Source organism: Lithobates pipiens, unplaced genomic scaffold (genome assembly GCF_037356315.1).
Source record: "Lithobates pipiens isolate NorthernLeopardFrog02 unplaced genomic scaffold, aLitPip1_a1.2 Scaffold_25, whole genome shotgun sequence".
NCBI lineage: Eukaryota > Metazoa > Chordata > Amphibia > Anura > Ranidae > Lithobates > Lithobates pipiens.
Genome location: NW_027507787.1, coordinates 110,587,633 through 110,659,721, shown reverse-complemented (window position 1 = coordinate 110,659,721; position 72,089 = coordinate 110,587,633). Strand labels below are relative to the sequence as shown.

Genomic DNA, 72,089 nt, shown 5'->3' with positions numbered 1-72,089 from the left:
CTCTGGGCTGGCCGCTCAGCTGTCGGCTAATTGCCAGCTCTCTTCTCTCTCCACAGTTACCAGCTGTTCCCGATGATGCTTGTCTGACCTGCCTATTTAAAATCTTCCAGCTCATCTCTCCATTGCCTTCACGTTTGGTCACATCATAAGGAACCATCTCCTGCTGTTTGTTTCGAGACTGGCTTGCTGACATCCCTCCTGGCTTCTTATTCGGCTTGCAGTTGCTCTCCTTGGATCCCTGACTTCAGAACTGGCTGATTACCCGATCTGGTTTATGAACTTTGGACTGGCTGACTACCCGATCTGGCTACTGGACTCTGGCTATGCTTGACTACGCTTTTTTCTATTTACCTTTTTATTTTGTCTGTTTCATGGTTCCTGACAGTGGTGTGGCAGAAGGAGGAGGAGAAGGAGCATGGTCCAAATCACACAGGTGTGTTTTTGGTGTCATTTGGCCCACCAACCCCTTATTTAGAGTTTTGAAAAATTATTTCCTCACACATGAGGCGTTGCCCCTCCTCCATTTCATGCAGTTTACAGGCAGCAAAGGCCTCTTGATAAGTGGGGGTGGCTTTGAGAGCTGCAGAAGCCTCCCCAATCAGCCCGAGAGCTGACTCCTCCACATTCCCCCCTTTCTGGTTCTTTTGGTTGGAAGGCGTAGGGGAGGGACCTGCGATTCAGTCAGGCTCCTAGGCCTGCCCACTTACCCCAGCCTCCTCCTGGCTGCCACATTCCACAGCCACCTCCTGGCTGCCACATTCCACACCCGCCTCCTGGCTGAGGTCTTCCGGTGTATGAAAAAGGGACAGAGTTTAATTTTTTTGGTTTATCAAACACACACAATTTTCAGCTCTTAACTGTTGCAAATTGAATGTTAACAAATTGAAAAAAAAAAAATTTAATTCTGAGCCCAGCATTATTCATTCTTGTCCCAAATATTTTGGCCACTACTGTCTATTGATATGTAAAACACTTTATAAAATCAGAAATTAGTGAGCAAAAATAAAGTTAACATCATTCATTTTTACTCGAAAAATATGTAGAACAATACTATACCTGGCTCAAGCTGGGCTCCTCCAGTTCTTCCTGTATGGAAGTCCCAGGTTGGGCGTCGGAAGCATCAGCAGGGGTGGAACTAAGCGTAGAAGGAAGCGTGCAAGTAAGAGTGGAGAGTGATTCCCTGACCTCAGTCTGGTCTGACAGAAAATCCAGCCTCTCATAGTACCACAGCCTGGGGACATAAACCTCACCTGCTGCAGCTCCAGATTTCATGGACTCCTGGACCTTCTTGCGCTCCCTCAGATATGTACTCCTCAGGCCACCAATTTTAGCTTTTAAATAGTTGATGTCTGCCCTGGGGACCAGCTTCACCAACTCCAACAGCTTCTCCATCGCTGCCTGCCTCTTTAATTTGTTGCTGTAATGTGGGTGTTTGGTTTGCCATAGACAGGGCACCTCCCTGTACTTGTCAGGGGGAGGAAACTATGGTCCTTGAACCCATCCATATTCTCTGCAAGACACAATACAAGACAGACCCTAATGTCAGGCTAAACTCTCCTAATCTTGTCCCAATATAAGCCTCAATCCAGAAGCAGTATAGGATAGTGATGTACCAAGTTAAAATGTAACTTTGTTCGAACGATCAGCGCTTCAGTTCCTCCTTTCTCTGCTCACAGATCGTACGTACGATGCACGCGTGTTATGTTTAATATACAGTACGCATGCGTGAAACTCCACCCACCGCTGACGTTCTTTCCAGTCTATTCCCCGCCCCTTCTCTTTAGGTGCACTGGGGAGAACACATGGCGGAGACACAGCAGGTGAGCACTAATTATTCTACTAACGAGGAGGAGGATGACGAAAGCCCTGAGCCAGAAACATCCCGATCCCGGAGGAGATTTAAGGCCTCAAATATGTCCTTTATAGAGATGTTGGAGATAGTGGACATATTGAAGAGGAACGACTATGATGGGAAGTATGGACCTTTCCCAAACCCAAATATCAGAAAGGCCAAGAGCATGACTAAAGTTGTGAAGAGTCTTCAGAAGAATTTTAGGGTACGATGATCCAAGGATCAACTAAGAAAACGCTGGTCAGGCCTGAAACTGAGGGAGCACGATCAGTACAGAAGGATCAAGCGAGTTCTAGTAAGTAGTTGTTGTGTGTTCATATTATTTTTTTTAAACTTTATTTCTTTATTAAGATATTTATTTTGTTTACAAAATACATCAAAATTAAACATCCCCTCAGCCCCCCCCCCCCCCCCCCCTCCCATCACCTTATTAGATAAGAATATAACAAAAAAAAAATCGTTCATATGTTGGGTGGCCTAAGCCCTTATACACTCGGACATTCCGACGGAATGTGTCCGATCGAACCGTGTTGTCGGATAATCCGACTGTGTGTGGGCTCCATCGGACTGTTTCCGTCCGAGTATCCGACGGACCAAGTTTTCCAACTTGTCAATAAAATTTTCCGACAACATGCTCCGATCGGACATAATCCGATCATGTGTAGCCTATTCCGACGGACAAGGTGCCACGCATGCTCACAATCAAATTCGGAAACGGAAGCGCTCGCTCAGGTAAAACTACCGCTGGTAATCAATATAGCACATTCGTCACGCTGCAATGTTAAAAATTCATGCAGCGCATTGTCTTGTTCTTTACAATGCTGCAAGAATGAACTTGTTTTAATGCTCATATTCACACATACTTCTCCCGAACGTATTTCTGTAGTCTTTTTACTCATTTCAGCAATACAATATTTTAAATCGTCACATCTACACAATCTTTTTTTGTTGTTTTTTTTTTTTTGTTTTTAATTATTCATTATTATTTAATTTTAATACGCAAGTATTTCTTCAAACAAAAAAAAACTTTATTTAGGTGTCCAACAACTAAAGAGGAAGGCAACGCTGGAGAAACTTGTCAATTTGGCGAAGCCTTTGGCCCCCAGGGCAGACATGAACTAATTAGAAAATGCTAGATTGGTGGCCTGAGGAGTACATATCTCAGGGAGAGAAGTCTGGTCCAGAAGTCCTAGAGATCAGGAAGAGCAGATGCCATCTATGTCCCCAGGCTGTGGTTCTACAAGAGGCTGCATCTTCTGTCAGACCAGACTGAACCCAGGCCATCACTCTCTCGTCTTCCTTGGGAACTTCCCTAGAATGTGATGTTAAAGGATAAAACTTACCTTCATATAGTCCTTCTGCAGGACCTGAATGATGGCAGAACAGGTCTCTGGAATAATGATCCCCAGAGCCTGGGGGGAGATGCCTGTGGAGAACTTGAGGTCCTGAAGGCTTCTCCCTGTCGCCAAGTAGCGCAACGTGGAGATGAGCCTCTGCTCCGGAGTGATGGCTTGCCGCATGCAGGTATCCTGCCTGGTGATATAAGGGGACAGCAAAGCCAGCGGATGGTGAAAAACGGGGTTCGTCATCCGGAGATAATTCCTGAAATCATCCGGATTATTCCCCTGGATCTCACAGAGCAAAGGCATGTGCGAGAACTGGTCACGCTGGCGCAACCAATTCTTGGTCCACAAACGCCTCCTCTCCCTGTTCATGGACCGGGCTTGTGTGAAAGCTAAAAGCCCAACACCAAGCCCCTGCACAGCACAAACTCTACGATGAGTACGTACACGAAACATGGTTTAAAACGGTCGGCTGGTCAGAACGGACAACAGAAAGCACTGATAAACAGCAATGCCTGAAAGAAGACCTGAAAAGCAGAAGCAAGCAGGCAATAAGCAATGCAAATCAAAGCGTACTATACCAAGATATAGTCCACAATGAGAAACAAATGCTTGCTGACTACACGAACTGATAATCAGATACGCAAAGACAAGCAGAAACTGAAGAGCAGTAACGAACTGAAGCACAAATCTGAAAAGCGTGAATCATCTCTCACCAAACTTCTACTAACACGCGCTAAACACGAGATCAGCAGAAGGAGCCAAAAGGGTGCTGGACGTGGTGCTAAACTTCCTTTTTCTAGTCCCGTCGTACGCGGCTTACGTCACCGCGTTCTTGGCAACCGGAACGTCTGACAACTTAGTCCGACCGTGTGTATGTGACATCACTTCCGGACCTCTTCCGAACTAAATTCGTCGTAATTAATCCGACGGATTTGGTTGCCGGAATGTCGGACCGTGTGTACGGGGGCTAAGAGGGGATTGGTATCATGAGGGCCATCCTAGCTGATTTTCCATGTAATCTAGATTCCTACTCTATCACACTTCCCTCTCATCCCCATTTTCGCAAGCTTCCGCTCTCTTCATTTGCCCTCTTACTTTAATTCCTATTGCGTCACTTTATCGTTAAAATATTTTTCAACACTGTTATTATTCACATATCAATCCCTCTGGCTTCCCACCAAGGTTTCCACATTTTGTCATATTTCTTTAAAGTGTTTTGTTTTGGGGGGGCGTGACCAGAAGCCGAGCTGGAAGGACGCTGTGAGTGAGAGCTCTCCTCCAGCCCAGCACTACAAAGGCCTGTCTCGGGGGTTTACAGCACCGCACGATGGGGAGATCGCGAGCCACCAGGTCCTCGTCCGCCCGGGGATCATCTCAGCCGCCCCCGGGCCCGTCATCCTCCTTAAAATCCTATTTCCAGCCGCCCGTGCTCCCGCCGGGCGAAGGCCGCAAGATGGCGCCGGACGACCCGACCGCGTTGCCGCGGGACCTCCCACCGCCGCTGATGTGCGATCGCCGAGCGGAGCACCCGCACCCGTCTGCCGTGGACTCCCTCCGGGAGATGGAGGATCTGGGACGCCCCCCGTGTGATTCCGGTCGCGGCCAGGCCGCGGGTGTGTGCGGGCCGCGATCCGGCCTAGGCCGCATGGACGGCGTGGAGCCTGCAGGCCTGGAGGCCCAGCGCAGGCACACGGAGCCTCTACACTTTCCTGGCCACACGGGATCCTGGGACGGCCGGAGGGCCCATCAGGAGCCTCTGCATGATGAATCAGCACAAGGGGTGAGTGAACAGCCTCCCCCCCCGCCTCATCCCCCACCTTTCCAGGGACTTACACTGCCATTCTGCAGCCCCATCTGCCCTCCACGCAATGCTCAGACGCATTTCCCCGCTTGTTGCGGACGGCCTCGGACCCAGCGATGGGAGGGTCCCCTACCCCCATTTCTTCAGGCGCTACAGGAGACCCCCAAGGCCTCCCCAGCCGAGCGGAGGCAGCGGCTCTCCCCCTCTCTGATGTGGGGGCCCAAGATGCCTGGAGACCACTCGCTCCCCCCAAGGCCCAGAGGCAGCCCCGCTCCCGGGAATCCAGGGCATCCAGAGGCCAGGACGCCGGCCGTCTTTCTTATGCCCAGGTAGCCCATCCTCGCTCCCCGCGGTCCCAAGAGGCCTCTCCGGACCCTATGACTCACTCTCCCCACGTTACGTCTTGGCCGGACCACGGGCACCCCTTGTCCTCCTGGCCCCCCTCCACGGCCACGGGACCCCCGCAGGGAGGCTCCCCCCACCGTCCCCCCCAACGTCCTTCGCGTCCCCACTCCCCCACGGAGCGACCTGGGGATGGACATCCCCCCTGGCACGCATATCTGACCGCTATCCCAACTAAGGATGACTTTAAACAACTGGTGGCGGATGTGAAAGCCACCTGCCGAGCTGAAATCCAGACTCTGCATGCTGGCCTTAAACACCTAGCTGAAAGGTTCGAGATGGCGGAGGAGGAGATTCAGGAGACTAAAATGGCTGTACACCGCACCCAACTGGAGAACTCGGATCATCGCCTCCTCCTGCGGGACATGCAGCGCCATGTAGAGGACCTCGATAATAGAGGTCGCAGGAACAACATTCGTGTTCGAGGCCTCCCGGAGACGGATGGACCCGAGGACCTACAGACTTCCCTGCAAGCGCTATTTAACGAAATGCTGGGAGAGGACCCGGCCAAACATATTGAGATGGACAGAGCACACCAGGCCCTCCGTCCTAAAGGCCCTGCTTCCAAACCAAGAGACGTTGTTTGCAGGATACACTCCTTCCCCCTCAAGGAAGACATTATGACTAAATCCCGTTCTATTCGCAACCTCATGTTTGATAACGCCCCGGTTCAGGTGTACCCGGACCTCTCCTGGATAACCCTCCAAAAACGTCGGATGCTGCAGCCTCTCCTCCGCACTCTGCAAGACAGAAATATGCCCTACAGATGGGGTTTCCCCTTCTGCCTCACGGCCAGACATCAAGGGAAATCGGCCTCCCTTCGCTTTCCGGAGGACCTCGACTCCTTTTGTGACACCCTGGGCATACCTGTCCCTAAACTCCCGGCCTGGGACTTGATAGCCTCCCCGCCACCTCCGCCGGTGCTCTGGCAGAAAGTACCCTCGGCCAAGAGACACAGAGGACCGGATCCGGATCGCAGACCGCCTACGCACAAGTGACACGGATTCCCCCGCCGGTGGAACTCCCTGCAGTTTATTTTCGACCCGGTTTCCTCCTTTTTTCTTTTTTGCTCTCCCCGGAGTGCTCTCTCTCACTTTTTTTTCCCCACATGGGGCTTGCTCCCCCTTCCCTCCCCCGAGGGCCTGAGCTTTACAAGGTTTCTACTTGGAACTGTCTTTTACCTAGGGCTGGCCTAGGTAGAGTCCGAGAACAGATCGACTCCCAGGTTACTGACCCCCCCCCCGTGGTTCATTCCACCCCTTGGTTCCTTCAGAGACTATAAACTGTTGGTGTCTACCTGCCCGGCCCCCCCCTTTTTTTTTATTTTTATTTTTTTTTTTTTTTATTTCCGGGCCAGGAGACCTATTGGAACCGTTTAGGCTCGGTGTCCCTGTAGGGCATCCGGACCTAGCGTATGTTACAGCTAATGCTAGTTATGTTTTTTGTCTATGTTTCTCTCTTTTCTCTCTTTTCTAGATCCTCTCTCTACCCCGCCCTCTGTGTGGATATCGCTAAGAAGTCGTCTTGGTCGCCAGTCCTTCCCCGACGGTCGCCTCTCTCCCCGGGACACTCTTCTCTCCATTGGTCTCAGTTAAGTATGACTACCCCCGACCACCCCCCTGACTATGGCTAAGATACTGTCGCTCAATGTCCATGGTCTAAACTCCAACAAAAAACGCCATCTTGCGCTTCGGGAATTTCGGCAATCCGGGGCGGACATAGTGATGGTCCAGGAAACTCACTTTAACCGGGGTGATTCCTTTAAGTTTGCCTCTAAACATCAACACAACAGACTTTTCAGGCCTTCAGCACACGCAAGCGGGCGGGGGTGGCTATACTTGTCCGGAAGGGTTCCCCCTTTACGTGCACATCGACATACCTAGATCCACAGGGCCACTATGTCATACTCCGAGGTACCTGGCACACGCAGGCCCTCACCCTTTGTGCCCTTTATGCCCCTACCGCACGCCAGCACCGTTTCCTGTCCAGAGTCTTGTCCCGCCTTTTTAGAACACACTCCGAGCTTCTGGTGATAGGGGGGGACTTCAACCTTGCTCCGTCGGTTCCACAGGATCGCCATGTGGGAAATCCGCAGGCACCCCAGCCCAGAGTTCTGAGGGACTCTAAGTTGTTCCGCCAGATCACCAGAAGACGAGCCTTATTTGACGTTTGGCGAACCCTGCACCCCCAGGACCGCCAATATACGTTCTACTCGGCCCCCCACCGCACTCATTCGCGCATTGACCACTTTTTTGTAAACAATAACACGTTGAGGGCTGTCCGCTCCGCACACATTCTGCCTATCTCCTGGTCTGACCACGCCCGATAACCATGACGCTAGACATTGGGGTCCCGCTTCGCAAGCCCTGCAACTGGCGACTGAATAGCTACCTATTGCAGCATCTCCCGTCCAAAGCGGAGCTGGAGTCTTCGCTCCAACTGTATTTTGCTGAAAATGATACTCCAGACGTTACTCCCCCCACCTTGTGGGCTGCCCACAAAGCCGTTATACGGGGCCGCTGCCTTGCCCTCTCTTCGGCACTGAAGAGAGACGCACAGGCCGCCAGGCTGCTGGCTGAGGGTCGATTGAAGACCCTCGAGGCTAGGCTTCAAGGAGCCCCTTCCCTGACACTGATTAAGAAAATTGTACAGACGAGAATGACTCTAAGGGATCTTGCTCTGGGATCAGTGGAGAAGGCGCTTATCCGTCTGCGACAGCTCTATTATGATAAGGGGAATAAAGCGCAGACCCTGTTGGCTAGGAAACTGGCTGATCAAACACAAGCGTCTACGCCTTCCCAAATCAAAACCAATAAAGGGGACCTTTTGTCTCACCCGCAGGCCATCGCGGACACGTTTGCGGCCTTCTACACTGATCTCTATAACAAGCAGGATATACCCCATAATCCACCACCCCCCGCATTGACTGCCCGCATTAATAGTTACCTGGAAAACATGACACTGCCCCGACTGAAGGATTCGGACCTTCACGACCTTAGCGCCCAAATTACAGATGAGGAACTGCTAGAGACTGTGAAAGCGCTCCCGGCTCACAAATCCCCGGGCCCTGACGGATTCCCATACGAGTATTATAAGACATTTCTACCTATCCTGAGTCCCTACATGACCAAGATGTTCAACTCCTTCCTCACACACACCCCGGCCCCGACTGAGATGCTGGCCTCCTTTATCTCTGTCATCCCGAAGCCAGATAAAGACCCGACTCTCTGTGCCAGCTATAGGCCTATTGCTCTATTGAACTCAGATTTGAAAATTTTTACAAAAATCCTAGCGAATCGCCTTAACGCAATTCTTCCGGCTCTGATCCATAAGGACCAGGTGGGCTTTGTACCTTACAGACAGGCGGGTGATAACACCAGGAAAGTCATTGACCTTATAGACATAGCTAACAAGACTGCTCTCCCCTCCCTGGTCCTGAGTCTAGACGCAGAAAAGGCATTTGACCGCCTGAGCTGGCCTTTCATGATGGCGACTCTACGCCACATGGGATTTCAGGGTCCTTTCATGCAAGCAATACGGCATCTCTATACCACCCCCACCTCGCAAGTTAAAACCCCGTATGCTGCGTCTCCGATCTTCTCTATTGCCAATGGCACCCGCCAGGGCTGCCCCCTTTCTCCCTTGCTGTTTGCTCTCTGTGTGGAGCCCCTGGCGGAGGCCATTAGAAGCAATCCAGATGTCAGGGGCATTTTAGTTCGGGATAGGGAATTTAAAATATCTTTATTCGCGGACGATGTCATCCTTACCCTGACTCAGCCTAGGACGTCCTTGCCCAACTTGAGTGCGGAGCTGCAGCGATACGGGGAGATCTCGGGTTACAAAATTAATGCCTCCAAATCAGTGGCCCTCCCGATTAATATGCCAGTGACGGAAGAAGCTCACTTACGTTCGGTGTTTCCCTACAGATGGGAGAAACCCTCTCTTAAATACTTGGGGGTTCTCATTACCCCGTCCTTCCACACCCTCTACCAGGCCAACTTCCCCCCCCTCTATGGGGAGATCAGGGCACTTCTTCATAAATGGAAGGCTCACCAAATATCGCTCTTAGGGCGGCTCGCGTCTATTAAAATGGTAATTCTCCCCAAACTCCTTTACTTATTCCAGACGCTCCCGATCCCGATCCCTTACGCGCACCTCCGTATGCTCCAGAGGGACTTACTGAAGTTCCTATGGAACTATAAAAAACATCGGGTTCCTGCCTCCGTCATGATTGCCTTGCACTCGGACGGGGGCCTGGCGTTCCCCGACCTGGTTAGGTACTACCAAGCGACGCAATTACGGGCTATAGTCTCGTGGTATACGCAGCGGTCGTACAACAAGTGGTCGGAGATAGAGAAGCTATGGTTGGCTCCGATGCACCCGAATAGCCTGCTCTGGGGCACGGAAACACAGATGGATACGAACCGTCTACTGGGGCCGATGGCTCAGCTTAATCAGCTCTGGAGGAAAATCTCCCGGGAACACAGGCTCCACTCGGAGGCATCCTTGCTAACCTCATTTCTTTGTAACCCTAAACTCCCGGACGGCCTTACTCACCAGATGTCTTGGCCCTGGGCGTCCCGGGGTTTATTTCATCTGGGACACCTAGTGGACCCCAGATCGAGAAAACTGCTGTCTTTCTCAGAGCTACAGACTAAACACGACCTCCCCCAATGGACGTTCTACAGTTATCTACAGATCAGACATTTTGCGCAAACAATAGCTCCGAGACTCCAATTTTCCCCGCCCACCCCCTTTGAACTGATCATACTCGAGGGACGGAACCGCAGGGGAATGATATCAGATATCTACTGCATCCTTAACTCGCACCACTTTCCCGCAAAGGGCAAGCACAAGTATATGCTGAGATGGGAAAGAGAGCTGGGTGAGGAATTTCCCCTCGAAGCTTGACAGGGGGTGTGGAGGCAGGCGGCCAAATCCTCCCTGTGTACCCTTTATAAGGAAAACTTTTATAAAATTCTCTACCACTGGTACCAGACCCCAGCCGTGCTCCACAAAATGTATCCCTCCGCCTCTGAGCGATGCTGGCGCTGTCTACAGGACAGGGGTACCCTATTCCATATATACTGGACTTGCCCTTTGATAGCCCCGTTCTGGACATCAATCCAACAGCTCCTTGGCCGGGTATTTGAGGTGCCTATCCCGTTTGCGCCCAAGTTTTATCTATTTGGCCTGTCCCAACCGCGGATGGCTAAGCCGTCCCGGCAGCTCCTGCGGCATATTCTTACCGCAGCCCGTTGTCTAATAGCCCTTAACTGGAAGAGTCGACTGGCCCCATCTATGGAGGCCCTCTACTCCAGGATTAAGGATGTGGAATTAATGGAGAAGATGACGGCCAGAGTGAGGGACAGGCTGGAGGAATTTGACCGAGTATGGGAGAGATGGCGGCTGCGGGAAGACTAGGGGCGAAATGGTTAAGGTATGACGACCTGGATCTCTGGCACTTTCTTCTCTTTCTTTTCTTTCTCCTTTCTCTGTTTTCCTTTCTCACCTCTCCTGTTTTTATAGCGGTTCTCATCTGCTATGCATTTTGTGTCTGGTATGGGCCACATGGCAGCTCGCACTGGGTCGTGGGGGTTATGGGGTGGATGGCTGACTTATGGTGTCTTCTGCCCCGTGACACTCTATCGCCCGAACTACTGGATTCTATTGCACATGCCTGTGCTCGGTTGCTGCCTGTCACATATCTATATTTACTCTTGCATGGCCCTATATATGTTTGCCTTTCATTGCACTTCTGTACTGTTTATATATCTATGTTACCACTGATAGTGAATAAAACGTTATTTGAAAAAAAAGTGTTTTGTTTTATATATAACGCTTTCTCTTTAAGAATTACCACATTCATGGTAATTCCATGAACTACCGGGTTTCCAACTACTTCAACTAATCCCAGGAGACAATACTTCACCTCCATCCTGGTGGAGGTTCCAAACACCCGATCAATGGTTGCTGTCACTTCCGTCCAGTAGCGGATCAACTTCGGGCATCTCCAAAACATGTGAATCCTGTCTCCCTCCATGTCCCGGCACCGGGGGCAGCTTGCATCTGGCCGTCGGCAAAATTGAAAAAGTTTACGAGGAGTATAATAAGTTCTATATAATAAGAACAGATGTGACATCCTCTGAGAGGGAGAGAGTGATACCAAACGGAGCCAGTTCAAGAATTCTATTCCATTGTATTTCGGAGATATCTCCCACATCTTTTTCCCACTTCCTCTTGTACATAGGGATCTCTATCCCTCCCATTCTCCCCTTGTTTATATGTGGGTATATTTTCATAATTAAACCTTTCTATGTTTCTGCATTAATTATTTTTTGAAGAACTGGGATTGCGCTCCATTCTAAGGTCCTCCCTCTAAACTGCTCCTCCAGTGCGTGCCTGACCTGCAAATACTTATAGAAGGATTTATTTGGTAGAGCAAAATAGTCTCTCAGTTCCTGAAAGGTTTTCAGGGCACCATCTTGGTATAGCTGAGCGATAAATTTTATTCCACATCTCTCCCATTCTCTTACTGTCCTCATCTTCTGCAGTTCTCCCAATTTTCTATTCTTCCATAAGGGGGTATGCTCATTAAATCCTCTGTATTTTAATATGGCCTACGCTGTGTCCCACACTCTCGTCATTAAACTCAAAGTAGGGAGTCCTAATGGAAAGGATCCTTCCTCCAGAGCTTCTACTATTGAGTCATGTGGTGTGTTTTGTAGGAGCATTTTTCTCCCTGCCTCTCCCCCTTCTAAATTAACCCCCCCCCCCCCATATACTGGAGTTGTGACGCGAGGAAGTGGCTAAAGGGGTGTGGGAGCGCTACTCCTCCTTCCTGTTTTTGTAACTGCAAGGTGCTCAATTGAATTCTTGCCAACCCACCCCTCCAAATCAGTTCCCTGAACACCATGTCTATCTTTTGAAACCACATTTTATATAACCAAATTGGGGAGTTATGCAGTACATAGAGAAGCTGCGGCATCCATATAATTTTGATTAAATTACAGCGACCTGCCACAGATAATGGTAGGCGTTTCCACACTTTTGTCTTCCTCCTAAATTTATTCAGTAACGGGATTATATTATCTGCTGCGTACTGTTGAGGGTCTCTGGATACGTTTATTCCTAGGTATTTAAATTTACTTACTACTTGGATCTGGGTCACCTCCTCAGGCAAGGGGCTCCCCAGAGGATCTACTGGCAGAAGGCTAAATTTTTCCCAATTTATCTTAAGTCCGAAAATTTGGCCAAATTTGTTAATAATGTCCATAGCTTTCTGAAGGGAATCCTGTGTATCGCCAAGGAATAGCAGAAGGTCATCCGCGTATAATGCTACTTTTTCTTCCAAGTCTCCCCTTCTAAGACCCTTCACCTGAGCAGAAGACCGCAGGGCAATGGCCAGAGGTTCAATTGCAATGGCAAAGAGGAGGTGTGACAAGGGACACCCTTGTCTTGTCCCCCTTCCCAGTCTAAATTTGTCAGACTTTTCATTATTCACCTTTACTCTGGCTTCTGGTGCCCTATAAAGCATTTTTACCCATTTCATGAAACCCGGTCCAAATTGGGCTGTCTCCATAACTCTCCAGAGATACTGTCACTCAAGACTATCAAAGGCCTTGGCGGCATCTAAAGACAAAATAGCACTCTCTCCACTCTCATCCGTAGGGACCTTGATGTCTTTGGTCCATTACCATATTGAAGTCCCCCGTTACTATCACCAGCACTATCGGCTTATCCACAACAAACTCGGCAAGCTCACAAAGGATCAAAATGTTAAAGGGTGGAGGGAGGTACACATTTGCTAATACACAGACTCTGTTCTCAATCTTACAGAATAAAAAAAGAAATCTCCCATATTCATCCACCTTAGCCTGCATACAAGATAAAGCCACCCCTGATCTAACAAATATACTCACCCCCCTAGAATAGGAGGTGTGTACTGAATGGAACTGTGTACTGTAATCCCTCCATCTCAATTGGGGAATAGAGATTTTAGTAAGATGTGTCTCCTGCAAACAAAGGATAGCCACCTCTTATGTCTTTGCAATCAGGGGAAACTGCTGCTTTTTTCTGTGTATCTCTGTATCTCCCATTCCCTGGACATTCCATGAGCACAAAATTATTTTTTTAATCTGAGTGCGCATAACCATCAAAGTTTAATTTTTTAGTGAATCTAACCAGTGCCTTTTCAAATTTATATGGTTTTCTCGTATAATTTTTTGTGACTCCATAGTGTCTCTTCTCATACCTGTGATTTAAATCGAACAAAGTTTTGTGCCAAACCCACCACTCATTCCATCCTATACATACGTACCTCCTCTCATGCCTATAATTGTGTTCACACAGTCTTTTATACCAAGCAACCCACTTGTTCCGTCTCATACACCCATGCACACCATTCACCTGCCCACTGGGCCTATTTTGGGGCTTCAAAAGAAAGATTGGTCTACAGTCTCCCACTATAGGTTACTATCCAGTTCTCCACTCACTCCGGGGTATCGAAAAACACAGTCCCCTCGGGGCGTTTATACGTAGTCTTGCTGCATATAGCAGTGCATATTTCAATTTTAATCATTGCAATTTGCGTTTGACTTCTGCAAACTTAGCCATTCGTTTTTGTAGATCAGGCTAGAAATCTAGGTACATAGAAATCCTATTGCCATTGTGAAGAATATTACCCATTTCTCTGGCTTTATTTAGTATAGTTACTTTATCTTTATAGTAAAGCAGTTTTACCAATAAGGGTCTTGGAGGGGCTCCTGATTGGGGAGGTCTAGAGGGGACCCTATGAACTCTTTCCAGCGCAAAAAGGGGTGAGAGGGATGTTCTCCAAATAAGTCTTTAAACCATTTTTCCAAAAATGTAGTGGGATCTGTACCCTCACTACATTCTGGGAGTCCCCCTATCCTCACGTTCTTCCTTCGCATCCGGTTCTCCATTTCGTCGATCTTTATCTGGTAGTTAGCCATTTGTTCCCTTATAGTCCTTATCTCCCGTTTAAGAGGGTTCATGTCGTCCTCTAATAGGCTGACCCTCCCCTCGAGGGCGGTAGTCCTTTCCCATACTTTTTGCATGTCATGCCCAATGAGGTACATGTCTTCCTGAATAGTTTGAAGCTGGGTAGACATTTCATTTATGGAAGTTTTACAAGAGTTAATTGCATTCAGTACTTCTCTCAATGATGGTTCTGCTTCCCCCAGAGCTACCATTTTAGTTGGTGATAATGACCGCTTCTGAGCATCCTCCATCCTCTCCCCCAAAGAGTTTCCTGCAAGGGGATTCACTGCCTTCACAGGAGTTACCTGTCCATGTCCTTGACTCTTTCTTGTGGTGGGAGCAGAGGCCCCAGTCTGTGGTTTGGACAACATGCTAAATTCTCGACTGTTGTTTTTAGGGGAGCTCTGCTCAGAATGTTGACCTTGTGCGTGCGAAAATTTCCCCAGTTTAGCTGCTGCTGCCTGGCTTACTTTTGTGGTGCGCTGCAATGGCATAATAACATATACTCGGGTGGTTTAGTTCCCAAAAAATATTCCCCTTTTTCCCCTCCTCCGCTGTCCCCTGAAGTCTGCCACCTAAATAGCGTAATGGGCTGGACCAGTAGGCAAAAAAAATAAAAAATAATAATTTTTTCCAAGGTGGAGAGGGGAGAAAAGCGATCCACCACAGTTCAAGAGAATTACTCTTCATAGTCCAGTTTCCAAAATCTACAGTGGGGGGAGGAGTAAAATGGAGTGCGCTATCTCTACATGGCTCTTTTCTCAGAATGCAATTTGTTAGATGTAATGAGAATAGGGTGGAAATTATATACAATAAGTCCGCTAACTCCAGGGTAATAGAGGGAGACAATGCTCACATGTTGGATTTACTAGGTTTAGTATATATAACCTGTGGCGTATATATGGCAAGATTAGCAATAAGAAGTACAGCTGAGGGGTTACCTCAAAAAGTCTCTCAAGCTTAAGCGTTGGATATGAAACACCAGTAATGCAATGTGCTACATGTACACTAAGATAACAGACAGGATCAGGTTTTGGTGCTATATATTTTTAGCATATCGTCCTTAAAGCTACCAACTGCATCTGCTTGTCTTCCTCTTTGTCTCAGATCCAATTTTCATTGCTGATAAGCAGGAGATAGTGGTAATGAGAGAAAAAAAAACAGGCTTTTGCCTCTCATCCAGTGCTGCAGGGGTTAATCCTCCAAGCCTCTGCTCTCTCCATACATTTAAACTGCAGTTAGATCTGTCCCATCCTCCAGCCCCTTATCACACACTGTTTCTTGGGGATATCACACTCAATGATAAAGGTTTGCTCCCTTAGTGTGTCAGCAGCTCAGCGCTTTTAGCATATCAATGATAAATACAGTCCAGGCTGACAGTGTGCAAGAGAGAAAAAAAAAGTCAGAGAAAGCAGAGAGTGGGGGAGAAAAAAAAATAGTTTTTCACCTGCATCCAGCGCACATGGGATGATCCTCAGAGACACGGTTCACTGCTCTTGGCACTTTGTCTGGCATACTAGCTGCGGCTGCTGGAACTAGTCTCCTCGTAATACTCTGACCTGCGAGGGAGGAAGGGATCTCTCATCTTCAGCACAGCTTGTCCAGGCTAGTGGGATTATGTTGGGGAGAGGAGCATTTAGGAGATATTTTTAGCACAGCCTCTCACACATCCCCTGCTAGCTTCCATATCCCCATCACCCTCTCAGGTGTCTCAGGTGTGTGGGGCAGAGGGAGGGAGAGCCGTCCTCTCACATCCACCTCCGGTCACGCCCCATCCTCCCTAGTCAAGTCCCGGTGTTCATATTATTGTTATTGCTTGCATACTGCTCCGTGTACTTTTATTTAATGTTGTACAGTTTAAAATGGCCACTTTCCTGTTCATGGGTTCAACAATCGTTCGTAGTAAACATCGTTCGTTGCCCACTTCAAAAACTATGTTTTGGCAAGCTGCAGTTAACTACATTTGCTCAGGACTATTTCTAGTCAAAGGAAGTTTGTCGTCTAGAGGGCTTTGTAATAGAATGAAATGCAAACTTGATTCAGTGTAAAGGAGGACACTCAGTAGCTGTTTGCACATCTGGACTCAGGAGCACTAGTGTGGGACGCCAGAACACCCTTTTTATTTGTGTGTCCCACACACGTGCTCCAGTGGATACTATAGGGGTGTCTCCATCTGTCAGACTTGCACAAAACAGGTAAGTATTCCAGCTTTAGAAAGTGTCAAAAATAATGTTTTCAGCATTGAACTCTGCCAAAAAAGACAATTGTACGGCACTTCCAAGCAATGTTTCATATTCCTATTTCTGCCCTCAATATCAGTGTGCTAAATATTCCTTTTTTACATTCTCATAGGGGAGAGAAAACTTGGGACGTTTGAGGACACCAGGGACCCCACATCTCCCAAAGAAGGGGCAATCCCAAAAGCACAAGCAGAGGAGGAAGAGGAGGAAGGAGAGGTTGTTGAAATTGGCGAAATTGGCACCACAACAGGTAAGTGTCTGAGACCACAGCTTCAGGTAAGGTAATCAATACATGCCTGCATATTTATAATACATTGTCTCCGCTTTTCAGAGTTGAACTTTGTAAGTTCCTCAGTTCTTTGAAACATGCCTGTTTCCTCAAACTGCAAGTTATATTAATGTTACCAAAAATAATGTTATATACACCAAATATGTTGGTTTGTTGTAAAATCCTTTTATAAACGTACATGTGAATGTGCTTTGAGTAAAAAATTTAATTATCAACAATGTGTGGCTTCCTTTTTCAATGCGCAAAAGCAGTATTTGTAGTAAAGTTGTTTTTTTCTGTAGCAATGGGGGTTATTTACTAAAGGCAAATCCACTTTGCACGCCAAGTGCAGTTTCAGGTTCACTTTTGCAGTGCACTTATAGTGCATAGTGGATTTGCCTTTAGTAAATAACACCCACAGTACTTTTTAATTTGCCCCAATCACGCCATTTTTATGACTCCACACATTTCTGCCATGGTGCTGAAAATTAGCAATATTTTTGTCAGTAATGCACTACATACATTAACAACAAAAACAAGGTGTGTGTGTAGCAGACCCCCAACATAATAATATTATCTGAAGAAGAAACTGTCACCTCATCTCCACCAGAAATTTGGTTTGCACTGTTGAAGAAAAAGGTCCAAAAACAAACAAAAAAAAGAAAGCTAGGAGACACCTAAAACAAACACAAGCAGTAAATGAAAACAAATATTATGGCAGTTTGAAAGTGAAATTTATAAACAAAAATGCATCTCAGACATTGTCTGGCATATCAATGGCCCCCCTACCTGCAAAGTACTCCATGTATCGGTTTCTAACCTCGCGGGTGCTTTGGGGGGGGGGGGGGGGGCAAGCCAGGACGACCAGCTTCAAGGGCCGTCAGGTTGGCATGCCCAACTGAGGCCACATAGTTTGGAAAGTACTTTTTAAAAAAATTGTGCAGAATGCAGCAGGAAAGCACAATATGATTCAATTTATATTCCGCCATGTGGATGGGTGTCAAAAATAGGCGGAACCGGCTGGCCATTATCCCGAAAGTATTCTCCACTACTCTTCTGGCACTGGCCAGCCAGAAATTAAAAACCCTTTGGTCTGGGGTGAGGGTCCTCATCGGGAATGGCCGCATAAGATGGTTTCCCAACGCAAGCACTTCATCCACGACGAAGATGAAGGGGAGTCCTTCCACATTCTCCTCTGGAGGTGGCAAGCACAGACTGCCACTCTGGAGACGCCAGTGGAACTCCATCTGTGTGATCACGCCACCATCCGACATCCGGTCATTTTTCTACACGTCCACATAAAAGAAGTCGTATGTCGTTGACACCACCGCCAACATCACCATACTATTATACCCAATGTAATTATAATAGTTGGACCCTGAGCTGGGGGGGGACGATGTAGACGTGTTTCCCATCAATTGCACCTCCACAATTGGGAAAATACCAACGGATGGCAAAATGGGAGGCAACAGTCTGCCATTCCTGTGGCGTTGAAGAATATTGTGGAGTCAAACAAGAAAAAAAAATTGTCATTTTGCACATCAACATTGCAAGCAAATTGGACAAACATTTTTGGCCAAGATCAGTATAACATTTTTGGAAATGAATATTTAAAGCCAAAAGTATAAGGTCCCCTTATCAGATTCCTCACCCCATCTGATGGCCCATTGCAAAAAATTAGGGGGGAGATGTTTTGGACAGGTAACCCTCTCCACGTCATTGAGAGCTGAATGCATTAATGTGTGATACTTTGGCCAGCCCCTCCTTACTTACACTATTGGCAGCCCACTGGACAGGTAAGAAGTGTCATAATCCAAAAAAAATAAAAAACAATGAACAAATGGAAGCACACGTTTACATTCTACTATTACCTATCAAGATAATAATAGGAGAAAATAAACTTTAAACAGTAGCATTTGAAAGTATTGAGGCAGGCCTTTGCACTACATGATTTTGGTGAATTCATCCATAAATCTGACCACAAAAGAGGTAGGTATGATGTGTATTGGTTTGGCAAAGTCAGCAGATAGAGGAATGGTATCAGCTGACTTAGCGGTTGGGGGAGGGGGGTTCCTAATGAGTTTGCCCCCCCCCAAAAAAGCCTCTGGCACTCTGCATGAATTTAAGAACACACATAACATTTGTACAGATTTTAGGGGGTATTTAGGGGAAAGCACTACTATGGAGCTGACAAAATACATTGCTAAGTGACTAGGCTAGAGGTGTTTATGGGCCCAGAAGAGCATGCTGGGGAGGTTAGGGAAGGCAAATATGCATGAAGGACAAAAAGGAAGTTTAAAAGCTTCCAGCATGCATGAGGACAAAGGGGCACAGCATATTACGACATATTCTAATCATGCTAATTAGGGAACAATGAAAGAAATACAATACATTAGCAAACATTAAATACATAGAATGTGATGTTAAAAAGGAGAAATCTTACCTTTAATATAGTCCTTCTGCAGGACCTGTATGATGGCAGGACAGGTCTCTGGAATAATGATCCCCAGAGCCTGGGGGGAGAAGCCGGTCGAGAACTTGAGAACTTGAGAACTTGACCTCCCTAGTCAAGTCCCATGAGACAACTTCTCTACATGAATGGGCATGCTTGGGATTCTAACCCAGACCCTCAGGGATGCACAAGTTCTAACCTCTAAGCCACGGAGTTGCCACATGTGAAGACTTCCTACAAATAAATATTGTATTTCTTTGGACGTATAGGTGGTGGAATTACATTACTCAAGAGTTATTCCTCTTGATTTATTCTGTGATATTTGGTGGTTCTTGGTGGTGAGTGTAGAATAGCGATTTTACCCTCTAATTTTTGGGAATTACATTTTGATTTCTGATGTTGGAACACATATCAAATTTTTTGGGCTCAAATTATGATTATTTGGAAATAATAAAACACACAAAAAAATTGTGACTCATTTTAAATTTGCATCAGTAATGGTATTGTCTGTGGTTTGTAAAGACACCTGTGTGAGTTTGGGTAAAGATGTTTGTGAGATGGAGAGTAACAAGTGAAAGTGACAGAGAAAAAAGAAAGGGATTTTTGCACTCACCATAAAATCCTTTTCTCTGAAGTTCATTGAAGGACACAGCTCCTTTAATTCTTGACATTAGGGTTATCAGGCCACCTTCAGGAGAGGAGAGTCCCTCTGGCTATAACCCCTCACCCTGCTTCCTGCAGCTCAATTTGTCAAAAAGCAGTACAAACATAAATAGGAGGGATGGGTGCTGTGTCCGTCAATGAACTTCAGAGAAAATAATTTTACGGTGAGTACAAAAATCCCATTTTCTCTTTCTTAATTCTTGACCTTAGGGACGTCCCCAAGAAGTGTAAAAAAAAATGAGGGGTGGAAACAGCAAAACATAACTTCACCCACAACAGAAGGAACACCTCAACAGAGGAGTTGCCATCTTAAATGGCCGCCATCAAAACCTGCATTTACACAGATCAGCTGCGGACTTGATCTGTGTCTCACCTTTACTGCTGTAGGTTGGCTGGCACCTGTTGTTCCACTAGCTGGTGTTCAGCTCTGTGCACTCTTCAGCTATGGGTGTCGCCGCCCCTCACCTGTTGCCTAATATATGATTCCTTCCTGCTACTTCCTGTCCAGCCCCTCATGTGCTTCTCTATTTAAATCCCTTTCAAACCAGCTACTGGTTGCTTGAGCAACATTTGTTTCTGAGCTCCCTTCGTGTAATCTGTTTTACCTGACCTCTAATGAACTGATCTCTTGTGTACCGACCTGTCTTGTTCTGATTACGCTGTCTGCAGCCCGCCCTGACCTTGGCTCACTATCTGGCTCTCCTTTGCTTCATCCATACATCCTTGTCTAACAGTGTCTTCTGGTACTTCCCTAGCGAGCAGGTTGAACCTGGGGGTCGTGACCTAGAGTCAGCACGCAGCTAAGCCCAAACCCTCGTGAGGGGGATCCCGTGTCACCTGCCCACCTGTGGGCTCACTGTAAGTAGTACCGTGACAGTTTGCTCAAGCCATGAGCGCCTCCAAGAATTGGCCACTGACCGAGGATCAAATACACTGTCTAGTTCAGAGACTTAACTCCCAGCAATCAAATCAAGAGCAAATAATGCTGGTTCTTCAGGATCTTGGCTCCTGTATGGATTGTCTGCAACTCGCTGCAACTTCAGCTCCTCCCATTCCTGCTCCTGCTTCAGTTGCTCCCGTCTTACCTGCTACACCTGGCAATCCCTGCCTGCATCTACCATCGCCACCTCGTTTTTCTGGCAACCCTAAGGCTTGTTGGGGCTTCATTAATCAGTGTTCCATCCACTTTGAACTTTCCAGCCACCATTTTCCAACTGATCGCACCAAAGTGAAAATATCATCTCTCTCTTCTCCGGTGATGCTCTAGCTTGGGCCTCTCCACTCTGGGAATCACACGAATCTATCGCATCCGACCTACAGCTCTTTTTGGATGCTTTCCTGGAAAACTTTTGATGAGCCCGGTAGAGTGCCTTCGGCTGCTGGGGCCCTCCTTTGTCTTCGTCAGCAAGGAATGACAGTCGACCAATACGCAGTTCAATTCCCTATGCTGGCCACTGAACTCAAATGGAATAATAGGGCCTTACTGCTACCTTCTGGCAAGGCCTATCTGGCCGTGTCAAGGGTGAACACACTGGACGCACCATTCCTACCACATTGGATGACTTAATCGCATTGAGCATTCAAATAGACATTCTCTTCAGGAGCAGGCCCTGGAGAAATCCAGATCCAGTCATCCCCCTGCTGGCTGTCCAGCATGGGTAGTCCAAAGACCTGTGCAATCCTCTCCGTCTTCAACCTCTCACACGATGGAAGAACCTATGCAGCTTAGGCGAACCCACCTCACTCCCGAGGAACATGCCCGAGCCATAGGACTGGGCTTGTGCCTTTACTGTGGCGATAAAGGACATCTTTTGAACTCCTGTCCAGTCCGTCTGGGAAACTCCAGGGTCTAGGTCACTTGGAGGGAGGTGATCTAGACCGATCTGCTAATTTTGTCTGCTTCCCTCGTTTCACCCTTCCTGTGGCTATCCACTGAGCTCAAAATGCCTACCAACTCTCTGCATACGTGGACTCTGGTGCTGCCGGGAATTTAATTGAACAATCTTTAGCTTCTGAGTTGGGCATCGCCTTTGTTACCTTGGCTATACCCCTCTCCTTGATCGCAGTTCATGGTTCCTTTTTGCCTATGCGTCCCATTCGGTTTAAAACCCCTCCTATTGAGTTACGCATTGGGGTTTTGCATGGTGAGGAGATCTCTTTCCTAATTTTGCCTAAATCCTCCAGTCCCATCATCCTGGGCCTTCCTGGGTTGCAGAAACACTCCCCGCATCTTGACTGGAATTCTGGACAAGTATTGGTTTGGGGTCCTCCATGTCAGCAAAGATGTATTTCCAAGGTGCTACCTCCTCCTTCCATTCCTCTTGCTGAGACCTCCACAACTCCCATGTTGCCTTCCCAATATCAGTCCTTCCGAGATGTTTTCTGAAAAAAGTCCGCTGATCGCCTTCCTCCTCACAGAGACTTTGACTGCTCCATTGATCTTTTACCTGGGACCTCTCCTCCCCGAGGCAGAGTCTACCCTCTATCTATCCCCGAAACACAAGCCCTGTCTGAATACATTCGGGAAAACCTGCAAAAGGATTTCATCAGGAAATCAAACTCACCTGCCGGAGCCGGGTTCTTCTTTGTAGCGAAAAAAGATGGTTCACTCCGTCCATGCATCGACTACAAGGGTCTTAAGGCCATCACTGTGAAGAACCGATACCCTCTTCCTTTAATTTCAGAACTTTGACAGACTGTGAGGTTCTCATGTTCTTACTAAACTGGATCTCAGAGGAGCCTACAATTTAATAACAATCTGGGAAGTAGACGAATGGATGACCGCCTTTAACACCAGGGACGGACATTATGAGTACCTTGTGATGCCCTTTGGCTTATACAATGCCCCAGCGGTCTTCCAAAATTGTGTTAATGAGATCTTTTGTGAACTTCTGTATGTCTGTGTTATTGTATATCTAGATGACATTCTTATTTTCTCACCAGACTTACTTACCCATCGTCTTCATGTGAAAGCTGTGCTACAGCATCTATGGGACAATTGTCTATATGCAAAATTGGAGAAATGTCTATTTGAACAAACACAATTTCCATTTCTGGGCTACATAATCTAATCACAAGGCCTCCTCATGGACTCAGCCAAATTTCAGGCCATCTCTGAGTGGCCCCAGCCCTCCTGCCTTAAAGCCACCCAATGCTTTTTGGGCTTCACCAATTACTATCGCCAATTCATTCGTAACTACTCCACCTTTGTGACCCCTATTACATCTCTCACTCGCAAAGGTTTCAATGCTCGGCTCTGGTCCCCTGAAGCCATTGATGCTTTCCTCAAACTCAAGGCAGCCTTCCTTTCCGCCCCAATTCTTCTACGGCCGAACATTACTAAACCCTTTTCTTTGAAGGTAGATGCCTCTTCAGTAGGAGTCGGTGCCATCCTACTCCAAGCTCAGCAGGGCAAGTCTCAGCCCTGTGGATTCTTTTCCAAGAAGTTTTCTGATGTGGAGAAGAACTATACCATTGGAGACCATGAGCTACTCACTATTAAACTAGCTCCTCAAGAATGGCGACATCTACTAGAGGGTTCTCTCCATTGTAATACCATCTATACTGATCATAAAAATCTGCAGTATTTACAATCCGCGAAACGCTTGAACCTACATCAAGCCCCCTGGGCCCTCTTCAAGTTTAACATTACTCTTTGTCCAGGTGCCAAAAACCTTTGAGCCGATGCCTTGTCCAGGTCATTTGATGTCAATGATTCTGAGAATCAACTAGATCCTGGTCCCATCATCCCCCCGCATTGTATTTTAGCCACTACTCCGGTCTATGCAGCCTCCTCCAGGTAAAACTTTTGTAGTTCCCGCACTTCGTCCCAAACTCCTTGCTTGGGCACATGACTCCAAGTTCTCTGGACATCCTGGCATACCTCGTACTTGTGATCTTCTTCAGCGTCATTATTGGTGGCCTTCTCTTCGCAAGGAATACGTTCAAACTTGTACGGTTTGTGTACAATCCAAATCTTTCATGTCTACCCCTGCTGGGTTGCTTTTGCCCTTACCAGTGCCCTATATACCTTGGTGTTGTATTTCCATTGATTTTAGTCATCTGGGTAGTGGTGGATCGGTTCTCCAAAATGTGTCACTTGATTTCTCTCCCAGGCCTACCTTCTACTCCCAGTCTTGCCACAACTTTCATTAATGAGATCTTTCGTCTTTATGGGATGCCTTCACATATCATCTCTGACAGAGGAGTTCAATTTACTGCTCGGTTTTGGAGAGCCTTGGCCTGCTCCTTTGGGATTAAATTGGATTTTTCATCTGCCTTTCATCCCCAGTCCAATGGGCAAACGGAACGTGTCAATCAAAATGTAGAACGTTGTCAGGAAGATCCTTCTCACGAGCATCCGAGCAGCGTAAGACACAGAAGATCATCTGTGCGCAAGAAGAGCAATATCGCGGTCGGCGGTGCGCGCATGGGCGCACACGTGGGAACGCGTGCGCGCACACGCGGTAACGCGTGCGCGGGAGCACGCACACGGGAGCGCGCGCGCCCGTTTGATGCAATTGGCGCCAATAGCACTATTTAAAGTGGATCCTTGGTTTGCTGCCTTGCTGCCCGATCAACAGCGTTCCCGTGTACTCTGGTATCCTGTATCTGAATTCACCTGATCCGTATCCTGATCCGTATTGAACCCGGCCTGTTCCTGACTTCGCTGTTTGCTGCCTGCCCCCGACTTTTGGCTTCCTACCCGACTACTCTTCTGGATTTCATTTCTGTACCTGATCTGCTCGCCTGTGCCTGACCTGGACCGTTGTACTACTCTGCTACCTGCCAGTTTCCTGTTTACCATTGCTGGACTACAGAACACCTCCCAGTCCGCCACCGTACCCGGCTGTTGTCTTCCACTGTGTCCTGTTGCCTTTTATCTCTTGCTGCAGACTATAGGACTCCTTCCACTTCCCGCTATATCCTGTTTGCACCTGCACTCCGCTGCTGGACTGCAGAACTCCTCCCACTGTCCGCTTTACCCTGCAGCCACCTGCACTCTGCTGTCGGACTACAGGACTCCTCCCGCTGTCCGCTGTACCTTGCCATCACCTGCACTCCTCTGCTGGACTACGGGACACCTCCCATTATCAACGGTCTTCTGCTTCCTACACCGACCATCCAGTCAGGCACTTGTGCTCCTCTGTGCTCCCGAGCCCCTGTCACCTCTACCAGGGCCTCTCGAGTCAGAGGTCTACAAGAGGCCACTCCCTGCATTCCGGGCTCTGCCTTAAGGTACGTGACAGTATCGGGCAGCCATGTCTGAGCCCACGCAGGGAGATTCTGCTATGGATGATTTAGCCGTCATCTTGCTGGACTTACCCAGGCCGTTAAATCCCTACAAGAGGGCTATTCCCGGTTGGAAGAGCGTGTCCAGGTCTTATCTACCACAGGCCCTACCGTGCCGGGAACTTTTTCTGCACCATTAGTGGTTATGATGCCCCCTGAGCCTAAGGTCCCAACTCCGGAGAGGTTTTCGGGAAATCGCAGCAAGTATAGGGCTTTCATAAATGCTGCTGACAGACTCATCCACCTTAAAAAAACCACACAGTGTCTGCTACCCCTCTCTGCTAATCCCTCCATTGGCTGCCACAAATTAAATACAAAATATTAACACTTACTTACAAAGCCATCCACAATTTTGCCCCTAGCTACATCACTAGCCTAGTCTCAAAACCAACCTAATCGCCCTCTTCGTTCCTCCCAAGACCTCCTGCTCTCTAGCTCCCTCATCACCTCCTCCCATATCCGCCTCCAGGACTTCTCCCGAGCCTCGCCCATCCTCCGGAATTCACTACCCCAATCTGTCAGAATGAAATTTATCCACTTTTAGGCGATCCCTGAAAAATTTCCTCTTCAGAAAAGCCTATTCTAACAACTGCACTATTTTCTCCATGAGCTCATCCCCCACAGCTATTACCCTTTTGTATAACTTGACCCTCCCTCCTAGATTGTAAGCTCTAATGAGCAGGGCCCTCTGATTTGAATTGTATTGTTATGTCTGCCCTAATGTTGTAAAGCACAAAGTGTAAACTGTCGGCGCTATATCAATCCTGTATTATAATAATAGCTGCTTCCAGGCATAAAACGGCAGCAGATCGTCATTGCCATCCAGCTCCTAAGTTCCTGCCTGGTGATAGAGTTTGGCTCTCTACCAAGCACATCCAACTCCGGGTGCCCTCAATGAAATTTGCCCCTCGCTTCATTGGTCCATTTCCCATTCTCCGTCAGATCAATCCAGTTGCTTTCAAGCTCCGTCTGCCATCTCGTCTCAGGATACCCAATGCCTTCCATGTTTCCCTGCTCAGCCCACTGCTCCTCAATTGCTTCTCTTGCCCTTCTTCTCACCCCGCTCCTGTGGCTGATACCTTGGATCAGTATGAGATTAAAGAAATATTGGACTCCAAGTACTCCCGGGGAGGCTACTCTATCTCATTGATTGGAAGGGCTATGGTCCAGAGGAGAGGTCTTGGGTTCCTGCCACCGATGTCTCAGCCCCACGTTTGGTGACCAGATTCCATCAGAAATTTCCCTCCAAGCCAGCCCCCAGACATGTAGGGTGACCTCGTAAGAGGGGGTACTGTCACAGATCAGCTGCGGAGTTGATCTGTGTCTCACCTTTACTGCTGTAGGTTGGCTGGCACCTGTTGTTCCACTAGCTGGTGTTCAGCTCTGTGCACTCTTCAGCTATGGGTGTCGCCGCCCCTCACCTGTTGCCTAATATATGATTCCTTCCTGCTACTTCCTGTCCAGCCCCTCATGTGCTTCTTTATATAAAACCCTTTCAAACCAGCTACTGGTTGCTTGAGCAACATTTGTTTCTGAAGCTCCCTTCATGTAACCTGTTTTACCTGACCTCTCATGAACTGATATCTTGTGTACCAACCCGGCTTGTTCTGATTACGTTGTCTGCAGCTCGGCCTGACCTTGGCTCACTATCCGACTCTCCTTTGCTTCATCCATCCATTCTTGTCTAACAGTGTCTTCTGGTACTTCCCTAGCAAGCAGGGTGAACCCGAGGGTCGTGACCCGGGGTCAGCATGCAGCTAAGCCCAAACCCTCGTGAGGGGGTCCCTGGCAGAATACCGGCTGGCCCTTAGACTCCACGCCATGGGGGATCCCGTGTAACCTGCTCGCCTGTGGGCTCACTGTAAGTAGTACTGTGACATGCAGCCAACTTATGCATCAAAAGATGCATTCACAAAGTGTAACTGAAAGAAAGTGTAAATTGCAACCTTACACAGCCGCCTGTAAACCTTGCGGCCGAAGCAAGCATTCGAAGATGCGCTTACGTCAACTTTGTAGAATTTAGTGCAAGTGTGAATGGACAACCAACTCGCTGCCTTACACACCTGGGAGACAGACGCTTGATGTCGGAAAGCCCAGGAGGTTCCAATTGCCCTGGTGGAATGAGCCGTGACAGGAAAAGGGGGCACCTGCCACTTTAAGGCATAGGCCTGAACCACAATCTGTCTGATCCATGAGAAATGGTGGATGACGAGACCGCGAGACCTTTTTGTGGACCAGCCACTGAGACAGAGTCTGACTTCCGGAAGGGAGCCGTAGCAGACAGATACACCCATAGAGCCCGGACCACGTCCCGGGGAATGTAAGCCAACCTCTTTTGGGTGTGTCGGCTTAGGACATAGGGATGGTAACACGAGCAGTCCAACAGTAAGCCCAGGTACTCCAGGCATTGAGTTGACACTAACACCGAATTCTTTGGTAGTGGTTCACTGGTAGTGCTCTTCCCCAACAGAAACCTCTGATGCCTGAGCCATATGGGTACATGTAAATACACTTCCTGGATATCTCAGGATGCCAGGAAGTCCCCCTGATGGAGTGCAGCGACCACAAAGCAAACTGATTCCATCCTGAACCTTGTACTTTCACAAAGCTGTGGAGGGCCTTCAAGTCCAGGATTGGACGTACCCCTTCCTCTTTGGGGACTACAAACAGATTGGAGTAGAATCCCTGAAACCTTTCCAGCATTGGTACAGGTATTATCACCCCGCGCAGAAGCAGGTCCCGTACTGCCCCGAACAGGGCTTCCCGAAGAGCCGGAAGTAGAGGTAGGTTGGAGGGAAAAAAATCTGTTTGGTGGACAAGAAAGAAACTATCTTGTATCCCGATGAAACCAGTTCGCAGATCCATTGGTCGGACAGTAGGGAGGTCCCCCGAGCTGCAAACTCCGGAAGGCGGCCCCCCCACCCGAGAGTTGGACGGAGGCAAACCTTCATGCGGTAACATTTTTCCTCGCAGGCTTGTTTGACTTGCGAAACTAGGGATGCTTTTGTCCTTCATCAAGCGACTAGTCGGACTGGGAATGCTTACCTGCCAAACCCAGGTGGGCAAAAACGCAATTTCTGAAAAAGAGGTCCCTTGCCTACGGCATGGCTCCTAACCCTTCCTGGACTGTGGGAGCAATGTGCTCTTCCCACTGGTAACTTTTTTAATAATGTCATCCAGCGAAGCTCCAAATAGCCTCTCACCTTGGAAGGGCAAATCCGCCAGTGATTTTTTAGATGCCTGGTCCTCAGACCAGCATTTCAGCCAAATCAGGCAACGTAGCACCACTGCTGATACTGATGCTCTAGAGAGCAAGGGGACCATATCCAGGGCCGCATCACAGACATACTTAAGGCCATGCACTAACTGATCTGCCAGTTCTATGCAGACCGGGGAAGACTGTTGCTTCTCCAATTCACGGTGCAACAACTTTGCCCATTGAGTAAGCATCTGCGACACCAAGGCCATAGCCAGCACAGGTCGACCCCAACACCATAAACATGGACCGGGCCACTGCCTCGGCCCTCCTGTCCGCAGGGTCCTTGAAGGCAGGAGTCCCTTCTACTGGAATCATGGTTACTTTATTTAACCTGGAATAACGGGGGGGTCAAGGACCAGAGGAGACGCCCATTTTTTCAGGCTCTCCTCAAAAGGGGTAATGCACTGACATTCTTCTTGGGACTGAAAAGGCCCATTGCAGGCATCCCCATTCCTTGTAGATGAACTTATCAAAATACGGAAACATCTTAGGCGTGCGGGACGGTTTGTGGGACCCAAAAGGGGACTGCCACCTCAGCAGAAGTTCCTGCTGCATCCTGTATCTTCAGGGTATCCCACAGTGCAGTGAGAAGTGCTCCTACTAGCGCTTTTTCCTGCCTGTGCTAACCCGGACATAGAGTCATTCTCACTATCTGAGCGGTCCTAGTCCTCATCCTCTGACACATCAGAACAGGGGCCGCTAGTCACTGCAGGCCCAAGTTTGAAAAAGAGCTCTCCCCAGAAGATGGGGGTGTTTTTTTTACCCCCCTGGCAACAAAGATCTCCAGGACTGCCGACAAAGTGTCCATAGTCACTGCATTTTTAGCAGGTGAGCCGGTTGCAATAGCAGGGATGTCTGGGGAAGAAGCACCAGCTTCTGATGCCATGCTGACCCTCACTTGCCTGCCACAAATTAGGGACTTAAGGCAAGGTTACCATCTTGGCGTTTGTCAAGAAGGTTGAGATTGGCCAGCAAGAGCGCCAACGGCCACATCCCCCCCGAATGAGCCCAATCTCATCCCCAAACCCTTTTTAGGACAATATCTTGCATATTAGCCATTAAAATTAGCACTTTTTATTTCGAACGTTCGAGTCCCATAGACTTCAATGGGGTTCTAAAGTTCATACGAATTTGCAGTTCGTTCGAAAGTTCTGGTGCGAACCGAACCGGGGGGTGTTCAGCTCATCCCCAATGTACATGTTTTCTGGAGCACCTCCCCCAAAAGAGAAGTCCTTCCAGCATGACTGTAAGAATAGCAGGAACAGTCCTAAAAGTCCAGAACTAGAGGACAACCGTTCATGATGGTACTGCAAGAAACAGAAGAAAGTACATCCTCAGACTAATCAAATTATCTGTACATTCTGCTAACAGGAGGTTATAATCCTGCTGGCAAAAAAAAAACTTTGTACATAAAAGTTTGTGAAGGAGGAGCCCCTCCACAGTAGTGATGCCACATGACACTAGGCCTCACCCAAGGATCTTCTTCAGGAGAATATTACTGGGAGCAGATTAGGGAACTAGTCCACAAGAAAGGAATTTAAGGGGTAGCAGACCCTTGTTTGCAGCTAGAGTTTGGTGAACAGTTTGAGCCAAGCAAAAGTTCGGCCCGAACATCGCCTGTTTGGCGAACACCTGAATTTGCGGGGCTCTCTCAGGGATTTTTTCCCCTGCCAAGAACCCTACAATGCACAGTGCATAGTAGGGCCCTGATTGGCTGAAGCAATGCATCTGACCACTGGTCAGGTGCAAAGCTTCACCTAATCGGTGCACAGAACACTGTCAGAGCCATGATTGGACAAAGTCATGAAGACTTTGCTCAATGATTTCTCAGTGATCATAGTCCCACCCCACACTATAAAAGGTTCCTTCCCACAGGAAGCTTTTTCAGTGTGTTGTTGGAGTGGCGATAGATAGAGCAGGGCTCAGTTTGCTACTAGAGAGTTAGTGTGTTATTGTGGCTCAGGGGAAAGTGTTAGTATAGTGTGAGTATAATTTGAGTATAGTGTGTCAATATTGTGTAGTTTTAGTGTAGGGTTTCAGTATGGTGTGAGTATAGTGTACTGTGTCAGTATAGTGGGATTATAGTGTAGTGTGTCCTTCCTAAGTCCACAAACACAAGACCAATATTTTGGCTATAGCGCGATCAGCGTGTGGTTAACCCCTTCCCACCCACCCTATAACAAAATTACATCTGAGAAGTGGTTTCATTATCCTGACTGGGCGACATATGACGTCCAACAGGATAAGAAGCGATCGTGTCCCCGTGAGGGCGTGCATCGCAGCGATCGGTGGTGCGGTGTGTCAGTTTGACATACCGCATCTTCGATTGAGCTAAAGAGCCTCTGACATATGTTCTTTACCACGTGATCAGCTGTGTCCAATCACAACAAATGTTAGATGACATGCTAGTAAATTTTTGTCAGACAACGGTCTGTTGTCAGATATTTGCATCGTATGTACACAAGCTCCTCGCACAAAAGTCCAAAGTACAAACAATCAATGCTCACCAAACATGACATTAGCAGAAGGTGCCCAAAGGGTGGCACTCAAGAGCTGAAATTCCACGTAGTACATCACTGCATTCGTGTATGTTGGCCGACAATTGTGTACAATCTTGTATGCAGGACAAGTTCACGGCACACGCCTTTTAGACAAAAGTCTGACGTTTTGTTGGCCAACAATCCGATCATGTGTACGAGGCTTAAGGCTTGGTAGACAGATGTGGCTCGCAGCAGGAGTCCAGTTATAGTCCATTCACACAGGGGCAACATGACTTCGAGCGAGACTTTGGGAGGCAACTTGGACACGACTTGAGTATGAATCACAGCATGACTTGAGGCAACTTATAAGGCAACTTGAAGTTGCTTCCAGGACAGGGGACTTTACCAGTGGTCAATCACATAATAACCAGCTCTGTGGGAGGGAGGGGCTTGCCTATTTTTACTTCCTGGAAAGTTGCTTCAGTTAAGACAGGGGATCAGACTTGGAGGCAACTTCTATTGAAATCAATGGGTACAAGTTGCCTAGAAGTCAGATTGAAGTAGTACAGGAACCTTTTCTGAAGTCGGAGCGACTTCAGTAGTGTACATTAAGACAGCTCTCATTCACTTACATTGATTTTATCATGTTGTGCGACTTGAGGCAACTTGGGGCGACTTCAAGTCGGATCCAAAGTTGCTCCTGTGTGAATGGACTCTTAGAGTTGCCCTCTCATCCCTTTAAAGCCAAACACATGTGAATTTCATGGGTTCTGTGGCTGATTCAGGTGGTAATTAAAGTCACTTGGTGCCTTATCTGCATTAAATTGGTTTCAGAACCTGTGTAATTCATATGTGTTTGGGTTTAAAGGGATGAGGTGGCAACTCTAGGTAAAGTGAGGCCAAATTTTTACCTGAATTCTGCCCTGAAATGGAGCCAAAGATGCACAGGACCCCTGTGCAAGCCGCTCCACAGCCACCGGAGATACGTGAACAAGCTCCATAGTAGTGTTGCCACCTCATCCCTTTAAACCTGAACACACATGAATTACACAGGTTCTGAGGCTAATTTCATGCCGATAAGGCACCAAGTGAGTTTAATTATCACCTTAATCAGCCACACAAACTGTGCAATTAATATGTGTTCAAATTTACAGGGATGAGGTGGCAACCCTATTCCATTGAGAGTCGGTCACAATCTCCTGATATGCAAATTGGCAGTGGGGAAACCCGTTTCCAGTTCACACTAGTGTGAATCCAGTTTTATAGCTGTAAAGAGTGGGTCAACTCAATATTGAACCCTACAGACTAAGACTGGAATACCATTAAAGTTCATGTGCGTGTAAAGGCAGGTGTCCCAATACTTTTGACAATATAGTATTTATATTATAAGACCTAGAAACAAATCTGGCAGAACATTGTGCTGGGTTATAGGGTTAACCTTAGCAACATCAACACCAGTAATTAATCAGATACTCACTCACTGATTCAGGGATGTGTTGGAGAAGGTGGATCCTCACATTCAGTTTGTCTAATGCCGCGTACACACGAGCGGACTGTATGGTGTACTTAGTCCGTCATACAATCCGACGAACAGTCTGTCATACTTTGGACTGAACGGACTTGACCACACACGGATACCCAAACAGTCCGTCGAAAGCTTGCGCGATGACGTGTACAGCACGTACGACGGGACTAGAAATAGGAAGTCCAATACACAGCAAAGCACCCTTCCGCCGTGTAAATCCTTTCTGGGCATGCGCCATTCTTAGTCCGTCGAACTAGCCTACTGACGAGCGGATTGTCCGCTGAAACCAAAGTACGACGGACAGAATTTAAAAAAATCCGAAATACTTAGTACGCCAGACTGCACGCTGAAAAAGTCAGCTGAAGTCCACACACGAGCGGACTGTCCGCTGAAATGTGTTTCGACGGACTAAGTACGCCATACAGTCCGCCCGTGTGTACGCGGCATAAGGGTACAATGGCTACCTGACTTTAAGAAGGTAAGACAATGTTAGATTTGTATCACAAACTGTATTTCCATGTACTATGGCTCACGCCTTTCAATAAAGTCTGCTTACCCTCCATCCAGCCACCACCATGGAACCAAACCAAGCTTTGTATATAATATCAAGTTATACCATTGCAGCATATAGTAAAAGTTCAAAGCTTTGGCTTGCAACCTTGTCCCTGTATCAGCCTCTCCACTAGGGATGAGCTCAGGCATGTTTGCATGGTCCACCTGCAGAGCCCGCCAGGAAGTCGGCGCAGCGCTTTGCTAATCACAGCCAGTAAGACATTGCCCGATCTCTGCCTCCGCGCATTGGGGCAATGTCTCACTGCCTGTGATTAGTGCAGTTAAGTGTGTCCTTGGGAGTGATTCTAAATGTGGGGGGGGGCTACTACTCGCATGACAGCGATCACTGCTCCCGATGACAGACAAATTCTTTTTTTACAGAGGCACTTCCCCATTCTGCCACTCCGCGACACGATCTCCGAGAGACCGGCAGACATCAAGTTTGCCAGTTCCACGGGCACGGTCATGCTGTGCACGCTAGCCCAGCCCGTACAGCTAAAGGGGATGTGCAGGTACACCCATTTGCCCACTGCTGCCATTGTGCCGACGTATATCGGCTAGTAGTTGATGATGAAACTTCTACATTGCTACAGTCTAATGTACAATACTACGGTGCTGCTTGTAAATTTACTTTGGAGGAGAGTTTTGCCAAATGCTGTGTGTAACTAAATTATCTTCAGGCCTTCTTGACCCCTTTGACTCTGACCCCACCTATATATATCATTTTTTAGTAGAGACCCTAGGGAATAAATTGGTGATCGTTGAAATTGTTTTGTTTTGTTTTTGTCTCATGATGTTTGTGCAGTGTTCCTTCAAACACATTTTTTGGGGGGAAAAATACACTTTTATGAAAAAAAAAACATAAAGTTAGCCCAATTTTTTTCTATAATGTGAAAGATGATGGTACGCCAAGTAAATAGATACCTAACATGTCATGCTTGTGAACATTACTGGAATGGCGACAAACTAAGGTACCTAATAAATCTGACGATTGTGGCAATACCTCATCTGTGATTTGAACACCATTTATATATGCGGCGGGACTTACGTATGCGTTTTCTTTGCTGCGCAAGCATGCGAAGACGGGAGGGGATGCTTTAAAAAAAAAATCTAAAAGACCCTCCTTTTGCACTTACAAGTATTCAGAAAGCAAAATCAGTGATTTTGAATACTGTTATTGTTTTTTTTTATAAATCGGTGCCGTTGGGATTTTACATCGGAGACCCCATCCAAACCAAATCTGGCTTTGTTCAGGTCTCAGCCTAGGCGGCGGACGTGCCGACTGGTGGCTCAGGTCTACCAGTGGGACAAGAAGAGCAGCGGGAGGGGGGGTTGGATGTCCCCTCTCGAACGGCTTTTAGCCGACTTTGGTTCTTATCACTAAAAAGCCAAATGCCCGTTCTAAAAAAAAAAAAAGTAACCCCTTCAAGCCACGAACGCAAATTTGCATACAGTAAGAGCGACGTCGTGCCCAAATATTGTCCTTTTCCTTTTTTTCTTCCCACAAATAAAACTTTTTCGTGGTGGTATTTAATCACCTCTGCGTTTTTTGTTTTTTTTTATTCATTTTTTTTTGCAATATAAACAAAAAAAAGACTGACAATTTTGGGGGGAAAAAAAATCAAATTTTCTGCCATAAAACATATTCAATAAAAAAAATGGAAAAAAATAAACATTTTCTTCAGTAATTTAGGCCAATATGTATTCTGCTACATATTTTTGGAAAAAAAAAAATAAGTACATGGTGGATAAATCGGATACTAAGTGCCACTTTTGACACTTTTTTTTTAGGGACCAGTGGAATTAACCGCTTCCAGCCTACCTATGTAAACAAGGCAGATTGCCAATCTGTGAGGGAAAGATAGCGTTCTTGTGTTTCTGATCTCTTTCTTTCCCCAGTGACAGCAACCCCCCCCCCCCCAGTTGGAAAGCACCCCTTAGGGAACAAGTTTAACCCTTTTATCGCCTCTGATGTTAACCCCTTCCCCTCCACTGTCACTAGTACAGTGACAGTGCATATTTTTAGCACTGGTCTCCAAAAAATGTCAAAAGTGTCTGATCTGTCTGCCACAATGTTGCAGTCCCGCTAAAAATCACAGATCGCCACCATTACTAGTTAAAAAAAATCAATAAAAATTCCATAAAAATATCCCTTAGTTAGTTTGCTCAAACCAATCAATATATGTTTATTGGAATTTTTTTACCAAAAATATGTAGAAGAAGACATATTGGCCTAAACTGATGAAGAAATTAGATTTTTTACTTTTTTTTGGATATGTTTTATAGCAGAAAGTAAAAAAAAATATTTTCGTTTTTTTTAATTTTTTCAAAATTGTCTGTCTTTTTTTGTTTATAGCGCAAAAAATAAAAACCCGCAGAGGTGATCAAATACCACCAAAAGAAAGCGAAAGTGAACCTTGCGGGGCTGAAGTGGTCAATGGTGATCAGTGCTAAAAATATGCCCTGTAACTGTACTAATAACACTGGATGGGAAGGGGTTAACATCAAGGGGCGATCAAAGGGTTAAATGTGTTCCTAGGGCAGTGATGGCGAACCTTGGCACTCCAGATGTTTTGGAAGTACATTTCCCCATGATGCTCAACTACACTGTAGAGTGCATGAGTATCATGGGAAATGTAGTTCCAAAACATCTGGGGTGCCAAGGTTTGCCATCACTGGTCTAGGGAGTGCTTACTGTGTGGGGGAGGTGCTTGTACTGTGGGTCGCAGAGATCCATGTTCCTGTTTTGAGAAACACAGGATCACTGTCTTCCCTCCTCACAGAACGGCGCTCTGCCTGGTTTACATAGGTAGATCACCTTTCTGTCTCTCTTGGGAAAGATCGGATCTCATCTGCTGGACCCACTGATTGCCTCCCTCTGTGTCCAATTACAGCGGAAATGGGGTTGTTGAGGGCACCTACAGGTACGTGATTCTGTGCAGAGGAGCTGCTTTGCCGCTGTATATATCGTACACAGTCATGATGGAACAGGAAGGCGCCATCCCCAAACTGTTCCTACAAAGTTGAGGGTATGAAATTGTCCAAAATGTCTTGGTATGCTGATACCTTTCTGGATACCCTTCACTGGAACTAAGGGGCCAAGCCCAACCCCTGAAAAACGACCCCAAACCATAACCCCCCCCCTCCACCAAATGATTTGGACCAGTGCACAAAGTAGGGCCCATAACCACTTCAATACCGAGCACTTTCACCCCCTTCCTGCCCAGGCCATTTTTCAGCTTTCAGCGCTGTCACACTTAGCCATGTGAAATTGTTATCATTTTCTTTACACAAATAGAGCTTTCTTTTGGTGGCATTTAATCACCCCTGTTTTTTTTTCCTAAAAGAAATTTTAAAAAGGCAAAAAATGTTGAAAAAAAAAAGTTTTTTTTTTAGTTTCTGTCAGTAAATTTTGTAAATAAGTAATTTTTCTCCTTCACTGATGGGTGCTGATGAGGCTGCACTGATGAGGAGGCACGAATATGCCACACTTATGGACACTGATATGTGGCACTTATGAGTGGCACTGGTGGGCACTGATTGTCGGCACTGATGGGCAGCAGTGATAGCCAGCACTGACTGGCATCACTATTGGCACTGGTTGGTATTAATAAGTGGCATTGATGGGCAGCAGCGATGAGCATTGATGGGCAGCACTGATAGCCAGCACTGACTGGCATCACTATTGGCCACTGATTGCTGGCACTGGTGGGCACTCAATTGGAATTGGGCACTGATTATCAGTGCCCTTATTACATACCCAGCAAGATCGCCTACGGCCATATCATCCTGAATGCGCTCGATCTCGTCTGATCTCAGTTGCTAAGCAGGGTCGGGCCTGGTTAGTACATGGATGGTAGGGCGCCTGAGAATACCATGTGCCATTGGCTTTTTTTTTTAATATGTTGTCGTCGATGACCTGTTTTATTTTTCTGCTTGTTTGCCGAGGTGACCATCTTGGCATTTGTCAAGAGGGTTGAGAGTGGCCAGCAAGATCGCCTATGGCCACATCACCCTGAATGCGCCCGATGTCGTCTGATCTGGGATGCTAAGCAGGGTCAGGCCTGGTTAATACCTGGATGGTAGACCACCTGGGAATACCAGGTTCCGTAGGCTTTTTTTTAATATGTTGTTGGCATCGACAACCTGTTTTATTTTTCTTCTTGTTTGCCGAGGTGACCATCTTGGCGTTTGTCAAGAGGGTTGAGAGTGGCCAGCAAGATTGCCTACAGCCAAATCACCCTGAATGCGCCCGATCTCGTCTGATCTCGGATGCTAAGCAGGGTCGGGCCTGGGATCCAAGGAGAGCAACTGAAAGCAGGATAAGAAGCCAGGAGGGATGTCAGCAAGCCAGTCTTGAAACAAGCAGCAGGAGATGGTTCCTTGTGATGTGACCAACGCAAAGGCAAATAAAAAAGTGAGCAGGGAGACTTTAAATAGGCAGGTCAGACGAGCATCATCAGGAACAGCTGGTAACTGTGGAAAGAGAAGAGAACTGGCTATTAGCCGACAGCTGAGCGGCCAGCTCAGAGGAAGAAGGGCTAAGCCAGCCTTGACATAAATATGTATATATGTATATATGTATGTGTATGTGTGTGTATATACAGTACAGGCTGTGGAAAAAATATGAATTCCTTGATTAATTGATTCATTTTTTGATCAATCAAATTTCTTTTGATCAGTACTCGCCTCTCCGCCAGCTTCCAGGTCTTCAGGGATTTCTGTCGGAGATCTGGTGACGTCACTGGACCCCTCCCCCCTTCCCCAAGTGCCTCCGTCTGCTAACGAAGGGAAGGGGGGAGGAGTCCGGTGATGTCGAAGTTCTGGTTGAACATAGCGCGTACGGGGGAGGAGCTACGAATGACGTCACCCGCTGCTGCCCTACGGAACTAACACGATTGTCGGCTTTACATGCTGTGTTTTTATCATCTTATACTTAAGCGGTGAGATGTGAGAGAAGTTTATGGTCCGTGTTAACCCTTTTGATACCCACCTGCATGACCACCTGTTTGCACATGGGGTCCATGCCATAAGGTGAGAGTGATTAGTTAGACCGGAGGTGGAGGGATTGTCACTGTACTGTGGAAAAAAAATGACTTGCGTCATTGCTACAGTTTGAATTTAAAATGTATTTGTGTGAACCGTGAAGTCAAAGCGGAGCTCCCCTTGAATTATAATCACTATCCTCCCTATACTTATTTCTCTCTGTGAAATATAAAGAGGACCTGTACCTTTCTGGTGACTTGCTCAGTCTTTTTTTACAGGCCATTTCCGGGTTCTGGTCGCTGCAGATATGGGCGTTGTTGCTGCGGATGAGGGTCGGGGTTGCAGCTGCTAGGTCTATACTTTCTCTGTGCCGCACTGTCTCCTGGGATCCAGTTTTCTTGTTCCCAGGAGTCTGTACGGCGGCCAGGCGCGAGTTATGGTGTGATTTAGAAAGCGGAAGTGACGTCATGACAGTCACGTTCAGAGGGCGGTTCAAAAACCGCCATTTCAAAAGAGGGAAAAAGGTAATACTGACCAGTATACCTGATCATTATTACCTGAGAGCAAGAAGAGAATGAGGACCACGAGGACCACGAGGAGCAAGGTGTTCCAGCGTGCATTCAACAAAGAAACCAACCAACAATCTGCAAAATCAAAGTAAGTTTAATTAGTTCTTTTAAAATAATAAAGTATTGTATTAAATGTCAAAATGCATTGTATTTCATATTGCCTTGATTATAAAAAATATATATATATATATTTTTTATTTGTTATTTTTTTTACTTTTTTAAACTCGATGCACATATAATTTGAAAAAAGAAATTTCTTTGATATTTTTTTTTTCATCTTTTATCTATTATTAAAAGAAATGCCACAAATAGTGTGTAATTATATATTATTTAATCTATATTGTAATTCTCACATTTAATTATAATTAAAAAAAAAAATTAATATTTCTATTTTTATGTAATATTATTTTTCTTTTTTTTTTTAAATAACTAGTTCTATAAATTATAATTAAATATAAAATATTTATAATTTTTTTAAAGGAAAACTTTTAATTAAATTATTAAAACTGTACAATGGTTAATTAAAAAAACTGGAAAATTGTATACTTACCTTTCCGTAATTTTCCTTTCCTGCCGCATCTTCATGGCAGCATACACTCTGGGTTGTGACTCCGTCCCCACAACCTGATAGGACCACATAGCTATAAAATTAAGATACGCCCCCCGCCCCGGTATTCTCTGTATATATGAATCACCTTTGTGGGTGGGATATTGTATGCTGCCATGAAGATGCGACAGGAAAGGAAAATTACGGAAAGGTAAGTATACAATTTTCCAGTTTCCTGTCACATCATGGCAGCATACACTCTGGGGATTAACTCGCAGACTGGGTGGGAGATGCAAAGGTAAACGTTTATTAGCAAGGAATAGAAGAGTTGGCTTGAATAATGGACTTTCCCAATTCTACTGTTGATAGCTGAGCTGAGTCCACCTTGTAGTGAGAGATAAAGGTGTTCCTGGAGGACCAAGTGGCCGCTCTGCAGATGGTTTCCGCTGAGACCCTACAATACGCTGCCCAGGAGGTGGCCACTGCTCTGGTGGAATGGGCCCTCAGGTCTTCAGGAATTTGCAACTCACTCAGCAAGTAGGCCTTCACCAACCAGGAGGCAATGGTTCGGGCCGACGCTGCTTGACCTCTCCTAAGGCCATAGGGAATGATGAAGAGGTTCTCCGATCTTTTAAAGGATTTGGACAGGGAAAGATATTTTATGATGTTGCCCCTTACATCCAGAGGATGAGGGTCACCCTGGTCTGTGTTAAGAGCTGGCAAGTTGATTTCCTGGTTGAAGTGAAAAGAGGGTGCCACCTTTGGGACAAAGTGATCCAAGGGTCTTAGAACTACTCTGTCCGGATGGATGATCAGATACGGCTCCTTAATCAGTAATGCTTGCATCTCTGAAACTCTCTTCGCTGATGTGATTGCGACCAGGAAGGTGACTTTTAGTGTCAGGTGCCAGAGGGAGATGTTTTCCAGCGGAAAACAGGGTTCTTTGGATAGTACCTCTAAGATGACTGATAGGTCCCATGTTGGAAAGGAAGGCTTCCTAGGTGGTCTTAGTTCAAGACAGGCCTTCTGAAATTGCATAACAAGGGGATTGTGAGCCCATTTAACTCCTGTCAGGGCGGATAAAGGTGACACCTGAACTTTCAGAGTACAAGAGCTAAGACCTTTGTCTAAGCCTGATTGCAGGAACTCTAGGATCAGAGGAGCCGAAAGGGAGGACAGATCCCTGCCAAGATCCTGAGCGCAGGCAACAAATTTCTCCCAGACCCTGCGGTAGGTACAGTTGGTGGTAGGTTTTCTGGCCTGGAGCAGGGTATCAGCTACCTTCTGGGAGCAGCCCTGACATAGATACCTAGCCCTCTCAGCCCCCAAGCCATCAAGTGTAGCTTCCCCGAATCTGGATGTAGCAGCTGGCCCTGGGAGAGCAAGTCGGCTGACAGGGGAAGAGTAAGAGGGTCTGCCGTGCTCAGTTGTAGGAGGGCGGCAAACCATGGCCTCCTGGGCCAAAAAGGAATCACCGCTATCACCAATGCCGTTGATCTCTTGAGCCTTAAGAGAAATCTCGCTATCAGGGGAGTCGGCGGGAAGATATACCCGAGATGGAAGTTCCAGGGATGCTGGAGGCAATCTGTCCCCTCCGCTAAGTGAAAGGGAAACCTCGACAGGAACCTTCGGCATTTGGAGTTTGCCGGAGTCGCAGCAAGGTCTATGTCTGGTTGAGACGAGGATCTTTCGATGCTGTAACAGTGACTCCCGGCTGTCAGAGGAGGAGAATATCATCCAGATAATGGTGGACTCGCAGCCCCCTCTCCCTCAGATGCGCGATAACTGGAAGAAGGACCTTTGTAAAAGTCCTGGGAGCCGTAGAAATTCCAAACGGAATACTTCAGAACTGAAAGTGTCTGTGGTTTAGCGAAAAACGGAGGAACTTTTGGAGTTCTGAATGGATAGGGATATGGAGGTAGGCGTCCTTTAGATCTATGGAGAGCATCCAGTCCCCCAGATTTATGGCCTGGAGGATAGACTGGAGGCTCTCCATTTTGAATGCTTCTACCTGGATAGAGCGGTTTAAGTTTAGATCCAGGACCGGACGTAGGTCCCCTGATTTCTTTTTTACTAGAAATAGAGGGGAATAGAACCCCCGACCTCTTTGGGATAGGGGCACCTCGGTAATTGCTTCCTTTTGGAGCAGATCCTGAACGTATCGGGTCAAGGCTAACCTCTTTTGCCGGGATGATGGGAGGTTTGTTGGGCAAAAATGGTCCCCCGGGGGAAGTCACCTGAATGACCATCTGTGCCCGACGCGAACGGTGGTTAACGTCCAGGGGTCGCTTATTGTTTCCGCCCAGACCAGCGTGAACTTTGAGAGTCTGGCCCCCACCACTGCTGGCTGGGCGGACACACCTTCAAAAGGACTTCTTGTCAGTAGATGGCGGGGTCCTGGGCTTCTGGAACTTCAGGAAGGACATTTGAGGGGCCTTCCAGTTCCTTCTGTACTCCCTACCAGGCCTGTAGGACTTGGCATCCCTGTACCTGTCTGGGAGGTTACGCTTAAAGGGAGGAGGCCTCTGAAGCTTTGGCTTTCTATCCGAGGGGATAAGCCCTGATTTTCCGCCAGTGACCTTAGAAATAGCAGAGTCCAATTTTGCGCCGAAAAGGTTCTCGCCATCATACGGGATGCTGCACCAATTGGACTTGGAAGCAGGATCTGCCGCCCAGGGTTTGAGCCAGAGAGCCCGTCTGGCCATTACCGAGGACAATATAGCCCTGGATGCAGACTTAATAGCATCCACAGATGCCTCTGCCACAAAATCCCCTGCAAGGCTTAGTTCTTGCAGAGCCCTAACTATCTGGTCCTGATCAGCGCCTTGGATACAAGCTTTTCTGTGCTTGCTGACCAACTGGCAATAGCCTTACCCACAGCTGCAAGAACCACTGCTGGCCTGCATACGCCTCCTGATGCTAGGTAAGCTCTTTTGAGATCAGTATCGATCTTCCTATCCAGGACGTCTTTGAATGACACGGCGTCCTCGATAGGGAGCGTAACGTGTCTGGCCAGGCACATGAGGGATGCATCCAACACTGGCGGGGACACGAGAGATTTAATTTTAGAGGATATAGTTTGGCAAGCTGATTGTTGAGACTTGCTTTCTTCTGGGGTCTCTGCCACTCGTCTCTGATAAGTTCCTCCAACTCATCAATGAAGGGGAAGGCTTTGGGTTCTCTCTTCAGGTTCGGGAAATATTTTCTCCTTTTGGGTTGAGCCTCCTGGGGTTCCTCCCAGCTAATGGCCCCCTTCACTGACCTCACAAAAGGCTCTATTAGGGAGAAGTCAAAGCCCGCTGAAGCCTCTAGTTCTTCCTCATCTGAAGGAGAATCATGCTCTCTGGAAGTATTTGGGGGAGCCGGCGAAGCACCCCATGGAGATAACTCAGTGTCGGGAGCGACACGTGGGGCAGAAGACTCTGTGAGCTCTCTGTGTTCTTGCCCTTTCTCTCTGGTGGCTTCTTCAAAGCACCTGCGGCATGCCAACATATCTGGAAGGGCTATGGCCCCGCATACCCAGCAGGTATTTTCAGAAGGATGGGAGTGGCGTGCTGGTGAATGGTGCCTCCAGTCAGGGGATCTTCTTCGGCGGGAATGGCTGCGCCTTGAATGAGACCTGGAGCGACTCCTTCTTCGACTCCCTTTCCCTGAGCGACTTCCTCCACCGAATGGCTCTGCCTATGGCCAGAGCGGCTTCTTCTATGCAAGGAATCTCTGCGAGATGATCTTGCGGACCTGATGGGGCTAACCATTTAGGTAGCGCTAGTGCGTCCTGCTCTCTTTTTCGATCTTCTCTACTTACCAAACTCCTCCCCTCTTACCTATTATGCTGGTGGTGATCTGCTGGAGCAGTAGTCTCCATGGATAGGGAACAGAGGAAGCCTGAAGACACAGGTAACACAAAAAGGGTAAGGAAGATAAAGCCATAACAGAAACAAGAGGGGAATAGAAAGAAGAAAAATACAGGGGAGATACTTACCAAACAGAGAGGCAACACTGGTGCAGAAAAAACAGAAATGCAGCAGTCATGAAATTCAGCTGAGCACAAAAAACAGGCAAAAAAAGGCATCTGCGTTAAAAAAAGGCATCTTCCCCTTTTAAAATTGGAGCCGGGGTCATGTCCCACCCGCACATGCTCAGTAGCTCCGTGCGGCCGCCGGCTCCATCTTGGAAAAGGGAAAAGACATAGATAGACATACACATTCTGCCCAAAGTGCACAGTGAGCATGTGCAAAGGGGCAAAGTGACCAGGAAGAGTGCTGAAGCTGCTGTGGGACAGAGCTCAGCAAAAGGAAGTAAAATATGGCAGAAAGGCAACACTGGGGGAAAGGCACCATACAACCTAAGGTGACAAGAGATACTGAAGGTAGAGAGTATGCTGTCAGGTTGCAGACAGAGTGACACCAGGGAGGAAGAGGAAACCGGAGACCACCGCAGGTACTAAGCCTGTTTAAGGCTTAAAGACCGATCTTTTTATTATATGCCTTCAGCCTGTTTAAGGCTTACTTCCAATGGCTATAGAGGCAATGCTCTGTTTGCAGAGAAAAAGTATTCATACCCCCGAGATCACCAGAGTGCGGTTCCTTCCATTTAGCTTTCTTTAGAGGCTTTACCGGTAAGGACTTCCACCCAGGAGAGGCTAGAACCTGGCTGGGGCGAAGCAGTAAGAGGGTGATGATCCGTGCGGTCCCAACAGGTGAGGAAAAATAAGAGAATACCGGGACGGGGCGTATCTTCATTTTATAGCTATGTGGTCCTATCAGGTTGTGGGGGCGGATTCACAACCCAGAGTGTATGCTGCCATGATGCGACAGGAAAAATATATATATATATAATTTATTTATTTATTTTTTGTTAAAATTTCAACAAGGTCTCAGTTCACCGCGCTCTTCTTTTTCACAAAGAAGAAACCAGCACCAGCAGGAGACGAGGACTTGCTGATGAAACCTCGAGAAAGTGCGTCAGCAACATACTCCTCCATGGCCTTATCCTCCAAGACCGACAAAGGGTAAACCCGGCCACGAGGAGGTATGGCACCAGGTTGAAGGTCAATTGCGCAATCATAAGGCCGGTGTGGAGGCAAACTACCAGCTTGACCTTTATCAAAGACATCGCCAAAATCACGGTACTCCTCCGGCAAGGAGGGGAGTGAAGCGGTGCACAGGACCTTGGATACCTTCAGGAAGCATGTCTCACTGCATTGTGGTGACCAGGAGAGAACCTCAGCACGGAGCCAATCAAAAGAGGGGTTCTGCCTCTGTAACCAAGGTTAACCACTAATCAGCGGAAATCTGGGTGAGGAAATAACTTAGAATTGGATTATCTCATGGTGAAGAGCCCCTACAGCCATAGACAACGGAACCGTCTCATGAGTCACATGGGCAGGCTGTAAAGGTCTCCCGTCAAGAGCCTCAATGGCAAGTGGAGTGTCACGCAGCTGCAGCGGAATCGAGTGCTGCGAAACAAATGCAGCATCAATGAACAGGCCTGCAGCCCCAGAGTCGATTAGAACCTGTATCTCGATGGACGACTCAGCCCAAGAAAGGGTGACCAAAACCAGGGGCTTATCCTTCTGGATAACTGGGGAGGAAACAACGCCCCCTAAGGTCTGTCCATGACAGGACCTCAAGGTTCGGGCGTTCCCTGGACGGGTAGGACGAGACCTCAAAAAGTTACCTGCCTGGCCACAATAAAGGCACAATCTCTCCCTCCTCCTAAAGGCTCTCTCATCCGCAGAGAGAGACACGTGAAGCCCAGGTGCATGGGTTCATCTTCAATGACCAACTTGGTACCAGGAGGCATGGGAGGTAAGGGAGGCATGGGTGGGACTACAAAGCTCGGAGGAAAACGTACAGGAGGCTTCCGCAAGCACTCCTTAAGAGAAAGTCTTTCTCTGAGTCTGGAGTCAATGAGAATGGCAAACGAGATCAAGCTCTCCAGCTCAGTGGGTATAGCTCGGGCTTTTAAAGGAGGCCACAAACTGAGGGAAACTCAGAAAACAGGTTTTTGCACCTCCCATAGAGGGTTAGCCCAGGCCAAGGCTCTCTCAGAAAGAAAAGATATCACGAAACCTACTTTGCTTCTGTCTGTGGGAAATGCCTGGGGCAGCATTTCAAAGTATATCTCAACCTGATTGAGAAACCCTCTGCATTGAACTGGATCGCACCCATCGGACTCGAACGTTCGAAATCAAAAGTGCTAATTTTAAAGGCTAATATGCAAGATAAGCAACAGACAACACCAGCAATAAGGGGTATCTCCAGGTGTATACTGTTCTGGAGGCACACAACACCCACTTTAACTCCTGCAGATACCTGTATTAGAGAACACCAGCAATAAAAGGTAGATACAGGTGTATACTGTGCTGCATCTCATCTCACAAATGAATTGAAGCAAGCAAACATTCATTGATGGGCGTTGGTAGGCTGCATTTGATGGGCGCTGGTGAGGCTGCATTGATGGGCGCTGATGAGGCTGCATTTATGGGCTCTGGTGAGGCTGCCAGGATGGATGCTGGTAAGGCTGCTTTTGATGGACGCTGGTGATGTAGCGTTTATGGGCACTGGTAAGGCTGCATTTGATGGGCACTGGTAAGGCTGCATTTGATGGGCGCTGGTGAGGCTGGATTCAATGGGCACTTCATTAAAAAGGTGAGGTTTACATGGGCAGGGGAAAGGGGGTGGAGTCAGGAGTGGAGCCAGGGGTGGCAAAAGGTCTTTTTGCTTAGGATGTCAAAAGTCCTTGCACCAGCCCTGCCACCACCAAATCTGCGGTGGAAGGGTCAGTTACTTCAAGAGTCCTTTTTACAATGAGAACGACCTCCTCAGAGCAGTCTTTTGAGTGGGTGAATAACCCTTTGCTCTTGCTGTTCTTTAGGTTCTGGGGTTACAGGTACACTGGTCTCTTCTTCTTCCTGCATATCAGCTTCAGTTTCCTCAATGAAGGATGGAAAGTCTTAGGGGTCTGTTGTCAGCAGGTAAGATTGAGGGTCTTCCAACTCTTCAAAAGGTGGACTTTAAGGTCCAAACTCAGGATCCTCTGGTCTGAGAGTCACCTCAGTCACCTTGGAAGGAGAGGAAAAGGGAAGGTGGCAGGCACTGACATTTGAGATGGCCACAGCCAATCTTTCTCTTTATCCTCACTGTTTTCATCTTCAGCAAGGGGTAGAGAGTGAGATCTAGTCACTGGCTGTGATCTTTGTGAGTCCATGGGTGTGGACTGTAAATCTGGCTCTGGTGGCACGTTGTGGAAAATGTTAGATGTATTTTTATATGTATTGTCATAAGAGTCCCCCCGTGTTCATTCTCCCCTAGCCCGCTCTAAAGAGCTGACTGGGGCAGACTAACGCTGGTTGAGATCCGTTAGGTAACGTTAACACCACTTGATCTTACCGGATTTAACGAATATCTATTAGCCTGAATGATTTTTGGCCAGAAAATTTGATAAGGGGGGGCTAACCCTTCCTTATGTACCACCTAATATCTCTATTATGATGTGGAATATCTCTGAAATTATTAAAATTAAAGCTGTCCAGCTGACTTCATCTCTGCCTACGCCTTGGTCACATCACAAGAAACCATCTCCTGCGGTTCTGTTTAAAGACTGGCTTGCTGACATCCCTTTTGGCTCCTTTTCCTGCTTGCTGCTGTTTCACTTGGATCTCTGACTTCTGGCCTGGCTGATTACCCGATCTGGTTATTGAACTCTGGCCTGGCTGACTACTCGATCCAGTTGCTGGAGTCTGGCTATGCTTTGACTACGCTTTTTCTACTTACCTTTTTATTTTTATTTAATAAACAAGTGTGATTTAATTGTACTTCTGTCTCGGTCTGATTCATGGTTTCTGACACTATTAGCCTGAATGATTTTTGGGCAGAAAATTGCATGTGGGGGGGCTAACCCGTCCATATGTACCACATAATATTTGTATTTTGATGTGTAATATCTCTGAAATGATGGGAGATCTAACATTAAAACCACTTGATCTTACCGGATCTAAGGAATATCTATTAGCCTGAATGGTTTTTGGCCAGAAATTTTAATAAAAGGGGGTGACCCCCCTCATTAGTCACTTAATAAGCCTCTAATTATGTGAGATCTAACGTCAAAACCACTTGAACGGATCTAACGAATATTTATCAGCCTGAATGATTTTTGGCCAGAAAATTTGATAAGGACAGGCGAACCCGTCCTTATGTACCACCTAATATCTCTATTTTGATGTGGAATATCTTTGAAATTATGTGAGATCAAATGTCAAAACCACTTGATCTTACCAGATCTAATGAATATCTATTAGCCTGAATGATTTTTGGCCAGAAAATTGAATATGGGGGGGCTAACTCATCCATATGTACCACCTAATATCTTTATTTTGATGTGTAATATCTCTGAAATGATGTGAGATCTAACGTTGAAACCAATTAATCTTACTGGAGCTAATGAAAATCTATAAGCCTGAATGATTTTTGGCCAGAAAATTGCATGTGGAGGGACTAACCCTTCCATATGTACCTCCTAATATCTCCATTTTGATGTGGAATATCTCTGAAATTATGTGAAATCTAACGTTAAAACCATGTGATCTTACCGGATCTAACGATTATCTATAAGCCGGAATGATTTTTGGCCAGAAAATTTGATAAGGCGGGCTGATGACGGGTTAGCCCCCACTGCAAATACTGTAGCTGTTAATATTGCTTCTTCTGTGTGAGATCTAACGCAAGCAACGGTTGATCTAACCTGATCTAAAAAAGATCTAACAAACTGAATAAGATTTTTTTTAAATATTGATATGGGGGGGCTAACCCGGCAGAGGTACGTTTACCTACTGTACATTGTAAAAAATCACAGCAGAGGGAGGTTAGAGGTTACAGAAAGGTCACTGTGCAATACAAACAACCAAACATTGAATACCAAAAATGGTCCTCAGTGACCAAAAAAAGCCCGGCCCTTCTAGGCTAAATATTATCCTTGGTGACCAAAAACAGCACTCCTGGTCCTTGGAGGCCAAAAATGGGCCCCAGTGAAAAAAACAGCACAACCAGCTTTTTTGGTCACTGAGGACCTTTTTGGCATTCAAAGGTCAGGAGTGTGCCTTTTTTAGTCACCAAGGACCGTTTTGGGCATTTAATCACTTCAGCGCTGGACCATCTGGCTGGCCAAAGACCAAAGCACTTTTTGCTATTCGGCACTGCGTTGCTTTAACCACTTGCCGACCATTGCACTCTGATGTACTTCCCCACTTTGGGGACAAGCAGAGGCATCTTTAGGGGGTGGCCCGAGTCTGGGACCAATAGCCCAGCGTCTCTCGTCTCGGTCCAGAATGCAGGGAACAGGGGCAGACTGAGCCATGGTCGGGCTGGCTCCGGCTCCAGCTCCAGCTTTAGCTCTGCCACGTTTCCACCTGACTTTACTCTTGGTCACTGGGTGCTATAGCCGCCTGGTGGCTAGCAACCATTAACGTCACTGCCCACTGTGCCCACACGGCCCAACATTCAAAGCAGAGGAGGATTGCACTTCCTCCTCCTCCACGCTAGTGCTCGTGGGGCCTGGCCTACGACTTCTGGTCTGAATTGTCCCGCCGCTGCTGTGGCAGCATGGAGTGTAGAGCCCAGGAGGGAGAGAAAGGGGTGACGCCGCCACCCTGAGCAGCATTCGCAGCGGTTCCCTTAGCCTACACTCCTCCAATCTTAGTCCTCTCCCAGCTTGCTGTGCTGGAGCAGGAAGAAGGCAGAAATGACAATGCGGCGGCCGCACCACATCAATACCCACTTGGGCGGGCGGCTCTCCTCTTCTCCTCTGGCTGCCTTGCACACCAGCACCACGGATGAGCTGCTGCTGCAGTGCCTGAACACATGAAGTCTATCTCCTCCTGGTCAGGTAGGTCATTTAGAGTTTGTATGTCAAGTACCAGGTCAGTGTGTGTCAGGTAGGTCAGTGTATCTCAGTGTGTGTCGTGTAGGTCAGTGTATGCATGTCAGGTAGGACAGTGTAGGTCAGAGTGTGTCGTGTACGTCAGTGTGGGTCAGGTAGGTCAGTGTATGTATGTCTGGTAGGTCAGTGTGTGTCGGGTAGGTCAGTGTATGTATGTCGGGTAGGTCATTGTGGGTCACGTAGGTCATCATTTTTTCCCACAAATAGAGCTTTATTTTGAAGGTATTTCATTGCCTCTGCAATTCATTTTTTTTTTTTTTTTTTAAATAACGTTTTCTTTATTTTCATTAACAGCACAGGAAGATAAGCAGTACAGAGGCGTAGTAGCAGCAATGCAATTACAAAACATAGCAAGGTCAGAAATAAGCACGCTACCTGTGGTAACGGACCATGGGCACGTATAGCAAGGCATAATAATGTGGTTGGCCAAGAGCGGGGGGTCAGGAGACACACACAGTCAACTGCCTGCTCCCAAGCCCAAGAGGCCCTGTAAATTCTGCCATATGTCCTATGCAACACACTTAAAGTAGAGCGGCAAGAGTCCGCCGCAGCAATAGTCAAAGTCAGAAGAGGAAAGAGAGAAAAAAGACGAAGAAAAGAAAACCAGTGATCCGCGTTGTCGTACCGAACTCGGTGTGCCCCTAATCCTCCAGCAGCCGCCATCTCCCCCAAACCAGATCGAATTCCTCCATCCTGTCCCGTATTCTGGCAGTCATTTTCTCCATGAGTTCGATGTCCTTTATTCTAGAATAAAGGGCTTCCATAGTCGGGGCCGTTTGGCTTTTCCAACGGAGGGCTATCAAGCATCGGGCTGCCGTGAGAACATGTCTCAGAAGCTTCCGAGACGGTTTAGCTAGCTTAATTCGGGACAGGCCAAATAGGAAGAACTTGGGTTCAAACGGGACGGGCACCCCCAGCAAGCGGGCAAGGAGCTGTTGGGTCAGAGTCCAGAAAGGGGATATCGAGGGGCAAGTCCAGTATATGTGGAACAGGGTACCCCTGTCTTTTAGGCAGCGCCAGCAACGATCAGAGGCGGAGGGATATATTTTGTGCAGCACCTCTGGAGTCCGGTACCAACGGAAGAGTATCTTGTAGGCATTTTCCTTGTAAAGGGTGCAAAGAGAAGATTTGGCTGCCTGTCGCCACACCCCCTGCCAATCCTCAAGGGAGAGCTCCTCCCCCAGGTCCCTCTCCCACTTCAACATATACTTGTGCTTGCCCCTCGCCTGGGAGTGGTGTGAGCTGAGAATGCGGTATATATCCGAGATCAACCCCCTGCCATTCCGACCGTTCAATATAATCATCTCAAATGGGGAGGGCGGGGAGAATTGGAGTCTCGGGGCCAGGGTTTGTGCAAAGTGTCTTATTTGAAGATAACTGTAGAACGTCTGTCGGGGGAGGTCATGTTTGGTCTGGAGCTCCCAGAAGGAGAGCAGCTTTCTCGATCTGGGGTCCACCAGGTGTCCCAGGTGAAATAGACCTCGGGACGCCCAGGGCCAGGACATCTGGTGGGTCAGGCTGTCTGGGAGCATGGGGTTGTAAAGGAACGAGGTCATCAGGGACGAGTCCGAGTGTAGCTTGCAGTGGCGAGACAGCTTCCGCCAAAGCTGATGGAGGTGAGCTATCGAGCCCAACAAGCGGTTCGGCTCAATCGCCACCTCCGCTCCCCAGAGCAGACTGTTCGGGTGCACCGGGGCCAACCATATTTTTTCTATCTCCGACCACTTGTTATATGACCGTTGAGGGAACCAGGAGACTATCGCCCGGAGCATCGTCGCCTGGTAGTACCTAACCAAGTCAGGGAACGCCAAACCGCCGTCTGAGCGTAAGGCAGTGAGAACCGTGCCCGGGACCCGATGTTTTTTAAAGTTCCATACAAATTGTAATAAGTCTTTCTGGAGCATACGGAGGTGTGCGTAGGGGATCGGGACAGGCAGTGTCTGAAATAGGTAGAGAAGTTTGGGGAGGATTACCATTTTAATGGACGCGATCCGCCCCGTAAGGGATATATGGTGTGTTTTCCATTTATGGATAAGTCCCCTGATCTCCCTATAGAGGGGGGGAAAGTTGGCCTGGTATAGAGTGTGGAAGGATGGGGTAATTTGAACCCCTAGATATTTAAGAGAGGAAGTCTCCCAACGATAAGGGAAAGCCGAGCGCAAATGAGCCCCTTCAACTAGGGGCATATTAAGTGGGAGGGCGACTGACTTGGATGCGTTTATTTTGTAGCCCGAGATCGCCCCGTACCGGCCAAGTTCTGCGTGTAGGTTGGGTAAGGAGGTCCTGGGCTGGGTCAGGGTGAGGATGACGTCGTCAGCGAAGAGCGATATTTTAAATTCCCTGCCCCGAACCGAGACACCCCGGACAGCAGAGGAGAAAGAGGACATCCCTGGCGGGTGCCATTAGCGATAGGGAAAGTCGAAGAAATTGCATACGGGGTCTTGACTTGAGAAGTGGGGGTGGTGTAAAGGTGTTGTATAGCGTGCAGGAAGGGACCCCGGAAACCCATATGGGTTAGAGTCGCCGTCATAAAGGGCCAGCTCAGGCGATCAAACGCCTTTTCCGCGTCTAGACTCAGGACCAGGGAGGGGCGACCAGTCTTGTTCGCTACATCAATGAGGTCAATAACTTTCCTGGTGTTGTCACCCGCTTGTCGAAGAGGTACAAAGCCAACCTGATCCTTATGGACCAGGGCAGGAAGGATTGTATTGAGGCGGTTGGCCAGGATTTTCGTAAAGATCTTTAGGTCTGAGTTTAATAAGGCGATAGGCCTATAACTGGCGCATGAGGTCTGGTCCTTGTCTGGTTTAGGGATAAGGGATATAAAGGAGGCCAACATCTCCGTTGGGACCGGGGCCCGTGTGAGGAAGGAATTGAATAGCTTGGTCATGTATGGGCTCAAGATGGGTAGAAACATTTTATAGTACTCGTACGGGAAGCCATCTGGACCCGGAGATTTGTGAGCGGGGAGCGCCTTTACAGTCGCTGCCAGTTCCTCATCGGTGATGAGGGCGTTCAGTTCCTGGAGTTCTGCGTCCTGCACCTGGGGCAGTGTCACGCCAGCTAGGTAGTTGGCTATGCGGTCAGCTAAGTCAGGGGTTGGTGGGTTATGGGGTATGTCCCTCTTGTTGTACAGGTCCGTGTAAAAGTCAGCAAATGTATCCGCGATATCCTGCGGGTGAGACAAAAGGTCTCCCCCACGGTTCTTAATTTGGGAGGGCGCGGAGGCTTGCGTGCGATCAGCCAGCTTCCTGGCCAATAGGGTCTGCGCTTTATTGCCCTTATCATAATAGAGCTGTCGTAGGCGGATAAGCGCTTTTTCAACCGAACCAAGCGCAAGATCGCGAAGAGTAAGTCTTACCTGCACTATCTGCTTGACCAGTGACAGTGAGGGAGACCCCTGAAGCTTAGCCTCAAGGGCCTTCAGCCGCCCCTCAGCCAGCCGCCTAGCGGCCTGTGCATCTCTCTTCAGAACCGAGGAGAGAGCAAGGCAGCGCCCCCGAGCAACCGCCTTGTGGGCCGCCCAAAGGGTGGGGAGGGAAACGTCAGAAGTGTCATTTTCGGCAAAGTACAGTCGGAGCGTGGATTCCAGCTCCGTTTTGGCCGGGGAGTGCTGCAGGAGGTAATTGTTCAGTCGCCAGTTACACGGCCTGCGAAGAGGGGCTCCAATATTTAGCGTCAGGGTGATCGGGGCGTGGTCGGACCAAGAGATGGGTAATATGTGTGCTGCACGGACCGCCCTTAAGGTGTGGCTGTTCACAAAAAAGTGGTCTATACGCGAGTGGGTGCGGTGCGGTGCCGAGTAAAAGGTGTATTGGCGGTCCCGTGGATGTAAAGTACGCCAGGCATCAAAGAGGGCGCGTCGTCTGGTGAGCTGGCGGAACAGCGTTGAGTCCCTCAGGACCCTAGTCTGAGATGCCCGTGGGTTCACCACCATGCGATCATGTATAACAGATGGAATAAGGTTGAAGTCCCCCCCTATCACCAGAATCTCGGAAGGCGACCTAAATAGGCGAGAAAGCACGCCGGACAAAAATCGGTGTTGGTGGACATTCGGGGCGTAGAGGGCGCATAGAGTCACAGCCTGCGCCAGCCAGATACCGCGAAGGATGACAAAATGGCCCTTTGGGTCTAGGTACGTTGATGTGCACGTAAAAGGGGGAGCCCTTTCTGATAAGGATAGCCACCCCCGCCCTCTTACGCGAGCTAAAGGCTTGGTACACCAGGGGGAAATGTCTTAAGGCAAATTTAAAGGAGTCCCCTTGGTTAAAATGCGTTTCTTGGACCATCACTATATCCGCCCCGGATCGCCTAAATTCTTGGAGCGCAAGATGGCGTTTCTTGTTGGAGTTTAGGCCATGTACATTTAAAGATAGTATCTTAGCCATGATCAAGGGGATGGTCGGGGTTGATCATACTTAGCTTCTGCCGCTGGAAGGGTAGGTGCCCCAGGGGGAGAGACGACCGCCGGGGGAGGGCTGACACACGACTGGACCACTGGCAGAGACCCGCACAGGGGGCGGGGCGGAGAAAGAGTCTGAAAAAGAGAAAAGGAGTGAAAACATAAACAAAGTACAAAACCAAAGTTAACTGCAACATATGTCAGGTCCAGGAGCCCTATAGGGGCTCTGAACCGAAGAGGTTCCGATAGGTCTCCTGAGCTGGGCGTCTCCCGACCCCTAAAAAAAAAAAACAGGTGGGGGGGAGAAGGCCAGGCCAGGCAGACACCAATAGTTTTTAAAGTTCAAGGGAACCAATAGGTGGAAAACCACAAGGGGGGTCTGTGACTCGGGAGTCGATCTGTCCTCAGACTCTACCCGAGCCAGCCCTGGGTGAAAAAACAATTCCAGGAAAACAAACAAAACAGAAAAATAAAAATAAAAAAGGAAATCTTGTAGCGTTCAGGCCATCGGGGGAAGGGGGGTGAACAAACCCCAAGTAAAACAAAATGAGTGGGAACTCAGACAAATGGCGGGAAGGCCCGCTGGTGGGGGGATCCATGTCACTTATGTTTAGGTGATCTGCGGTCCGGCTCTGAACCCCGGTGCCATTTAGCCGATGGGACTTTCTGCCAGAGCACCGGCGGAGGCGGTTGAGAAGGTATCAGATCCCATTCCGGGAGCTTGGGGACCGGCAGGCCCAAAGTGTCACAGAAGGAGGCCAGGTCCTCCGGGTATCGAAGGAACGCCGACTTCCCCTGGTGTCTAGCTGTAAGGCAGAAGGGGAAACCCCAGCGGTAAAGTATGCTCCTGTCCTGCAAGACTTGAAGAAGGGGCAGCAGCAGCCGAAGTTTTTGGAGGGCTATCCAGGAGACATCCGGGTAAACCTGGATCGGAGCGTTGTCAAACATAAGATTGCGTATGGAGCGGGACTTACGCATGATGTCTTCCTTGAAGGGGAAAGAGTGGATCCTACAGATAACATCTCTTGGTTTGGAGGCCGGGCCCTTGGGGCGGAGGGCTCGATGGGCTCTGTCCATCTCAATGGGCTTGGCCGGGTCTTCTCCCAGCATTCCATTAAACAGTGCTTGCAGATTGGTCTGCAGGTCCTCGGGTCCCTCGGTTTCGGGGAGGCCACGGACGCGAATGTTGTTCCGCCGGCCCCTGTTATCAAGATCTTCCACGTGACGCTGCATGTCCCGTAGGAGGAGTCAGTGGTCCGAGCTCTCTACCTGAGTGCGGTGTACTGCCAGCTTGGTCTCCTGAATCTCCTCCTCCGCCATCTCGACTCGTTCAGCCAGGTGTTTAAGGCCGGCGTGCAGGGACTGGATTTCAGCACGACAGGTGGCTTGCACTTCCGCCACGAGTTGTTTAAAATCATCTTTGGTGGGGATGGCTGACAGATAGGAGTGCCAAGGGGGATATCCACCCTCGTGATGCCCCATGGGGGGCTGGAGCGGCAGTGAGCATGGAGGAGAGCCTCCCTGCCCCGACCCTGCTGCCAAGGAGGGGGGCCGGGATGAAGGGGGGTGCAAGTGTTCGGACCATGAGGTAGCATGGGGGGAGTCCAAGGAGGGGTCCGGGCGGACATTCAGGGAGTGCGGGGAGTGGGGGCGGACCACCTGGGCATAGGTGGGATGGCTAGCCATGTGGGCTCTGGGCAGACTCGCGTCCCTGGATCGAGGCTGCCGCTGGATCTTGGGGGGGCAGAGAACTGCCTGATGTGCAGAGCCCCCCCCCTCAGTCAGGGGGGGCGCTGCGTCTTCCGCACTGCAGGGGGGGTCCTCCGTGGCTCCTGGTGCAGATGGGGAGGGAGACACTGCCATGGCTGGGTCCGGGCCGTCCGCAGTAAGCGGGGGAAGGCCTCAGAGCATTGAGTGGGAGATGGGGGAAGCTGCTGGTCCGTGGCCTGAGGCCCCTGCGGGGCGGATGGTGGAGTGGAGGAGGGAGGGCTGTCACTCACCCACGGTGATGCTCCTGTGCATGGCGGCTCTTGCGGGGACCCGTGACCGTCCCGTGGAGCAGTCCAGCCGTGCTTGTGCTGTGTCGCCGGGTCCGCTGCCGCCATCTTGCCGTCGCGGCCTACACCGGGCCGCGGCCTGTCCTCCAGCCCGGCCCGGACGTGCTGGGACTCCCCAGAGGAGTTTAGAGACATGAGCAAGCCGTCTAGATCACGGGTGAGGACCGCAGAGTGCTGGGGTAAAGGCTCCGGGCGGGAGTCGCGCTGTAAGAGCAGTGGAAGAGCAGTGGAGGAGATGCCTGGTCCCGCCGTAGCGTGGCCGGGTCGGCCGGCGCCATCTTGCGGCCTTCACCGGACGATCCCCGGCCGAAAAAAGGACGTGAGGGAGGCCGAAGAGCCCGGGGGCGGTTGAGACGACCCCCGGGTGGATGAGGACCTGGTGGCCCGTGATCTCCCCATCCTAGAAGGTAAGATGCCCCCGATGTAGGCCGATGTAGTGCTGGGCTGGAGGAGAGCTCTCACTCGCAGCGTCCGTCCAGCTCGGCTTCCGGTCACGCCCTGCAATTCATTTTTTTTTGCGACATAAACGGAAAAATCTAAAATATTGAAAGAAAATAATATTTTCTGCTTTTTGTTATGGGAAAAAAAATCCAGTAAACTCAATTTTAGTCATACTGGCTAACGTACTTGGCCTCCGGCCGTGATAACTTCAGCCCAGAGACAACTCGCTACCTGCAGTGTCCACCTTCCATCCTCCGCTAGCCCGTGTTAGCTGTAACCAAAGGGAGCCCATGTCCCTATTGAGTCTCCCACACTTCCATCTCCTGGGTCAGTTACCACCATACAAGACCACCCCACCGCCGCAAAGAACGCTGCCATGACGAATCCTCCAGAACACCTGAAAGGCAATAAAATTAACACAAGACACAACACCTACAACATTCAGGGAGGGTGGGCGGGAATTTCCTCTCCTTCACCTCACGAGTGAAGGCTCTAACTCCTCCCCCTTCCTTTCCTTACCTGCAATCTGCTCCCCTCCAGTTCTTTTCTAGCCACCCCCACCTTCTAACTCCTTACTTCTTAACCCTTTCTGTACCCTTACCACACTGTCATGTAGGCCCTTTCCCTATCTCCGCTTCGCTCCTCTCGTTCCCGGGCCTCTCTTTCTTGACAAACACCAAGATGGTCCCCTTGGAAAACAAGCAGAAAAATAAAACAGGTCTTCGACTCCAACAACATATTAAAAAAAAGCCTATGGCACCAGGTATTCCCAGGCGGTCTCCCATCCAGGTACTATCCAGGCCCGACCCTGCTTAGCATCCAGGACCAGATGAGATCGGGCACATTCAGGATGATGTGGCCGTAGGCGATCTTGCTGGCCACTCTCAACCCTCTTGACAAACGCCAAGATGGTCACCTCGGCAAACAAGCAGAAAAATAAAACAGGTCGTTGGCGTCAACAACATATTAAAAAAAGCCTACGCCACCTGGTATTCCCAGGCGGCCTACCATCCGTGTACTAACCAGGCCCGACCCTGCTTAGCAACCGAGATCAGACGAGATAGAGCACATTCAGGGTGATGTGGCCTTAGGCGATCTTGTTGGCCACTCTCAACCCTCTTGACAAACGCCAAGATGGTCACCTCGGCAAACAAGCAGAAAAATAAAACAGGTCGTCGACGCCAACAACATATTGAAAAAAAGCATACGGCACTTGGTATTCCCAAGCGATCTCCCATCCAGGTACTTGCCAGGCCCGACCCTGCTTAGCATCCAAGATCAGACGAGATCGGGCGCATTCAGGATGATGTGGCCGTAGGCGATCTTGCTGGCCACTCTCAACCCTATTGACAAATGCCAAGATGGTCACCTCGGCAAACAAGCAGAAAAATAACACAGGTCGTTGACGCCAACAACATATTAAAAAATAAAAAAGCCTACGCCACCTGGTATTCCCAGGCGGCATACCATCCATGTACTAACCAGGCCCGACCCTGCTTAGCAACCGAGATCAGACGAGTTGGAGGGAGCATTCAGGGTGATATGACCGTAGGCGATCTTGCTAGGTATGTAATCAGGGCACTGATAATCAGTGCCCAATTACAAATGAGTGCCCACCAGTGCCAGCAATCAGTGGCCAATAGTGATGCCAGTCAGTGCTGGCTATCAGTGCTGCCCATAAATGTCCATCACTGCTGCCCATCAGTGCCGACAATCAGTGCCCACCAGTGCCACCCATCAGTACTCATCAGTGCCACATATCAATGCCACCTATCAGTGTCCATAAGTGTGGCATATTCGTGCCTCCTCCTTAGTGCAGCCTCATCAGCACCCATCAGTGAAGGAGAAAAATTACTTATTTACAAAATTTACTGACAGAAACTAAAAAAAAACTTTTTTTTTCAACAGTTTTTGCTCTTTTAAAATATCTTTTAGGAAAAAAAAAAAAAAAACAGGAGTGATTAAATGCCACCAAAAGAAAGCTCTATTTGTGGGAAGAAAATAACAATTTCACATGGCTACAGTGACAGCACTGAAAGCTGAAAAATGGCCTGGGAAGGAAGGGGATGAAAGTGCCTGGTATTGAAGTGGTTATGGACCCTGCTTTGTGCACTGGTCCAAATCATTTGGTGGAGGGGGGATTATGGTTTGGGGTCGTTTTTCAGTGGTTGGGCTTGGCCCCTTAGTTCCAGTGAAGGGAACTCTTAAGGTGTCAGCATACCAAGACATTTTGGACAATTTCGTACCCCCAACTTTGAAGGAACAGTTTGGGGATGGCGCCTTACTATTCCAACATGACTGTGTACGATATATACAGCGGCAAAGTGGCTCCTCTGCACAGAATCACGTACCTGTAGGTGCCCTCAACAACCCCATTTCCGCTGTAATTGGACACAAAGGGAGGCAATCAGTGGGTCCAGCAGATGAGATCCGATCGTTCCCAAGAGAGACAGAAAGGGGATCTACCTATGTAAACCAGGCAGAGCGCCGTTCTGTGAGGAGGGGAGACAGTGATCCTGTGTTTCTCAAAACAGGAACATGGATCTCTGCCTTCCCACAGTACAAGCACCTCCCCCACACAGTAAGCACTCCCTAGACCAGTGATGGCAAACCTTGGCACCCCAGATGTTTTGGAACTACATTTCCCATGATGCTCATGCACTCTACAGTGTAGTTGAGCATCATGGGGAAATGTACTTCTAAAACATCTGGAGTGCCAATGTTCGCCATCACTGCCCTAGGAACACATTTAACCCTTTGATCACCCTTTGATGTTAACCCCTTCCCAGCCAGTGTCATTAGTACAGTTACAGTGCATATTTTTAGCACTGATCACCATTGACCACTTCAGCACCGTAAGGTTCACTTTCACTTTCTTTTGGTGGTATTTGATCACCTCTGCGGTTTTTATTTTTTGCGCTATAAACAAAAAAAGACTGACAATTTTGAAAAAATAAAAAACAATTTTTTTTTTACTTTCTGCTATAAAACATATCCAAAAAAAATGTAAGAAATCTAATTTCTTCATCAGTTTAGGCCAATATGTCGTCTTCTACATATTTTTGGTAAAAAAAATCCCAATAAACGTATATTGATTGGTTTGAGCAAAAGTTAGGGATCAGGGGTCTAAAAGACCCTCCTTTTGAACTTACAAGTATTCAGAAAGCCAAAATCAGCGATTCTGAATACTGTTATTTTTTTTATAAATCGGTGCCGTTGGGATTTCAAATCGGAGACCCGATCCAAACCAAATCTGGCTTTGTTCAGGTCTCAGCCTAGGCGGCGGACGTGCCGACCGGTGGCTCAGGTCTACCAGTGGGACAAGAAGAGCGGCGGGAGGAGGGTTGGATGTCCCCTCTCGAACGGCTTTTAGCCGCCTTTGGTTGTTATCACTAAAAAGTCAAACGCCCGTTCTAAAAAAAAAAGTAACCCCTTCAAGCCACGAACGCAAATTTGCATACAGTAAGAGCGACGTCGTGCCCAAATATTGTCCTTTTTTCCTTTTTTTTTTTTTTACCCACAAATAAAACTTTCTCGTGGTGGTATTTAATCACCTCTGCGTTTTTTTTTTTTCATTTTTTCATTTTCATCAGACTTGAAATTTTGGAGGAAAAAACTGAATTTTCTGCTTTAAAACATATCCGAAAAAAAAAATTCTTCAGTAATTTAGGCCAATATGTATTCTGCTACATATTTTTGTTAAAAAAATTAATAAGTAAATGGTGGATAAATCGGACACTAAGTGCCACTTTTGACACTTTTTTGGGGAACCAGTGGAATTAACCGCTTCCAGTCTACCTAACAAGGCAGATTGCCAATCTGTGAGGGAAAGATAGCGTTCTTGTGTTTCTGATCATTTTCTTTCCCCAGTCACAGCAACCCCCCCCAGTTGGAAAGCACCCCTTAGGGAACAAGTTTAACCCTTTTATCGCCCCTGATGTTAACCCCTTCCCCTCCACAGTTACTAGTCTCTTTATATTAGGTCTTTATATTTGGTGACTTTAACTTGGCCCCTAGGGATGACCTTGATAGGCTGCACCCTGGATATAGGTCCTCCTCAGACTCACGGCAGTGGGCCACTACGTTTACATTAACAGACTTTTGGCGGCATTACCACCCTCATGATCGGGAATACACCTGTCACTCGGCTTCCCATAGAGCCCTCTCCAGAATTGATTTAGTCTATGCTTCTTCTATGCTTGTATGGGCACAGGAAGTCCGGCACCTACCCAGGGGTATCTCTGATCACTCCCCACTATGCCTAACTATATCTCTGGACAGACCTTCCGGACTGAGACTCTGGCACTTGTCGGGTTTCTGGGTGACGGATGACAGGTTGAAAGAACCAATGACTGAGGCGCTCTGTCAGTATTGGACTGGCAACGGGGATTCGACATCTGTGCCGAATGCATGGGATCCCTTTAAGGCCTTGGTGAGGGGGGCTTTCTTCTCTCATATTTCTCATATACAGAGGGAGGCTGAGCGATACCTACGGGAGCGGGAGGAGGAGGCTGGGAAATGGAAGGCGGCCTATATTCTGGACCCCAGTGACTCCACTTACCTGACGTGGCCGAGTACGTTGCGGGGGCTCTCGTTGTATAGGGTGGAGCAGACTAAAAAATCTATGTTACACGCTAGGCAGCGGATGTTTGAATTTGGAGATAGAAATGGGAATTTGCTTGCCTGGTTGGCAAGGGGGCAGATTGGATCCACGCATATTGCTCAGATTCGGGGAGCTACTGGGGAACTACTGTCTTCCCCTACAGACATTAATTGCTGGTTTCTCGAATTTTTTCAGGGGGACTATGCCTCTCGCGCCAGCTCCACTCCGCGGGGGTTGAGGAATTATTTACAGCAGGTCCCCTTCCCTATGTTATCTGAGGCGGACAGGGATATGTTGGATGGTGACATCAAGTTGGAGGAGGTGCAGGCGGCGATTGGGGCCCTTTAGTCAGGCAAGACTCCGGGAATGGATGGGCTGCCCTCTGAATTTTATGTACAAAATATGGAGCTCCTTGCCCCAAAACTCACTGCCTTGTTCTTGGGCCTTGGGACGGCAGAGGCCCTCCCTGAGTCCATGGAAGAGGCGGTCGTCGTCCTTATCCCCAAACCAGGTAAGGACCCGCAGGAGTGTTCCTCATACAGACCCATTTCTCTACTGAACGTAGATGCCAAAATATTAGCAAAAATTCTAGCTACTCGACATCTCAAAGCTGATCCATGCCGATCAGACTGGTTTTATGCCGGGTAAAGGTACAGACATCAATATACGTCGCCTTTTTCTTAACCTGTCAACTAGGGATGAGCCGAACACCCCCCGGTTCGGTTCGCACCAGAACTTTCGAACGGACCCCAAATTCGAACGAACTTTAGAACCCCATTGAAGTCTATGGGACTCGAACGTTCGAAATTAAAAGTGCTAATTTTAAGGGCTAATATGCAAGATACTGTCCTAAAAAGGGTTTGGGGACCTGGCTCCTGGCCGTTTTGGCGGGAGCACTGATTTTAATGACGATTAAAGTGAAAAAAAAGTGAAATATTCCTTTAAATATGGTGCCTGGGGGGTGTCTGTAGTATGCCTGTGAAGTGCCACGTGTTTCCCGTGTTTAGAACAGTCCCTGCACAAAATGACATTAAACGGAAATAACACCATTTAAAACTGCTTGCGGTTTTAATGTTATATCTGGTTCCTGCAATATGGTTGAAAATCATTGAGAAAAATGGCATGGGTAGCCCTCCCTGCCCATTACCAGCCTATTTCGGTCTTGTACGCATATTAAGGGGAACCCTGTACCCATATTAAAAAAGGAAATGCGTGTGGCCCCCAGGCCCTATATACTCAGAACAGCAGTATACAGGCGGTGCAAACAAGACAGGGACTGTGTAGGTTTGTTGTGTTAAGTTGAATCTGTTTGTAATTTTCAACTGGTACATTTTTAAAGTATAGCTCCAGTCAAAAAAACTATTTTTAAGCTTTTTGGAAAACATAGGGAAGGGTTATCACCTCCTGTATAATTTGTTTTGTCGTCCATCTTTTTTCATCTCACTTGCTGTTGTCTCCTTCCGTTTGCAAGTCGGAGATGTTTGTAAATTGGATGTTTGAAAGTAGGGGCCTGCCCTATATGCTCTGCAGAAATGGCGGAACAAGGTGTTGGTTTTGCCACAACATTGTAAGCCCTCAAAGTGACTCTTGGTGGGCGCTGGAGCGCCCTGCTGTGAACGATTATATAAAGTATTGTACATACATGCCATTGTTGAACAGTGGTAGAAAAATTGAACTTTGGTGGTTGTGGTGCTGGTGCCACAACACTATAAGTCCTCACCGTTACTCTGGGTGGGCACAGGAAGGGGCCCTCCTGTGAAATATTATATCAAGAATTGTAATTACATGTCCCTGTTAAACAGGGGCAGAAAAATTGGGCCTTAGGCACTGGTGCTGGTGCCACCACACTGCAACCTCTGCCATATACTCTAGTTTTATTGCAGGAATTAGCCCTGCTGCAAAGCATTGCATCAAAAATTGTAATTAAACGCCCTGTTAAACAGGGGCAGAAAAATTGGGCCTTAGGCACTGGTGCTGGTGCCACCACACTGCAACCTCTGCCATATACTCTAGTTTTATTGCAGGAATTAGCCCTGCTGCAAAGCATTGCATCAAAAATTGTACTTAAACGCCCCTGTTAAACAGGGGCAGAAAAATTGGGCCTTAGGCACTGGTGCTGGTGCCACCACACTGCAACCTCTCCCATATACTCTTGTTTGATTGCAGGAATTAGCCCTGCTGCAAAGCATTGCATCAAAAATTGTACTTAAACGCCCCTGTTAAACAGGGGCAGAAAAATTGGGCTGATGGCATCACCCTGAACCAGAAATGTTCTTCCAACATATCAGCGGAGGAGGAAGAGGATAGACAATCAACATAACAGGACAGTCACTCAGCATCAGCATAGGCAGTCTTGAAGGGATGTGATATTTCAAAAAAAATTATTCTGTTACATCAGCTTCAGGTGCTTGGTAGCTGTGGGTGATCCAAGATTGATTCATCTTGATGAAGGTCAGTCGATCAACTGATTCGGTGGACAGGCGCACCCTGTGATCGGTAACAAAGCCACCAGCAGCACTGAAGGTGCGTTCCGAAAGAACGCTGGATGCAGGACAGGCCAGTAGCTCAATTGCATACTGTGCAAGCTCTGGCCAGTGATCCATCTTCAAGACCCAGTAAGCCAGAGGATTTTCGGTGGGAAAGGTGTCCAAGTCTGACCTTGGCCCTAGGTATTCCTGCACCATGTAAATCAGACGCTGGCGATGGGTGCTGGAACCGATCATACCTTGGGGCTGCGGACTAAAAAATTGTCTGAAAGCATCAGTCAGACGGCCACCTTCTCCACCGCTCCTTCTGACCGATGCCTCAGCAACACATTGTCCAGGACCAGGAGTTTGTAACCTCCCAGTCTCTGGGAACGCGTTGCACAGACCTTTCTGCAAGGCCTCCCGGAGATGTCTCATCCTCTGCTCCCTCTGCGATGGCAAGATAAGGTCGGCAACCTTACCCTTGTACCGTGGATGAAGGAGAGTGGCCAGCCAGTAATGGTCCCTCTCCTTGATCCGAAGAATACGAGGATCCTTCCGCAGGCTTTGCAGGATCAGGGAGGCCATGCAGCGTAGGTTAGCTGAGGCATTCGGTCCGAAGTCCTCTGGGTCACTAAGGACAACATGATCCGCAGCTACCTCCTCCCAGCCACGTACAAGTCCACATGTTTCTTGGGACTGTAAATCATCCCTACAAAACTGCTGCTGCTGCTGCTGCTGATGCTGAGTGCCAGCCTCCACCTCCATGCTGACACAATCATCCTCCTCCTCCTTTTCCTCCTCCTCATCCTCTTCCTGTGTGATGGGTGGCACAGCAGGAACACTGTCTGGATAAAGGGGGCCTTGAGAGGCAAGGAAGTCCTCCTCTTCCTGCCTCTGTTCTGCCTCAAGTGCCCTGTCCATTATTCCACGCAGCGTATGCTCCAAGAGGTGGACAAGAGGTACAGTGTCACTGATGCATGTACTGTCACTGCTCACCATCCTTGTGGCCTCCTCAAACGGTGACAGGACAGTGCATGCATCCCTGATCATGCCCCACTGGCGTGGTGAGAAAAAACCGAGCTCCCCTGACCCTGTCCTGGTGCCGTAGTCGCACAGGTACTCATTGATGGCCCTCTGCTGCGTGTGCAGCCGCTGCAGCATGGCCAACGTTGAGTTCCACCTGGTGGGCATGTCACATATAAGGCGGTTCTTGGGCAGGTTCAACTCCTTTTGGAGCTCAGCCAGCCGAGCACAGGCATTAAATGATCGGCGGAAATGCACACAGACTTTCCTGGCCTGCTTCAGGACATCCTGTAAGCCGGGTACCTGCCCAAGAACCGCTGCACCACCAGGTTAAGGACGTGAGCTACACAGGGCACATGGGTCAGTTGTCCCTGTCGGAGGTCGGAGAGGAGGTTGGTGCCATTGTCACAAACCACCATTCCTGGCTTAAGCTGGCGTGGCGTCAACCTCCTCTCGGCCTGCCCCTGCAGAGCTGACAAAACATCCGCCCCAGTGTGGCTCCTGTCCCCCAAACAAACCAGCGCAAGCACGGCATGGCATCGTTTTGCCTGCGTACTTGCGTAGCCCCTGGAACGCCTACGAAGCACCGCTGGTTCTGAGGACAGAGCACTGGAAGAGGCCATGGAGGAAGAAGAAGAGGAGGGGGTGGAGGAGAGAGGTGTGTCACAACCAATAGTAGCATTTTGGAGGCGTGGTGGCGGAACAACCTCCAACACTACTGCACCTTGTCCTGCATCCTTCCCAGCTGCCAGAAGAGTGACCCAATGGGCCGTGAAAGACAGGTAACGTCCCTGTCCATGCCTGCTGGACCATGAGTCAGCAGTAATATGCACCTTACCGCTGACCGCCCTGTCCAGCGAGGCAAGGACATTGCCTTCCACATGCCGGTAGAGAGCCGGAATTGCCTTCCGTGAGAAAAAGTGGCGTTTGGGGACCTGCCACTGAGGAACCGCACATTGTACAAACTCACGGAAGGGGGCCGAGTCTACCAACTGAAAAGGCAGCAGTTGAAGTGCTAGCAATTTAGCCAAGCTAGCATTCAACCGCTGGGCATGTGGATGGCTGGGAGTAAACTTCTTTCGCCGGTCCAGCAGCTGGGGCAGGGACATTTGCCTGCTATAATCGGACGTGGGTGTACCGCTAGCAGAGTTCCCGGAAGCACTTGGCTGTGACACACCTAATTCTACACCTTCATTCCTCTCAGAGCAGGTTTCAGAGAGGACTGAAGGTCTAGTGGGGTTGGAGATGCCAGCTGATGAGGAGCAAGGAGAGGTCCGCTTTGTTCTTTGGTGTGGGTCTTTCAGGTACGCTTGCCAACGAGCTGCATTGCAGGTCAACATATGTCTGGTCAAGCATGTGGTGCCCAAGCGGCTGATGTTTTGGCCACGCGAGATACGCTTGAGACATATGTTGCAAATAGCAGTGATGCGATCTGATGCACTCGTCTCAAAAAAGGCCCACACCAAAGAACTTTTAGAATAATGCGCAGAGGCAGCGCCCTGCACAGGCGGAGCTCTGCGGTGTGATTCAGTCGGTGGGCTGCCCCTAAGCTGGCCCCCGGAGGATATCCTGCCTCGTTGGACATGTGCCTCCTCCTCCTCCTCCTCCTCTCTCCTTCCAGGCACCCACGTGGAGTCAGTGCCCTCATCATCCCCTCCCTCTTCATCGCTGTAGCAAACCTGGCAGTATGCTGCAGCTTGTGGAACATGACTGCCAGATTGCTGTCCTTCTTGAGCATCCCCTCTCTCTGCACTCACGCTACTGCCTTCCTCTAGCTGAGTGTCATCATCAGAGCCCACAAAACACTGGGCATCCTCCTGGAGCATGTACCCAACACTGTGCTCAAAGAGTTCAGAAGACTCCTCAGGAGGACGTGGTGGGTCTAGGGAAGGAGTCATTGATGATGACATTGAGAGGAGAGAAGACGATGCGTTGGCAGCTGCTTTGCTAGTACCCTGAGACTGGGTGAGAGAGGATGAGGAGGATGAAGAGGGCTTGGTCATCCACTCTACCAAGTCGTTGGCATGTTGCGGTTCAACATGTCCAGCTGCCGAAAAGAAGGACAAGCGTGTCCCATGGCCACGTGCTGATGACAATGCACCGCGTCCATGACCAGCACTGTTGTCTCTAGACACAGAGCCTGCTTGCCCTCTTTTATCGGCTCGCGCCTGTCTGCCTCTCCTTGCTGGCCTTCCAGACATGGTAATGGCCTGAAGGGAGTTGGGTAAAACAGCAGTGTAATGGAGTCACACAACACCCACTAAGCCCTGCAGATGGTTCTATTAGAGAACAGCAATAAACGGTAGATACAGGTGTATATTGTGCTGGAGTCACACAACACCCACTAACTCCTGCAGATGCCTTTATTATAGAACACCAGAGATAAAGGGGTATACTGTAATTGAGTCACACAACACCCACTAAGCCCTGCAGATGGCTCTATTAGAGAACAGCAATAAAGGGTAGATACAGGTGTATATTGTGCTGGAGGCACAAAAAACCCACTAACTCCTGCAGATGCCTTTTTTATAGAACACCAGAGATAAAGGGGTATATACAGATGTATACTGTGCTGTGCTGGAGGCACACACAACTTCCAATAACTCCTGCAGATGGCAAGTGGGCTCAAATAGAGAAGAGCTATGTAGGTGGATATAGCGGTGTGTACTGCGGTCAGGGCACACAGACAACAACCACTACACAACAGCAAGATCGAAAATCGGCCGAAAACGATCGGTGTGTACTGTGCTGAAGGTACACAGAACACCCACTAACTGCTTCAGACGCCAACACACTACACTAGGCCGCCGCGCTGGCGGCCTTATATAGTGTGGGGCGTGTACTACACAGCCTGAGCTATGATTGGCCACAGGCATCCTGCCTGTGGCCAATCATGGCTCTCCTCGCTGCTGGCGCTGTGATTGGCCAAGCATGCGGGGTCACAGTGCATGCTTGGCCAATCATGAGCCAGCAATGCACTGCGATGACGCAGTGCATTGTGGGCCGTGAGCGCCACACGAATTTGGCGCGAACGGCCCATAACGTTCGGAATTCGCCGAACGGGCGAACAGCCGATGTTCGAGTCGAACGTATGTTCGACTCGAACACGAAGCTCATCCCTACTGTCAACCACGCATGATAATAGTGGCTCCCGGGTGGTGGCGTCACTTGATGCAGAAAAAGCGTTCGACTCTGTGGAGTGGGGATACCTCTGGGAGGTGCTTCGTTGTTTTGGGTTTGGCCCAGGGTTTCTGCGTTGGTTACAATTGCTCTATCGGGCGCCCAGGGCTAGGGTGCGCACTAACGATAGGCTTTCGGATCTAATCCCACTCCACAGGGGCACACGCCAGGGATGTCCCCTGTCCCCGGGGCTTTTTGCTTTGGCTATAGAGCCTCTGGCAATTTTTATCAGGAGGTCCCCGGGCGTCCGGGGGTTGGTGGTGGGCGGAGTGGAAGAAAAGATATCGCTGTATGCGGACGACACTCTACTATACCTGAGGGATGCTGGTCCCTCCTTAGCAGCTGCCCTGAGAATATTCGATCAATTTGGAGTTCATTCGGTATCCGTATTAACTGGTCTAAGTCCAGTCTACTTCCCATGGATGGAGGGGACTGTCATGGATCAATCTCCGGTCCACTGGAGTGGGTATCCTCCTTTAAATATCTGGGGGTGTTGGTATCCAGAGATCCCGCCCAATACTACCGACTCAATATATCCCCCCTGCTTCGCTTTGTTAAGGACTGGTTTCGGTCTTGGGCTGGGGTACCTCTAAACCTTTTGGGACGTGTCAGCATTTTTAAGATGATGGTGCTGCCCAAACTTGTCTATATGTTTAGAAACAGTCCGGTGTAGGTTCAGGCCTCTTTTTTTCGTGAACTGGATGGGTACCTTACCTCCTTTTTGTGGAATGGTGCATCTCCACGCCTGGCTAGGGCCACATTGCGCCTTCCCACTCATTTGGGGGGAGGGCTTGCCCTCCCAGATGTGCGGATCTATTATTGGGCAGCAATGCTAGTTACAGCTTATTGGTGGTTGGAGGGGAGCCGGTCTAATGCCGCGGTGAATGTGGAGGCAGCACGGGTGGGCACTAGACAGGATCTTCAAGATCTGGTATATAGGGGGGTTAGGGCTTACTCTGATCTCCCTTTTCAGACGAAGGCTACACTGAAGGCGTGGGTTGTGGCTAGGCGTCGTTTTTCGAGTGCCGTCTGGTGGTCTCCTGCTCAGCCGCTTTGGGGCAACCCCGCCTTGCACCACTTCCGTACGGTTCCGGACCATCGGGTGTGGGCTAGGTACGGGATAGCGACTCTTCGGGATATCATGCCTACCGGCGCCCTACTGGCGTATACACACTTATCTGGGAAATATGACCTTCCGGGTTGGATGTGCTTTCGTTACATTCAATTGCGTCATGCTGACAGGGCCCAGTTCCCGACTCCCCCCCTGCTCCAATTGGACCCAGTGGAGAACCTCCTGTCTGATAGTGGCCTGCGAAAGCCCCTCTCAGCATTGTACAACACCCTATTGCCAAAAGACATTCCCAGACTGGCCCGGGTGTGGGAGGAGTGGCGAAGTGACATCCCGACACTCACTAGGGAGGATTGGGAAGACTGTCTAACTTATGGTCCCAGGGTGATGATAGCAGCGGGTGACAAATTGATCCAGCTTAAATTTCTTCACAGAGTGTATTTTACTCCAGTCAGATTGTCGAGAATGTACACTGACAAGGACCCGCATTGCCCCCGCTGTAGAGCGTATCTTGGCACGTTTATTCATATGTTCTGGGAGTGCCCGAATCTGGCAACTTTCTGGGAAGGGGTGTTTGAACATGTGAATGTTCGTATGGAGTTGTCAGTCCCCAGGTCACCGGAGCTTGCTCTCTTGGGGGTACAGGAAGATGCTCAGAGGCCACACCACAGTAGGATACTTATCTCTATACTCTGTTTTTATGCTAAGAGGGAGATTCTGGTGCGATGGACATCCCCAGCTCCACCTAGGGTGTCTGCATGGGAGAATAAAATAAATGCTGTGCTACCCATGTACAAATTGACATATATGAGCAGGGGCTGTCATGCACTTTTCTGCATCAGAGATGCATGGCCTCAAAGTCAACTGTGACCATCTGCGGCAATGTAATTTGGTCATTAGGGTTGGGTGTCATGGTAAGTAGTTATCCGTTAGGGTTAGGGTTATTGTTTAGGATTAAGGGTTGGATTAGGGTTAGGGTTGTTTAGGGTTAGGATTCTGGATATTTTAATAAGGCATTAAAAAATATTATACTACCATATACAGCAGCAAAGAATTAAAATATATTAATCAGTACATATTTCATGATAAAAATATATTAAAAAATTGGCCAAATAAATTTAAAACAATTATAAAAAATCGAATTAACATAGATTTGCTTTTAAATAAAACAATTTGAAACTAGAAAAAATGAATAAAAACATATATTAAGATTAAAAAATAAATAATTAACAATTTTGATATTGTTTTATATTAGAAATAATGAAAACATGTTAAAAATTGCCACAAGAAAATTTTAGATATTTTAAAAAATTTGATAATTTGCTATAAATAGACATTATTTTTTTTTTTAAATAAAGGACAGAGAAAAAGATTAATCTGTACATCTATAGATAAATATATTTTATAAATATATACACATACCTGATCGTTACCAACAGACGTTCCTCTGGTGACACACTGTTTCTCATATTGGTGTCCACAAATGTCAGACCAAGTCGTACTTTTTCTAAGAGCAGATCAAATGTGACAATGGACATCCGGCTAAAATTAAAAAACTTGTCGGGGTAGGTACGCAGCTGCACATACATGTTTGTGAAATATCCAACGGACATTCGCTGCCCCATCAACGGATGGGTCCAATATCGACGAGCTCTGACTCTGGACCTCTCACGAAATTTGCGACGACATTGCTGTCTCATCAAGAGCAACATCATTTCCTGACATATATTCAATATGGGATCCATTTCAAAATATATACCACAGAAAGAGAGGCAAATGCAAGTGTACAACTGCTCTCTATGCTGCTCACTCTGATCAAAATAGCAGAAATAGTTAAAAAAAAACTTGCTTTGAGAGCTTGGGGAGGGTCTACATGATGTTATCTTTATAAACGCTTATAAACGCAAACGCGGCTAAACACGTCTAAACGTGGCATGCAAACGTGGCATGCAAACGCGGCAAAACGCGCGTTTCAGCTTTTTTTTAGCAGAGTTTTCACCTGCGTCTCGTGTGCATGAGGCCTTAGGCTGGATTCACGCCTGTGCATTTTGGAGATTTGTACTACAGAACGTGTTCCATATGAAAACCTGTTAAGTGGGCTGTAGTGAAAATCTGCAGAATGCAAAAAGCACAAAAAATGCATAGGTGTGAATCAAGCCTTATAGCTTATGAAGAAAAAAACTATCCAAGGAAAAACCCTTACCTTTTTTTTTTATGTATAGGTTTTGCTTGCAAAAGCTTTCTTCTGTCTCCCAGGATGCCAATTTTTCAGACAAGAGATTGGCAGCATTTTTTTAAAATTTGGAGCACTGGCCTTTGCTCGTGACCAGACAGTGAACCCTAACTTGTTACAATGTTGTATCCTCCTATCAGGACAGGTTTTGGACTTTTAAACTCAGTTGACTCTGTGTTGTTTCTTACTTTCCATTTTGGATTTTATCTAGAATTTATCAGAGTCTGTGACCAGATCATCCAGTGCGTTGGAAGAAGTGAATATCAAGTCACATTCAGGTATGTACACCACTTTCATGTTGTGAAGTTTGTCAGTCACTAGAGAGGTGACATGTGGGATTATTTTTGAAGTGCAGTTTGCCGCTTTTGTAAACTTGCGTGATGCTGTCTATTGGTGAATGAGGGATTTATCTGGAAAGTTGGTTTGCAGGTTTTCTTCTTCCTTTTTTATTTTTCAATGTTATATACTTAGAATGCAAGGGTAGAGCATACTGCTGTATACTCTATATTGTGTAGTATGTGATCTTTAATGCAAACATCTTGCATTCTGTAGTTTTTCTGTATTGTAAGCCCATTTAAGCTTGCCATACACTGTACAATGTGATTTTACAACCTTCTTTAGAACTACCAGAAACTATACGGTGCAAGTGACTGTCCATTTGTGTTCTTTCGCATAGTTTTATTCAAGCCATACACATGGTGTTTTTTTTTTGTTTGTTTTTTTTTTGCTTTTTTTTTACTTTAACATGCAGGTTGAAGGAGGAAAAAGCGGACCCCCCACCCCCATTCACACCGACCGTCATCGACCGTACATGGTCGATGACTCGCTCCAAGAAAAATTCCTCCAAGCAGCATTTTTGAGCGGCTTGGAAGCACTGTATTTAGCGCTTTCAAAATGCCCCTGCCCATTGAGTAGGTGGGGCTTTTTACTTTTTCTACATTTCCATTTTTAAATGCAACGCATAAACAGAGTGATCCTTGCTGAGCTAGCAGTCTGTCAAAATGGACATGCCATGTGTGAAAGGCACCTAACATTAATAATGTACTATCAGCCTTAAACAAAACTTCATTAAATAGGTATGATGGGTTGGGGCGTGGCCTGACGCAGCATGGAGTAGGACCTGCAGGCCAGGAGCTCCGTTCATTAATCCTGGATTAATATTATCCTCCACTCCAATCATCCTCCCATTCCAGCTGGCTGCCTGCCTGAGGACCCTCTTCACACCCTACATTGTTTCGGCCGTCCGGCGGGCCGATTGGAGCGGCGATTTTTGTGTCTGGCGGCCGCACTCACTCAGGCAAGTCCCCGGCTTCGGCCTATGCACGGAGGTCCGCGGCCATCTTAGTACACCCCTCGTCTGAAACGGCGCTGGGTCCTGTGCATGCTGCCCTGCTCCCAGCCGGCCTGGCCCCATATAGCGCACAGCACCTCCTGCAG

At 48.2% G+C, this 72,089-nt stretch overlaps 6 pseudogenes; 2 read left to right on the top strand and 4 right to left on the bottom strand.

The window, feature by feature from the left end:
* Nucleotides 1–36,906: 36,906 nt before the first annotated feature.
* On the top strand, nt 36,907–37,025 carry LOC143932160 (5S ribosomal RNA; annotated as a pseudogene).
* Nucleotides 37,026–37,132: 107 nt separating this feature from the next.
* LOC143931932 (5S ribosomal RNA) lies at nt 37,133–37,251 on the top strand (annotated as a pseudogene).
* A 19,573-nt stretch (nt 37,252–56,824) lies between these two features.
* Nucleotides 56,825–56,943, bottom strand: LOC143932225 (5S ribosomal RNA; annotated as a pseudogene).
* A 107-nt stretch (nt 56,944–57,050) lies between these two features.
* LOC143932032 (5S ribosomal RNA) lies at nt 57,051–57,169 on the bottom strand (annotated as a pseudogene).
* A 108-nt stretch (nt 57,170–57,277) lies between these two features.
* On the bottom strand, nt 57,278–57,396 carry LOC143932242 (5S ribosomal RNA; annotated as a pseudogene).
* Nucleotides 57,397–57,509: 113 nt separating this feature from the next.
* LOC143932039 (5S ribosomal RNA) lies at nt 57,510–57,630 on the bottom strand (annotated as a pseudogene).
* Nucleotides 57,631–72,089: the final 14,459 nt, after the last annotated feature.